Consider the following 71,864-nt stretch of genomic DNA (forward strand, 5'->3'; position numbering starts at 1 on the left):
AATTGAACCCCGGACTTCCACACGCTGGGTCAATGCTCTACCACCGAGACAAATGGCCAGGGCCATAAACTACTCTTGTAATACTCCACTTAACACCCACCCTACCTTCACTCACTCTAAGTGTATATATATTAATAGGAGTCTGATAAAAACAGCAAACCTTCTTTTGTAACATGTGGTTGTTAGTGCATTCTACTAAATATGTACTTCTGATGCTTTGACATCTGAGTCCTTGCTGACACTGGAGAGATAGTTCCACCCAGGCCTAGCTAAATCCTAGAGAGAGTAAACAATTCACCTGTTAGACTGTCTTTCATAAGCAAATCAATCAATCCACAGCCCATATTCCAACCACTTTCTTTACTGAGATCTCACAGGGCTCTCACACTGTTGGGCCACCCCTCCTAATCACTCCAAAACCAGGTTACAGACAACTCAAGATAGTTCTTAAGCCTCAGAGCCTGCTGAAATGATTGAATCCAGCCAATTTTGCTTACCCTACCTTGCCTGCTTCTTTCTACAGAAACCATGATAAAGGCCCATATTTTCTATTTTTTCCTTCTGTCTCCTGATCAACCCTGGTGCTTCCTCATGTGGCCCTGCATGGCATAATATGTTCTCTTTTTGGGAACTGTAACAAACTATGTTTTCAATGGCAATTGCTTCCTGATCTGTTGGCCTCACCATACCTGAATAATAATAGAACCGACATTTTAAAACAATTACCTCAAATATTTCTCTAATCTTAAGTGTGAGGTCTCCCATGCTAATTCTTTTAAGGTTCTGAAAAAAGTCTTTTCTTTCTTTAAGTTCTGAAGTTGGAGAAATGACTTTTACTCAGAGAATATAATGTAGTCTTTTTTTTAATTAGGTAAAAGGAGGAGAGATGGTAAGGCAGACTCCCACATGTGCCTCAACCAAACTCCATGTGGCAACCCCGTCTGGAACTGATGCTCGAGTACTGAGCTATTTTTAGAGCCTGAGGCTGACATACTTGGACCATCCAAGCTATCTTTAGGGCCTAGGACCACTGTCAAACCAATTGAGCCACAAGCTGTGGAAGAGGAAGAGGTAGAGAAGGGGGAGAGGGTAGCAGCAAATGGTCACATCTCCTGTGTGCCCTGACTAGGAATCAAACCTGGGATATCCATACACTGGTCTGAGTCTCTATTCACTGATCCTCTGGCCAGGGCCAGGCAGTGTAATACTAAATGTAAAAAAAGTAATGACTGGCTTTATTTGATATGTATTATCATCCTGGGATCTTGAAAAAAAGCTTATGAACTATTGTATTATTCTCAATGACTGAAGTTCAAAGTTACAAAATTATTTTCTCAAGGTCATAGAACTACATACATAGAAGAGGTGAGACGCAAACAAAGTTTTCTGGCATTCCTCTGACTTGTGCCTTGCTCCCATTCCTTCCTCTGTCATCGTCTTCCAGATCTTCCAATATCTTTTACAAAGGTTTCTTGCCCAACATCATCATTCCCTTCATACTTGAAAGAAAAAGTTATGGCAGTCTTTCCAACCAGGGCCAATAAATGATTCCACAATAAAAAATAGCTGAGATATATCTAGATATTTCAACAGTACTACAGCCTTGGGGAAATGAATGTAAGGTTTTAAGAGACATTACTAAAAGTCAAAGAAGATCTATAAACTACAAAAGTTTATAATACTAAGTCTGACCTTTCATGAGTTAATTAGAACCTCCACAAATTTTCTTTTTGAAGAAATTCTATTCTTTGCTCATAAGTCCACAGAGCTACAAAGAACAGAATTGATTGTGAAAAAGACAGGAAAAAATAGCTTTTGATTTTGGAAAAACACACACTGAAACGGAATTCCTAATTCAATATTATAAAGATACAAATAAGCATACAAAAGAACAATAAATAATAAAATTGTTATTGAATGCCATCAAGCAGCAAAATACACTGTTAAGGTGTTAAAACCTATGTGGTCAGTGTTGACCATAGTTATTGGTTGGAACTTTTCAAGTATAATAATTAAGAAATTAACCAAATCTTGAACAAAACATTGCTTATGAAAATTTATTCATTAGCATTTACCACATTCCTATAACAGTGTGGAATTTCACTGTTTTAAGCAAGAAACAGGGAAAGTTGAGAAAGAGGGAAGAGAGAATAATAAAGTGAATCAAATAATTTGGAAATAAGAAACATATTGGTGAAAGAGTTAGACTGTGAGAAAAGAAGACTGGATGAGGGGGCTTAGGAGCAGCTAACACGGAGTCGAAGTTGCTATTTGGAGATGGTGATTGGCAGCTGTTAATTTCCATGGAGTGTGGTAAGAAGAAACAAGCTTGTGTGCTGGGGAACCTCAGCTGGGTATCAGGACGAATTTCTGACTGTAAATGTCAAGAGCTCTGGCATACAGGATCAAAGGGAGCCTTCTGGAATGTGCCTATCCTTGGAGCATTTTTTGGCCTCAAGCAAGAGACTGGGTGGTTTTCTGCAGCCCTGTGGACACACTGATGGCTTACTCAGAATCCACTGGTCTCATGCTGTTGAGAGGCGTGCCGTACACAGCAGTGCTCTTGCCAGCTGCTGACTCCCAGCTCAGGGGCTGAGAGGAACAGCTAAGTCCTTTCACTCTCTGTTCCTCACTTGGACCAGTTCTTAGGTGTGTACTGTGGTTTTACGGCTCTTCCGCATTTAGGTACTTTCCTTCTGGGCCAAGGGTTCTTGGGAACAATGCAGCAACTGTGTGTTGACAGTAATAGCTTGTGAGCCAGAGACACTTGACCAAACTCCCACTGCCACACGGGCTGAATCGCACACCTCACCTGCAATAATCCATGCTGAGTCAGCACTCTCTTCCCCAGGGCCAGTGCCCCCTCCTTCTAACCCTTCTCCAACCTGTTACCTGATTCAATTCTGAGCAATTTGGCTGCAACTTATACTAACCGTCAAGCAGGATGGTCTCTACGTGCCTCCCATCCCACCCATAGAGTGGACAATAACACATTAGTGGTTCCTAGTCTGACACTAAACAGTGGGCACCCAAGGGGGAGAGCTACCTACTGCTTAGTTGGGCAGCCAGGTATTTACAAAAGGTTTGCAAAGAAATGCCAGTTTTTTCCTATAACATTATTGCCTTTTATTTATTATGCAGTTGTTGGTTTACATGGGGAATTAGGAACACTAAACAAGCATAGAGTTTTTACATGGTCTGTTTCTGCTGAGTTTAGAAACTTGGGAACATCATTTGACTTCTGGCAGAAAGACAATTCCAGAAAGGTGTTTAAAACTATCATTTGCTCTTGGCCCCAAGTCAGAGAGGGAGTCATCTGCTTACGAGGAAAGTAGAGTTTCAATCCTTAGGTAACCCTAATAAAGAAGAACCTATGCTGTGTGTAAGTCATGTACAGGGTTCAAATCCAATGTTAAATGACAAATCAGAACAATTTCCTTTGATGCATGTCTCTCCTTCACAGTGGTATCAGTATTTCTCTTAAAGCTTCCATCCAGTGGCATCATGGTGGTACTATAGCATATGTGCCTACATGGCATGAATGTATAAGAGGAAACTGGATGGGTAGTGAGAGAATGTAGGTAAATTAAAAGAAAGGATAAGGAGAGTAAATGAAATTTTAAGAAACAAAATGGAGCTCTTTGTGTGTACACGCGTGTATGCACGTGCGCGCGCATGCGCACGTGTGTGTGCGCGCATGTAAGGCCTAATGATTTTGTTATTTAGTGTCTCTGAGTTGAAGTTGTCCCCCATTATTCAGCATAAAGTTGATAAGTGGTGGTATGCAGAAGTATCAGGGAGAAATTCAGAGTTCCACTTTTTGAGTCTTTTCTTCTGATTCACGATTTTCTCTCTGAAAAAATCATGACATGATATTTAGATTTGGAGTCCACTCTTGTTTTTGAGCTCTAAGATGATAAAACTGAGCTATTTAGTTACTGCTGGAAGTCCTAAACCTAGCAGCAATTTTTACCTCTTGAACTCTTTCTACAGAATTTGATGTGTTTCCCACTGACACTGTACACAGAGTGGTAAAACCCAACATGCAGCTCCCTTGAATAGATAAGCCCTTTCCAAGAATGCCTTTGTATTTCTATTCCCACGACTAACCTAACGAGCATCCAGACTCTGTCTACTAGGTCCTCATAGACCCTCGCTCTTAATTCCATCTGGTGGGGCCCAAAGAATTTTCATTCAATAGGAAATAACAGAGAGATCGAAAGGAAAGAAAAAGCTCAACCTGCCTCACACTTACCAGCCGTTTCCCTTCCAGGAAGCCATCACAAAAGTTTTTCACGTGCTCCACTGAAACGCCGGCCATGGCCAGTGTATCCCACTCCTCATCCACAGTCCGGTAAATGGCCAAGGCGGGCAGCTCAGACTTCTTTAGTTTGAAAAATGCTATCACCTTCTCATTTCCCTTCAGACCGCTGTCCACCAGAATAAAAAGGATCTGCAGTTGGAGAAGTTTGAAAGAGAAAGATCTATCTGAGGTCCTGGGAAGAAAGAGACACCTTGTAATTGTGGCAGTTTACTCTGATTGAATTTATGGTTTCGGCCACACCATTTAAATCTCGATTGAATCAGAATGAATTTGTTCTGGCTTTGCATTGCTTAGAATATTTTATCCATTCCATCAGGTTGATTTAATTTTAAGAACATAGAATTGGAAGAGACTTTAGTGATTGACTTTAGTGATTAGTTAAGTAGAGCTGAATGGTTAAAAGCAAAGAATAAATTTAAAATTTTTTTCTGGTGCTTTTTAGCTGTGTAACTCAGCCTCTCTGAGACTCAGTAGTCTTATGAGCAAAATGAGCTTTTGTTGGAGGAGTTTAAATAAGAGGATGAATTTAGTATTTCTAGTATAATTTTTGGTATATGGCAAGTGCTGGACTGATGTTAACTTTTTTATATTATTAAATCAAACCTTTTAGCTAAAGCAGACATCTTCTTTATAATATTTTGATTAGAGTATTATATATATTCAGTAACATTGAAAATTTACAGTGTAATGGAATAAAACCACCAGAAAGTCAGCTTATTTTATTGTCGGACAGTTCTTATCATTGAACAGTTCATTTAGTTCAATGCAGTAACATTGAAGTTGTTCATATTTTATTGTTAAGTGATAGCAAGCAGAATTGCACAAAGTAAGGAAGGGAAAGAAATATATATTTATTGTTCATTAGGCACCAGGCATTGGACATTCATTAGGCACCAGGAATGTGATAGGTGTTTGATATGACAAATAAGCCCTGAGGTCTAAAACTTTAAGAGATGATGGCTAGGAGAAAAAATGTTATCATGAATAGATGATTTTTATTTTCAGTACTTTTGAGCCTCTGTTTTGTCTTTACTTAGTAATATAGAAAAAGACACTAGACTTTATCACAAATGGAAGTATAATTATACAGGTATTTAATGGTATAGGATACATCTTGAAATTTAAATCAGAGTAATGGGATTTATTATGTCTCAGTTCTTCCTTCATCTTTTATCCGTACTAGTTTTCCTTATTTATCTCACTGCCATAAGCCCCACCTCACTTTTTCTACTGTCCTGGTGCTGAGTTTTGAAAGGATGTCTCCCATGCCGGACTTACCTTCCCCTGGAAGAGCTTAGCAGCCTTCTGGTATCTGTACATGCTTTCTTCATACTCTGGGGAGGCCTTGTTCATCATCAGGAGAAGATGAATCTGAATCATGCTATTAAATAGGCCAATCACAGTCTGCCAAATTGAAGTGTATTATAGTAGAAAGAAAGGGAGAAGGAGAATAAAAACCCCTTAGTGACAACGCAGTGACTAGGTAAACTGCAACATAAGTGAGGGCTGTTCATCCATAACACAAATGGTAACTAGCCTGTAAAAGGCCTGTCAGTAAGGCTTACCCTCTGGTTTCCATGCAACTGTGTTGATCCTTTCTCCCCTACACTGGATAGGACAGAGTGGAATAACCAATGGAATATTACAGATATAATAGAGTGTGACTTCCAAGGGTAGGCCATAAATGACATCATGGTTTCTGCCTTGCTCTCTCTCATGTCACTCATTCTGGGGAAAGCTAGCCCCAGTGTTGGAAAGATTCATTCACATAGCAAGGGATGAATTCCTCCTATTAACAGCCAGCATGGATTTGCCAGTCATGTGGTTGAGCCATCCTGGAAGCTGGTTCTCCAGCCCCAGTCATGCCTTCAGATGACATTGCCTCCCTGACCAATGACTGTAATCTCATAAGAGACCCAGATCAGAAGCACCTTGCTTAGCCACTCCCAAATTGTTGACCCACAGAAACTGTGTGTAATCAATTTTTACTGTATTTAGAGTGCTTACTATTTGCTGGGCATTGGTCCAGTTCTTTATGTAAAATAATTAATTTAATTCTCAAAATATGAGTTTTATAAATGAGAAAATTAAAGCAAAAACTCTCCCAAAGTCACATAAATTGTGGGCTGAGATTCATATCATGCTGTCTGGCTTCAGTGTCTGCTATTAACCATCAGGATGCACTGCCTCATGCACAGCTGATCACAAAACCCCACCCGAACCAGTTCAACCCTCAGTGTGGTTGAACCAGTCTACCTTGGGACAACAATAAAATGAGCTCTGCAGAAGAACAGAAGCATTGACTCTTTTTTTGCTGATTCCCCATGAAGCTGTCAGTGATGGAGATGGGTGGGACAGCCGTGAGCCAGAGTGGGGAGAAAAGAGAATGGAATCATGGCACTGGCTCCCTTCATTTCACTTCTCTGAGATAGGGCTACAGGTGTCCCTGTTCAAAACAAATTCTGTTTCTAGCCTTGGCAGGTTAGCTCAGTGGTAGAGCATTGGCCTGGCGTGTAGAAGTCCTGGGTTTGATTCACAGCCAGGGCACACAGCAGAAGCGCCCATCTGCTTCTCCGTCTTTCCCCCTCTCCTTTCTCTCTGCCTCTCTCTTCCCCTCCTGCAACCAAGGCTCTAGACTCTGCATCGCCCCCTGGTGGGCATGCCGGATGGATCCCAGTCAGGCATATGCAGGAGTCTGTCTCTCTGCCTCTCTGCTTCTCATTTCAAAAAATACAAAAAAAGAAAGAAAGAAAGAAAGAAAGAAAGAAAGAAAGAAAGAAAGAAAGAAAGAAAAATTAAAAAAGAAAGAAAGCAAAATAAATTCTGTTTCTTTTCACCTCTCCCTTCAAAATATAGAAAACATTGCTGTAAAGCTAGCACATGCACAGGTGAAAAGAGTATGGGGGTTAGCGAACCGCTAGGAAGAGTGTGGGAAGGGGAGCAACTACTACTTAAGATCTTTCTGGAAGCTGTGCATTTTCCTGTAGAAATTCTCTGGCTCTTCTGGCCAATAGATAGGCAAGGGGGACCCAGTGGGTTTTTTTCTCCAAATTTCTCCTTATAGTTTAAAACCAGTTCTTAGATTTTGTTTTATTTTAAATTATTTGTTCATTTATTTATTGATCTTAGAGAAAGAGAAAGGAAGAAAGATTCCTTTATGTGCCCTGACTGGGGATTGAACTCACAACCTTGGTGTATTGGGACAATGCTGTAACCAACTGAGCTACCTGGTCAGGGTTGGATCTTAGATTTTAAATTTGGGAGACTGGGTGTTAAATAATCATCTTGTTTGATTAGATTCTGCTACTTAAATATAGAGCATGCATATACCCTCCTAGATCAGACTTGGAGGATAATTCTTGGGAAAACTCAAGAAACCAAAGCTAAGGAGTTAAAAGTTACCATTGTCTTAGCAGATGGGATTGGACATATCAGCAGTGATTAGTTTAATCCTAACAGACATGGCCTGATTTTTCTCCTTGAAGCCAAGGATTGAGTGTGTGCTTTAAAAGTGCACAACAGGCCAGACATGGCTGTGAATTTCTGCCCAGTTGCTGGTGGTGCAAATCCCTGCACCAGAGGCAGCTGAGAAATAAATATATAGTATGGGCAGGTCTCTAAATGAGAGAGGTATACTTTTGGGAAATGAAAAAATTATAATAAAAGTTTAACTTGCTTCTCTAGAAAAATTCTTTTTTTTACAGAGACAGAGAATCAGAGAGAGGGATAGATAGGGACAGACAGACAGGAATGGAGAGAGATGAGAAGCATCAATCATCAGTTTTTCGTTGTGACATCTTAGTTGTTCATTGATTGCTTTCTCATATGTGCCTTGACCAGGGGGCTAGAGCAGACCGAGTAACCCCTTGCTCAAACCAGCAACGTTGGCTCCAAGCTGGTGAGCTTTGTTCAAACCAGATGAGCCTGCGCTCAAGCTGGCGACCTCAGGGTCTCGAACCTGGGTCCTCCACATCCCAGTCCAAAGCTCTATCCACTGCGCCACTGCCTGGTCAGGTTAAAGAAATTTTTATTTAATCTCTTCTTGATGTGGTTTGCCTTCACTACTAATGTGAAACTTAAAAAACATATGTTATTGTTCTGTAAGATAGGAGGTGAACTGAGCATAAGAACTCAAGAAGGCCAGTGTTTGCCCTGGCCGAATAGCTCAGTTGATAAGAGTGTCAGCTTAAGCACAGAAGTTGCTAGTTTGATCCCGGGTCAGGACACATACAAAAACAGATCATTGTTCCTGTCTCTCCCTCTCTCTTCTCTTCCTCTCTCTCTAAAATCAATCAATAAAAATAAGGAAGAAGAAGAAGAAGAAGGCCAGTCCTTGTTCCCTCCTTAGTTAACCTGTAGAACACCAGGAGGACCCTGGGACCATAAATCCAGGGACCATAAAATCAAATTTTCTGGTCCCACACGCACTCCTGGAAGCTCTATAGACACAGTGAACTGAATGACGATGGTCTAGAAGAAAAATGCCTCTTCAATTATTGTTGCTAATACCCCCAGGGTGCATGTATTTGAAATCTTAGCAAAAGTGGAAATGGAGTCATCTCTCCATGGAGACAAACATGGTATGAGAGGTGAACAGGAATTTAGTCAACAGGAAAAGAGGTGTTTTCTAATGAAAGCTGTGAAGGGCAATGGAAAAACCACAGGATTCAGCCAGACAGACCAGCCATGAAAAAAAGCAGGGACAAGTGCAGAGGGCTGTCTCTGAAGCTCAAATTTCTAGTCATATGGCTTTGAGAAATTAGTTCACTTTTCCAAATTCCCATTTCCTGTCCTGTAAAATGGAAATAAACAATATGAACTAATGCACCATGAGTTATATTTTCTATCTTTAATCATGCCTTTTCTATAGTTACTGTATGATCCTGAATAAGTCACTTGGTTCTTGAATGTTCTCCTCTATAAAATGGGCATAATAATTTCCTCTCTTCTACCTCAAAAAATCAATGTGAGGATTAAATGAGAATATGGTGGGAAAGGGCATTACAATTTCTCAAGACCATGGCATGCATGTAAATTACTGTTATTAGGGATGCACAGGAATTCTAAGCAGGTGTTGATCACTAGAAATTAATACGCCATCATTCTTTGGTCTGTCAGGGAAAATTAAAGGCAGACCACATAAGGTAATTCTATAAACTGCAGTGTTAGAAGGCTGGAGGATTATCATGACAGGTAGACCAACACCTTTACCCAGACTATGTACAGCCTACAACACTGAAAGAAGATACACCTAGAAAGAAAGTTGAGTCACCATGAGGGTCTAGGTGCATACAGGTGGTGCCGGACCTGGAACTGTTAGTTACTGGCCCACCAGGAGGTAGACACAAAAAATGGGAAGAAGTACATAAAAACTTTTATAGTAATTTTATATAACTACATTTTTTGTCTATTAATTTATTTTATTGAATTTTACAAAAGTATTGGTTCCTGATGCTTTAAGAAGAAAACGGACCTTCAGCCTAGATTGCAGTCTCATTGAGGCGTGTGGTCTAGCATTGTGAGAACCAGAGTTGCCTTCACAGAACACTCACGCAGCCAAACTCAGAAGTTTTTGAATCAGTCACCTTCACTCTGCATGTTAGCTCTCTTTCTTATTGGTCGTGTGGTAGGTCATTTAACTTTTCTGATTCTATTTCTTTCTTTGTTGAAAAGGGACAAGTCTCTCAACCTTGATGGTTATTATAAGGATGACAACATAAACCATTAGGTCCAAGGATCAGAATTTGTGGAGAAAAAGATCTCTGCTATGAAGACAAGTACCCTCCCTGACACAGTGCCAGCGGGGGCTGGAGACCAGGACTGTTGTTTACCACGGGGTTGTATTCTGTCACCATGTGGAGACTGTTGATCTCAATGAAACGGCTTAATTTGGTGGCATCAATGCTTTCAACGTCTTCACCCTCTAAATCCAGTTGTTCGTTATCCACCTGGGTGACACAAAAATAATAAAATTGTCACTGTTCTGTCTGTATTCATTCAACAAATGTTTCTGGACTATCTACCTTGTTTCAGGCACAAACTGGAACTCCAAAACCAGAAAGGTAAGTAGAAAATGTTCCCTGCCCTTGAAGAACACACTGTCCTGTGGCATACAGAGAATGAAGAGAAATGTCCCACAGGGTGTGGCAAGTGTCAGCACAGGCCCGTATGTCAGAAAGTGCAGAAATGTTTCCAGGAAGAGGTAGCTGCCTTAGAAGGCTGTAAATGCATCCATAAATTTTATATGAAGATTACCTTATAATTCAGTTCAAAATATATATTCTTTTAATTTCTGTTCTTCCTTCTTGTCTGAACTATTGATTATTTAGAAGTATATATTTTAAAGTATGATTTTCTGATTACTGTCTTGTTATTAATTTCTGGCTTAATTTTTACATTTTATATCTTTTGTCATCTCCTATATATGTTATATGTGTCCTTAAAATTGTGTGTATTCTACCATCTTTGAGTGTAATATTCTGTATCTGTACTTGTGGTTGCATGGTTAATTTTATAGTTCACATTTTCTATATTTTTCTTGATTTTTTCTATCAGATTTTTTCTATCAGTTTATTCTATCAGAGCAGAGTGTTAAAATTTCCCACCTTCTTACAATTCTGCCTGTTATTCTGTCTCTATATTCTCAGGCAATGTATTGAACACAAATTTAGAATTCTTAAGTCTCCTGGGCAAATTGAAACTTTATCATTGTGAAGGGTCATTTTTTTATCTCTAAGAATGCTTGTTGCATCAAAGACCATTCTGTCTAATATTAATACACTCATTCCAGCTCCTTTTTGGAAGTGTTTTCATGGTATATCTCCCTCCTCTTATCTTTATATTTTTCTTGTGTCCTTGTGTCATTATGTCTTAAAATAATGTGTTCCTGTAAAGCCAGTAGGCACAGCCACCATCACAGCTGCCTGGCCCATGCAGGTTTGCATTTGATTCGGACAGACGGTAATGAAACAATGGAGCTAAGAACTGGTGAGCCATTGCATTTAATCCTAGCTCGCACCCGGCGGGCGAGAAATACACACAATGGGAAAACACTTCCCTCTCCACGCAGGGCTCCCAAAGCTACTGACTTAACTGAGTATTCCTAGAATCAAAGGTTTCTACCTCACCAGCCTTATCCACTTCTGTTCCCCATCTCCTCTCTGCACAAACTGCACAAACTGGCTTCTCCTTCAGCACTCCGCCATCTTGGCTGCTTCTCCTCTGCAATGCTGATTTCAGGAACCAAGAGAGAGAGCGTGCGAGTCCCCCCCCCATCTGCCCCATTTTATAGTGTAGAAATCAAAACTTTTAATCCAATATACAAATAAGGAAGTCTCTGATACAAAGTCACTTATCTGAGACATAAATGGGATTCCCCATAAGAGTGTACCAACCCACATCATGCAACAGTCAAGGGTGTGGGGAAAAAGCTTAGTGTTGAGAAGATCTTAGTATGGTGGGAAAAGCTTAGTCTTGAAACTAAGCCTTAAGCTATAATGACTTTGTCGGCTTACAGCCTGTCTCCCACACCCAATGTAAACTATAAGCAAGCAAACCTATATATCATATTTATAAACTTATTTGACCCACAGTTCCTTATAAAAATCATGCTGTTATATATTAAAAACCAGTTTGATAATCTGCCTTTTAATTGTATTATTTTTATAATAATCATAAAAATAGTAATTACTAATATTTAATTAAATGTGCATTTCCCATTGGCTCTGCCTGTTCCAAACTCCTTTTTTTTTTCTTCATTTCCTGCCTATTTTGAGTTGAGTGAGTACATTGTATTATTTTTACTTTCCCTTTGTGGGCTTAGAAATTACACAGGCTTTAATTATTCTCTCAGAGGTCTTGCTCCAAGAAACTTTTTCCCAGTCTACCCAGCAAAGTCAAATGTAAGGATCATTTTAATTTATAAATAAGGGGATTCAGGCAAAGGTAAATTAAAGTCACTAAACAGTAAAAGTCCAAGATTGTTCATTACTGTCATCCTTGTGATAATTCCATTGTCTATTTTTTCACTTCCTTCAAGATGGACTCCCATTGGGTTAGTTACAAGCAATACGAATCTCCAAGAAGCTCAATGCACTCTTCATAATTAATTTTATTAATTCTTGGTATATCTAGTCATTTATTTATAATCCATTTATTTGTTTATGAATTATCTGTTGTGTGCCTTCTTTGTTAGGCTCTGAGGCACAGACAGGCTGACATCCACTCAAAGAGTCATATCATTTTGTTTACGGCTGTTTTCGCAACTCAAATTTATCAAATAAATGCTGGTGTACAGAAAATGTTTGTATTTCAAAAATGAATTTTGAAAAAACTTCATCAAAACTACCAGACATGTTAAACTGGAACTCCCTTTGTATATTTAATTGTTTTAAAGTTCACAGAGTTCTGAGTAGAAGGCTTAGGACAGAACTATAAAAGCAAAAAAAGTCTCCTTGGGCGGAGTGCTTGCCCACCCTGCTACCAGTCCCTGCCCCAGGTCAGCAAGAGTGAGGAGAGACATGAAAAGAGCATGTCATTTTGGTTGCTGACCGGCTGGGCGTGCCAGTTGGCACGTCTCTTTCACACCTAAGTGTTTGGTAATTGCAACCATCAAAATCATCATTTAAAGCACAATCGGAGCCTTTTTAATCCTTAATATGTCTAAATACTTCCTGATTATTTTTCTAGGAACGCGCGGGCCGGCCGGTGCCGCCCTTCGGCGGCCATAGCTGTGCTGGGGCCGGGAGCCCCTCCCTCAGCAATCTTTTCCAGGCAGTCCCTCACATTTCCCAGAACCGGGAAAACAGGAAACGCCAGTTACAGCAGCTGTTTCTGGTCTTAAGGACTGGGAGGTATTGGGGTATTGGAGGTAGAAGATGTTAAGTGATAACATTCTCTATGAAGTAAAGAGCTTTAATGAAAACCACCCTCTTGAACTCCACCCAGTCTTGTAGCGCTTCTTTAATAGAAGGAGCCTGATTATTTCATTATTTCTTAAACTAATAAACCCTGGAGCATTCATGTGTAGGGTTTCTGGAAACATTTAAACAGGAAATCTCTCTTCTGTAAAGGGAATAATTTGCATAACACACTGGAAAGAAAATCTGACTCTGGGACCAAGAGTTGGGAAAAAAAAATTTTATGTATTTTTTCCAGCTTTTGGAAAGAATTTTATTGGAGATATCATGTTATTTTTCTGTCCAAGTAAAGAGGCACCAGAAGAAAAACAGAAACAGTAAACCAGAAAAATTGTCACCTTAAAATATAATTTTGAGTTTCCCTAAGAGTATGTGAAATAAATTATTTTTATGTTTTGAGTGCTACTTATATCATACCAACACATTTCACTCTTTTTCTGTTACTTAGTATTGGCAGTATTCCTTTCAATTTCTATAGTAAATAACCCAGTTATTCATAAAGTGTATTGAAGTCATCTGAGTTTACACCACAGTTACAGTATTGAATATCTTGTGTAGCACTGAGAAGTCATCTGTTAAACAAATACCTTCATGTCCTTGGGTTACTTTTTATAAGCAACTTAACTTACATTATGTTGGGTAAGTATGTACTTTAGGAAAATATTTAATAATTTGACATATCTTACATTAATTATCACTTTATTTTTATGTACTAGTCCCTTCTGATTATCTGGCAAGTTGCAGTTTTTATAATCCAACAAGTAACTGTAAAGGGAATAGCAGAATGCCTCTACTATGTTTCCATTACTAACCCAATAGATCAAAGTTAAGCTAATATGTTTCTTCAAACAGAAGTGCTTAAGAAAACCCAAAGTAGGTTAAACGTTCAAATAATATCTGAAATTCCATTTTAGGAGAGGTTCATAGCTTATTCAACCCAAACTACCTCTCTGTTAGAATAACAATGAGAGTTCTGTTGGAGCCTGGAGGGTCTGCTTGCAGGGACACTCACAAAAGTCAAGCCACCATACAGAACAGACAGGTTGTCACACACAACTTCTTATTGTTCCACCTTACCTACATTTTTCCTGATAATATTAATATACTAACTTGCATTATTTCTGGAAAGTGATGCGTTCCATGAATATAGCATTTGTTGATCTCTTATTTTTATGTGACAGTATTTCAAGCATTCAGTAATATTAGCATTATAGCATTATGTTTTTATTTTTCACTATTTTCGTTTATCTCTAAATATGTTCTTACAGTTGAAAATTCCATTTGTCTGAATTCTGAAATTTTATTGACAAAATATGCAATGTGTAGATTAAAACTTGAGAAATAATCCTGTGGTTTGCTAAGTAGCGCCAGTGAGATAGAGAAATGGTTTAGGAGAAAGTGGTTTAAATTAGAAGGCTCTAAAATGAGGGACACAATAGTAGATAAAATCTAGGAGTAAAAACGAAGGTTTCCCTCAGGAATAAGTGCTTTAGAAAGTCACTACATTATGGTAGAAAAAGTATGCTTTGGAGTCAGCAATGCAGGGGATGAATCAGATGGCTGTTGTGCCATAGTTGTGAGACCTCGGACAACTGAATTGACCTCATAAAACTTTCATTTTCTTATTAATAATTCTATAGTAATTATTTCATCAAGTTCTTGTGAAAATCAAAGGTAGAGCAATGGAAACACCTAGCGTAATGACTATTATGAAGTAGTCACTGAAAGAAACAAACAGACCAAAGTATAAATCTAAGATGAAAGTAGGGACCAGAAAAGTTGCAACAGGTTCACGTTTCCCAATGTAAAGAAGAATAGTTTTGGTTGATACTCTCTTTTTTTAAAAGATATCTCAAACTCTTGAATAATAATTCTACTAAAATATAGACTCACTTTTGAAAGTGTAAACTGAGAAAAAAATGTTTATCTAAAATTTGGCATGGCATAAGTTGAACTTCTCCCAAACCTGCAAATAGAGTAAAAGCAAGAACCAGTTTGTTTGTTTTTGGTATGGTGCAAAACAATCCTCTCCACAGAGGTCCTAAGAGTTCATTCAGAGCAGATCTGTCACTAGTGGTAAACAAAAACTAGATGCTAAAGAAGATTGAACAGCTCTGGGAAGTCATGATCAGGACTTTATAAAAAATAACTTGTAAGCAAAGTTAATGAATCTGGTAGAGGTTGTAAAGCTTATAGAGACATTAGAAGCAACAGCACTTGTTTTTCTTCCCCACGTGTGTATCAAGGTAGCAGTAAGACTTTTACACATCAGGCCTTCATAAGATCTATAAACAGCAAACCAGGAAAGAAGAAGTACTTACAGAGTTGTGGCTGATTAGAGTTTTCATATTGAGGGGTTACTACCAATGGTTCTACAGTAACATGAAAGGCATTAACCTAACCTTCCATATCTTTCTTACCAAAGCTTTTCACAGAAGAATTTGATTAAATCCTTTTCCACAATGGTGAAAACAGAAACCTACAAATGCTGTCCGGGTGGGAAAAGGGCTACTGAAGGTACTCATGCACCTGCAGACATGTTTTTGGAGGTGAGTTAGTTCCTCACACAATTTCTGAATGTCCTCTGGGTAGTAGAGACACATTGCAGAATAGAAAAATGAATGGGTCATAGTATCTTCCCTTGAATAGTAGGGAAAAAGGTGAGACAGACACAGAAATACATGACTTACACTATAAAGTGGTAAATGAGAATAGAGATACGCAAATCTGGAGGAATAGTTAGGCTAACCTGGAGACTGCCGGGAGGCTTTCTAAAGAATAAGATGTCTACGTCACGGAAATGGCGCCGTGAGAAGCGCGTCCGACAGCTCTCCCCTAAATCACAACAAATTTATCAACTAGAAACAGAAAAATTTATCCTCGGAGCATTCCGGAGTTCCACACAAACTGAAAGCAAAAGGACTGTTATCACTTGAATCTGAGAGACGAGGGTGTGGAGGAAGCTACCGCAGCGACGCTCATTCAAGCCGCCAGGGAGTGCGCCTGCGGTGTCAGCCCATATACTTGGGAACCGCAAGCCACCGCGAGCGGCCGAGAGACCCCGCGAGCTGCCGCGAACCCCCGCGAACCGCCACCGCGAGCTGCCGCGAGCCCCCGCGAACCGCCACCTCGAGCGGCTGCCACGAGCCGCCGCGCGCGCCCAGTCCGGTTGAGCACTGCTGACGTTCCCAGCGGCCCGCACACTGCGAGTGGGGGTCGCCGGCCACCGGTGCCCGGAGCGCCCCATTCGCGAGCGTGCCTTGGGCATTCCACGCGCCCAGGGCGCCCTACTGGCCCGCACACCCAGGGGGCTCCATTATCCTGCGCCTGGTGCGGTCCAGCCGCCAGCGGCGGGGCGAGCGGGAGAGGCTTGGGAGATTCTCTCCGTGGGCGGGGCACCTCACCCAGCCATTCAAACTAACAATCAAGCGTTGGGGGAGGGGCGCACGCAGGCAGCCTAAAATACCTTCAGAAACACAGCTGCGACCCAATCACTGAAATTAGCTTAACTCATAAAATCTGCGCACCCTCGGTTCTAATTGATAACATCTCTCTCAGTTCAGCGATCCAAGACAAGAGGCGTGATATTTTTTAGTGCCTCTCGCTAAAGGGGCGGGGGCAACTTCTGATTGATAGAGCCTCCATATTCAGGGATAAACGCTAACAAGAAGGACTTGGCAGATAATAAGGTCTATACTACACTAGTCGTAAGCAGAGACTAGTGCCTCTTCTTCCCTGCAAAAACAGGCTACAAAGTGTGGAAAGCCTGGGTTGAGAGGTCCAACTAAATGATAGGCGCTGAACAGTCACCTTGACAACAATTGACTCCCACCCCCGCCTGATTACACTGGAGGCCCTGACTGTCAGAGCCTTTCCCAAAGCCTTGCACTGAGTGGGGATAGAGTGGGGATTTCCCAGCTCTTTGAGCCTCTTACTCCCCAGGCAGAAGCAGTTGCAGCCTTATAGCTGGATCACCAGGCTGCTAATTCAGAAAGGGGGGACTAGGAGAGAGGATCCAGGAAAGCAAACTCTCTCATCGTTGGACCCTGCAAACGCCAACAAGCCTTTACTTCCAGCAAGACTAAAGCCAATTATATAACATTGCCATAGAATCCCATCAACTGCAAATCCCTACCTAAGAGTGACACAGGGGCAGAGCCTGGGGTACAGAGTCACCGACTAGGAAGAGGGAGAGAAAAGAAAAAGGAAGAAGTTAACCTCTCAAAATCAAGAAAAACCCACAGACTTTACAACTTGATCCACTATTTTTTTGTTGTTGTTGTTGTTTGTTTCTTCTATCTTTTTGCCTTTATTTCCTCCACCTCGGTCCTGCTATTCTCTGCCCATCTTATGCTTCCCCTTTCTTGAACTACACTACCCATGAGTGTTGCATTTTATTTTTCTTCTTCATCCTCACCCTCCTTTAAGGTTATACTCCAAAACACTTAACTCTCACTCTCTCCTCTTTTGTTTTTTTTTTGTCTTGCTTTATTTTGTTTTTTTCTCCTCCTATTTTATTTCTTCCTTCGTTTTTCTCTTTTTCTTATTTTTTCCTTTCTATTCGTTTTTTCTTTTCTCATTTTACTTTCCTCCCATATAATCCCCAATCATGAACAAATTAGTTAATTTGGGACTCAAGGCTTTTTTTTGGCTTTATTTCTCTTTTTTGCTTTTGTTTTTATTTTTTTTTCTCTTGTTTGTTTATTTTTGTGGCATTTTGGGTCCTCCCAACCCAAGGTCTCCATTGTATTTAGTCTTCGCTCCACTTAATACAACAGATTTTTACTTATTATTTTTATTTTTTCTTCTTTATTATTCTTTTTTGGTCCTTTTTTCTGATTCCCTCTTATCCCTCTCATTATATCTCTTAGTTGACCATCACTTACAAGCAAATCATCTTATGCTTGTCTAAGATTTTCTTCCTTTATTTTATTTTATTTATTTTTTGCATTTAGTAGGTCCCTACTCCCTTTTTTTGCCCCTTGAACTCTTCACCCCAAATCAGGCCCTCCATTATAGGGACGATATTTCCCTGAGGAGGGGAGAGGAGGGAAAGAGAAGAGAAAAAAAAAGGGGGAAATAATAAATTATTACTGTTTTTTTTTGTGGGGTGTTTTACCCTTTTTTTTTTTCTTTTTACTCTTTATTAATTCTAATTAGTGCTATCAATAAGACCACCCTCAGATGCCGATAAGAAAGAGGAAATCGAATATTATGGATACAAAAGAAAGAGAGGTAACACAAATAGATGTGGAAAAATCTATGGAGAAAAGACTTAACATATTGGAAGCCTTGGAGCTAAATGACAGAGAATTTAAACTAGAAATCTTAAAAATACTCAGAGATATACAAGAAAACACAGAAAGGCAATATAGGGAGATCAGAAAACAACTCAATGAACACAAAGAATATATTACCAAGGAAATTGAAACTATAAAAACAAATCAAACAGAAATGAAAAACTCAATTCACGAGCTGAAAAACGAGGTAACAAGCTTAGCTAACAGAACAGCCCAGATTGAAGATAGGATTAGTGAAATAGAAGACAAACAACTTGAGGCACAACAGAGAGAAGAAGAAAGAGACTCAAAAATAATAAAAAATGAGAAAGCCCTACAGGAATTGTCTGACTCCATCAGAAAGAATAACATAAGAATAATAGGTATATCAGAGGGAGAAGAGAAAGAAAATGGAATGGAGAATATACTCAAACAAATAATAGACGAGAACTTCCCAAGCCTGTGGAAGGAACTAAAGCCTCAAATTCAAGAAGCAAACAGAACACCAAGTTTTCTTAACGCCAACAAACCCACTCCAAGGCACATCATAATAAAGATGACACAAACCAATGACAAAGAAAAAATTCTCAAGGCAGCCAGGGAAAAGAAGAGTACAACATATAAAGGAAGGCCTATTAGATTATCATCAGATTTCTCAGCAGAAACTCTATAAGCTAGAAGAGAGTGGACCCCAATATTTAAAGCCCTGAAAGAGAGGAGCTTTCAGCCAAGAATACTATACCCATCAAAGCTATCCTTCAAGTATGAAGGAGATATAAAAACATTCACAAATACAGAAAAGATGAGAGAATTTATCAACAGAAAGCCCCCACTCCAGGAAATACTAAGGGGGGTTTTCCAACCAGATTCAAAGAACAAAAGAAAACAACACCACAAGTAACAGCTCCACCAAGAACACAATAAAACCAAACTTAAACTGTGACAACAAAGGAAAAAAAGGGGGGAGAGGATGGAGATTAACAGTAGCAAAGGATGATGAAGTGCAGAAATACTTATAAGATAGGGTACTACAATGAATATAGTAGGTACCCTTTTCATTACTTAATGGTAACCACTCTTAAAAAAACCACCACAAAAACACTTGACTTAAAAAAGGTAGCAACAGAGGAAAGAAGTATGGAACACAAACAAACAAAAACAAATGATAGAAAAACAAAAGAGAAGAATCAAACTAGATACAAAACTAACAGAAAGCAATTTATAAAATGGCAGTAGGGAACCCACAAGTGTCAATAATTACACTAAATGTAAATGGATTAAACTTACCAATAAAAAGACACAGAGTAGCAGAATGGATTAAAAAAGAAAATCCAACTATATGCTGCCTACAAGAAACACATCTAAGCAACAAGGATAAAAACAAATTCAAAGTGAAAGGCTGGAAAACAATACTCCAAGCAAACAACACCCAAAAAAAAGCAGGTGTAGCAATACTCATATCTAATAATGCTGACTACAAGACAGAAAAAGTACTCAGAGACAAAAATGGTCATTTCATAATGATTAAGGGGAAGTTGAATCAAGAAGACATAACAATCCTTAATATATATGCACCAAACCAAGGAGCACCAAAATATATAAGACAGCTACTTATTGACCTTAAAACAAAAACTGACAAAAATACAATCATACTTGGAGACCTCAATACACCGCTGACGGCTCTAGATCGGTCATCCAAACAGAGAATCAATAAAGATATAGTGGCCTTAAACGAAATACTAGAACACCTGGATATGATAGACATCTACAGGACACTTCATCCCAAAGCGACAGAGTATACATTTTTCTCTAGTGTACATGGAACATTCTCAAGAATTGACCATATGTTGGGCCACAAAGACAATATCAGCAAATTTAGAAAAATTGAAATTGTACCAAGCATATTTTCTGATCATAAAGCCTTGAAACTAGAATTCAACTGCAAAAAAGAGGGGGAAAAACCCACAAAAATGTGGAAACTAAACAACATACTTCTAAAAAATGAATGGGTCAAAGAAGAAATAAGTGCAGAAATCAAAAGATATATACAGACAAATGAAAATGAAAATACGACATATCAGAATCTCTGGGATGCAGCAAAAGCAGTAATAAGAGGAAAGTTCATATCACTTCAGGCCTATATGAACAAACAAGAGAGAGCCGAAGTAAACCACTTAACTTCACACCTTAAGGAACTAGAAAAAGAAGAACAAAGACAACCCAAAACTAGTCGAAGAAAGGAGATAATAAAAATCAGAGCAGAAATAAATGAAATAGAGAACAGAAAAACTATAGAAAAAATCAATAAAACAAGGAGCTGGTTCTTTGAAAAGATCAACAAAATTGACAAACCCTTGGCAAGACTCACCAAGGAAAAAAGACACAGGACTCAAATAAATAAAATCCAAAATGAAAGAGGAGAGATCACCACAGGCATCATAGAAATACAAAGAATTATTGTAGAATACTATGAAAAATTATATGCCACCAAATACAACAATCTAGAAGAAATGGATAAATTCCTAGAACAATACAACCTTCCTAGACTGAGTCATGAAGAAGCAGAAAGCCTAAACAGACCAATCAGCAGGGAGGAAATAGAAAAAACTATTAAAAATCTCCCCAAAAATAAAAGTCCAGGCCCAGATGGTTATACTAGTGAATTCTATCAAACATTCAAAGAAGACTTGGTTCCTATTCTACTCAAAGTCTTCCAAAAAATTGAAGAAGAAGCAATACTTCCAAACACATTTTATGAGGCCAACATAACCCTCATACCAAAACCTGGCAAGGATGGCACAAAGAAAGAAAACTACAGACCAATATCTCTAATGAATACAGATGCTAAAATACTAAACAAAATACTGGCAAACCGAATACAACAACATATTAAAGAAATAATACATCATGATCAAGTGGGATTCATCCCAGAATCTCAAGGATGGTTCAACATACACAAAACGGTTAATGTAATACACCATATCAACAAAACAAAGAACAAAAACCACATGATCTTATCAATAGATGCAGAAAAGGCTTTTGATAAAATACAACACAATTTTATGTTTAAGACTCTCAACAAAATGGGTATAGAAGGAAAATATCTCAACATGATAAAGGCCATATATGATAAACCATCAGCCAACATCCTATTAAACGGCATAAAACTGAGGACTTTCTACCTTAAATCAGGAACAAGACAGGGTTGTCCACTCTCTCCACTCTTATTCAACGTGGTGCTAGAAGTTCTGGCCAGAGCAATCAGACAAGACAAAGAAATAAAAGGCATCCATATCAGAAAAGAAGAAGTAAAGCTATCACTTTTTGCTGATGATATGATCCTATACATCGAAAACCCGAAGGACTCCACAAAAAGATTATTAGAAACAATAAACCAATACAGTAAGGTCGCAGGATACAAAATTAACATACAAAAGTCCATAGCCTTTCTATATGCCAACAATGAAATATTAGAAAACAAACTCAAAAAAATAATCCCCTTCACGATTGCAACAAAAAAATAAAATACCTAGGAATAAACATAACAAAGAACGTAAAGGACCTATATAATGAAAATTACAAAGCATTGTTAAGGGAAATCGAAAAAGATACAATGAGATGGAAAAATATTCCTTGTTCTTGGATAGGAAGAATAAATATAATCAAAATGGCCATATTACCCAAAGCAATATACAAATTTAATGCAATTCCCATCAAAATCCCTATGAGATTTTTTAAAGAAATGGAACAAAAAATCATCAGATTTATATGGAACTATAAAAAACCCCGAATAGCCAAAACAATCCTAAGGAAAAAGAATGAAGCTGGGGGCATTACAATACCTGACTTTAAACTATATTATAGGGCCACGATAATCAAAACAGCATGGTATTGGCAAAAAAATAGACACTCAGACCAATGGAACAGAATAGAAAGCCCAGAAATAAAACCACATATATATGGTCAAATAATCTTTGATAAAGGGGCCAACAACACACAATGGAGAAAAGAAAGCCTCTTCAACAAATGGTGTTGGGAAAACTGGAAAGCCACATGCAAAAGAATGAAACTCAACTACAGCCTGTCCCCGTGTACTAAAATTAATTCAAAATGGATCAAAGACCTAAATATAAGACCTGAAACAATAAAGTACATAGAAGAAGACATAGGTACTAAAATCATGGACCTGGGTTTTAAAGAACATTTTATGAACTTGACTCCAATGGCAAGAGAAGTGAAGGCAAAGATAAATGAATGGGACTACATCAGAATTAAAAGTTTTTGCTCAGCAAGAGAAACTGATATCAAAATAAACAGACAGCCAACTATATGGGAACTGATATTTTCAAACGACAGCTCAGATAAGGGCCTAATATCCAAAATTCACAAAGAACTCATAAAACTCAACAACAAACAAACAAACAATCCAATAAAAAAATGGGAAGAGGACATGAACAGACACTTCTCCCAGGAAGAGATACAAATGGCCAACAGATATATGAAAAGATGCTCAGCTTCATTAGTTATTAGAGAAATGCAAATCAAAACTACAATGAGATACCACCTCACTCCTGTTAGATTAGCTATTATCAACAAGACGGGTAATAGCAAATGTTGGAGAGGCTGTGGAGAAAAAGGAACCCTCATTCACTGTTGGTGGGACTGTAAAGTAGTACAACCATTATGGAAGAAAGTATGGTGGTTCCTCAAAAAACTGCAAATAGAACTACCTTATGACCCAGCAATCCCTCTACTGGGTATATACCCCAAAACCTCAGGAACATTGATACGTGAAGACACATGTAGCCCCATGTTCATTGCAGCACTGTTCACAGTGGCCAAGACATGGAAACAACCAAAAAGCCCTTCAATAGAAGACTGGATAAAGAAGATGTGGCACATATACACTATGGAATACTACTCAGCCATAAGAAATGATGACATCAGATCATTTACAGCAAAATGGTGGGATCTTGATAACATTATAAGGAGTGAAATAAGCAAATCAGAAAAAAACAAGAACTACATGATTCTATACATTGGTGGAACATAAAAATGAGACTAAGAGACATGGACAAGAGTGTGGTGGTTACCAAGGGTGGGGGGGGGGAGGGAGGACATGGGAGGGAGGGAGGGAGAGAGTTAGGGGGAGGGGGAGGGGCACAGAACTAGATAGAGGGTGATGGAGGGCAATCTGACTTTGGGCGAGGGGTTTGCAACATAATTTGATGACAAAATAACCTAGACATGTTTTCTTTGAATATATGTACCCTGATTTATTAATGTCATCCCATTACCATTAATAAAACTTTATTAAAAAAAAAAAAAAAGAATAAGATGTCTAACTGATTCACTGGGGTGGGGGGTGGAATTAGCGGGGTCAGGCTGAGTAAAATGGGGCCCACTCGAGGGCTGTGGCATTCTAATCAGAGAAATAGCCTGTGTGACAAGAGAATTGCATTATGATACTGTGTACAGTTGTGTATTGAGAGGGTAGAGCCCAGGGTGGGAATGTGCTGGAAGAGGAAATAGAGAAATAGCTAGTGGTCAAGTCATAAAGAACTATATGGTTAAATATCTTGATTCTGATCTTGTAAGAGATAGGAACTATTAAAAAGTTTTTAAGAAGGCAGTGCCATGGTCAAATTTCCATTCTAGATTCATTAATGTGATACCAATCTAGAAATTACATAAGAAATAGTAAAGGGAAATCAATTAAGAAGCTATGGCATTATCTATGGCAAAGATGCTAAGAGTCTAAAAGAAAAAGAAAACAGAAAGAAGGAAACAATATAGGTTCAGTGAGAGAGGGGGTGCAATGATAAAAAATTAGACATTGAATGAACATGGCCCTTTAATAAAGAAGTGTTTTAGAGGGAAGAACATGATTCAGCAGGTGCAGATGATAAATTCAGTTTTGAACACTGAGTTTTCAACCAGTAAGCATTTGAATTATGACAGAGGTGCAGGCTAGAGATAAAACATTCTAAATCCTCAGCAAACCCTAATAGTCAAACACGAGAAAGAATTATGGTACCTAGGGATTACACACTCATTCATTAGATTCATTCACATATTTATTTATTTAATAAACACTTAATGAGCACCTGATGCATAGCAGGCACTTCTTTAGGCTCTATGGATGAAGTAGTGAACAAAACTGTCTCTGCCTTAAAAAGCCTGGATTTTATAACCTAGATTGGGAGGAGCATTGGGTCAGGCAATAATGTAGATGAAGGAAGAGCAGGTCTCAAGGAGACTGAGAAAAGAGAGGAGGACCCGGAGAAGTAGGTTTTTAGAAGTCAAGGAAAGAGAGATTAAAGAGGAAAACAGTGCTCAACATGTCAAACGTGGCAGAGACATTCAGTACAAGAAGACCTCAAAAGTGTTTATTGGAATTGGAAATATGGAAACCTGCTGACTGGGACCAAAGCAGCAGTAATGGACTGCAGGGATTATAAACTAGGTAGCAGTGTATTTAAGAGCTTAAGGGAAGTTGGAGATGCTGCATATAAAACAGATATAAGAGAGATTGGGATGAGAAGTGGAAGAGATAGCTAGGATGGAGGCTAGAGGGGGAAGGACATTCAATCCAGAAATCTTGAAACTTTATTTTTTGCTCCATTTTTCATTTCCAGTGGACTCTGGTCATCTTTACCTCGATACAGACTCAACAACTAACCACAGCAACAGAAATCCCTATTTCTGTGTATACCCTCACTATCGCTGGGTACCTTAACTTCCCGCTTTGCCTCCTTTCTATCATTTTGATACCTAATCCTTGCAAGACCTAGCTTTTCTTCACTGTCTGTCATGACCTCTCCATTACAGACCTTTAGTACATCATCTGTTTTGCCAACCTCACAAAAGCTCTCTTCATTCTTGTTCTTTTGCTTGGAAATCTATTTGCTCCATCTACCAAATAGTGTTGCTAAAATACATTTCTGTTCATGTTACTTCCCTGATCTAAAGGCTTTAGAGCCTTTCCTGTGCCAGTCAAATAAAGTGAAAACTCATCAAGTGATATTAAAATTTCTATGCAGTATGATTCCAATCAAGCTTCTCTGTCTTACATTTCCCCAAAAACATGTACTCCGAGATCCAGTCAAGTTGGCCTGATCACTATTTCCTAAGTTACATTTTTGTTCCCACCCTGGCCATGAATTCTCTTCCACCTTGTCCCAATTGTATCTGTGTTTTCAATCCCAGTTCAGTTGTCTCTTTTATAAATTTTTTGTCAGAATACCTACACTGCTTTCATCCTTTGAACCTTTATAATACTCTACCCACAGTGATGTTCTTTGTATTATAAATACTGGTATACTATGCTTACAATCTCTACTATATTTTAACAAGTATGAGGAAAGAGAATATACTTAAAGTGTTTTTATTATTAATATCTTGCAAAGGACATATGGTAGCTGTTTAATATTGTACATGTTTGACAAATGTAAGTAAACTTCCAAGACATAAAAATCTGCACTTTAGAGCTCAAAATGATTATAGTGATGACATGGGCAAACCCTTTTAGTTTATAGATGGAAAAATTTAAGCTAAGAAATGTGAAGTGACTTGTCTAAGTCACATGGCTGGCCAGCAACAAGTTTCATCTCATGACACTCAGTCCACACCTCTTTTCACTTTATGATAGCATCTGTCTGTGAAGCTTGAGTGAAGCCATCATCTTTGTCCCTGACCGTGGCATCATCATTAATGTCGAAGACATTGACTTCTTTCTAGTCTCACAAGTTTGTGAGTTCGTAATCTAAGGTAAGTAAAAACTGGGAGAAGATTCAAGCTGCCCACCCAACTTACCAGACGAAAGAGGGAGATGGTGTTTCCAGTGACGTTGTAGTGGGCCAGCACCTCAGAGTCAGTGCTGATTCCAAATGACACGTCTTGGAAGTTTTGCACCATACTACGAAGTATGGACATTGCTGGTATCTCTGTGTCCTAAAAACACAGGGAAAGAAAACCCCACAGAGGTTATTTCAGAAGAGAGAGACATGGACGCAAACAGGGAATTGAAATGTGCTCACTCATCCCTGAAATCAGAGACTTGATTTAATATCCAATGAAACAATATTAACCTCTAAGAATGCAGGCTAAATTTGCAATGGCAATGCTGAATTTCCCAGGCTGGGTGGATTAATTGGTAACTACAAAATTGTGGCTAAGCCTGGGACTCCTGTCTGGACTTACTATAGGACTTGCAGTTTATTAGTAGGTGAGAGGGATCTCAAAATCCACGGGATCTGCAAAATTGGGCTGCATTGTCACTGATATATCCAAGAAGGCAAATGTTTTAGCAATAATTTGTGGAGGCAAAAAGAAATGCAAAAACAAGAAAATGTTATCAAAGGGCTGAGAAGGGGGTGATAAAGCAATCATAATGGAAGCTTAGAAGTTTTGTTAAAAGTTATTGCAGAATGTGGAAGAATAGTCCTTCTATTGAGTGTAAGCCTGAGATATTGCCCATGAATGATACTATTTATATGTTGTTCCAACTCTGTACCCCCGGCCTGCAGGAAGGGGAAGGGAAACCACTTCTGAGTAATCAGTCCAGTCCTACTATAGCCAGCTGACAACACTCTTTGCTATCACAGGACCATTGTCCACAGCAGCTCCAGGTAATAAACAGGAGTGCAGGATGTCTTCTCTGACATCTTTCTGAGCTGACGAGTATGTGCAAAGAGAAAAGAAGATGGCTAGTTAACCTTGCATCCAGGGTCAAGCAGAGGGGTTTGGTACCTTACTCATCTGAAAGGGTGTGTGGAGTTCATTGGAGGCTGTGAACAATTGACAATCTAAACTTCCCCTTTTTCAATCTGCTCCTTAAAAAGGAATTGCGAACAAATCAAATGAGGACATCTGGTGGCTGTTTAAGTTATTGCACACTCCTCCAGTTCCACTTTCTTGCCCTTTCCTGCCTTTCAGAGGGTGCTTGTTTTTGTCTACAGCTCAGATCTCTCATCTCTGAAAAATGTGCTCCCCTCTCTTCCTCCCCCACTCGCATCTCATCACAGCAACTTCCAGCTGTGTACACAGAAAGGACAGGATGGTGATGAGTTGGAATTAATGAATGGAAACTGACAAGTTCTGCAATGAGAGAGAAGGGGCTTGGTCCACTGTAAGAATCATCAGATACTACCTCTAGAGAAAGATAAAAATATGGGAATGGTGCTCTCTTATTTACGGCTGCTTTCATTAGCCAAGAAGCCAGTCTGGAAGAGGGATGCTAACATCTTCATTATATAAAATCTTATTCTTTTTCAACATTTCAGAGCAAGCAAAGAGAAGGAAGAATGAGGGACTTCCTATTTGGTAAGATTTTAGACAGAGGTCACTACTGACTAATGCATTGTCTCGATGACAGAAGTTGGGTTCACTCCAGCTTTGACTCAGAAATCAGATACTGACTTAAGTTTCAAAGCAACCAAAGATCAGAAGGCCCCAGCCAGTGGCCTCAGAACTTTAGAGAAAGGCATCATTCAAAGACTGGAAATGTCTAAAAATTGAGAGTTCTTCAATGAAAAAGCTGAAAGCAAACTCTGAGCCACTTGGCTTCTAGCGTAGTGTCGTCTGGCCAGCTGGTGACTGTCATCACTCCTTGGAGGCCGAACATTTCTGGCTCTTTGGGGGAATAACAAGTAGGATGTCTGGACAAACCTGAAAGAAGCCTATGACAGCCACCTCAGCAGCAGCAATGAATTCTACAGCAGCTGGGACATCTGTGAGCCACACGGGTTCCAGGGGAGCATCAGAGCCATCTAGACACAGACAGGGACAGAGTGGGAGAGAAGAAGAAGGTGTTAGGCTTCGGAATAGAGGAAAAGCTCCCCTAATTTACTAGGGCATTGATACCGTTTCTCTTCACACTAAGGCCAAGGAGCTGTAGGGGTGCAATTATTACTCCATGGCTTTATTTTTTTTGCCAACATATGGAGAGTGAACCTACCTTCACAGCTGCTCCCTTCAGGAAGGATGTCAGATTTCCCTCTTCTCCACTAGGCAACACAAGTGTTTATCCAGCATTTCCTGGAAAATGTTCTAGGTTTGGAGGAAAAGTACTCAGAGCACTACTTGTTCCTTTCCCTTCCTCTATCAAAAGTTTCACCCTATAGTCACCCAAGGAGATTTTTTATTTTTTTACCTGAGGATTCTTGAATTTCTGCAGCAACATCTGGGGACAGCTTGCATATGAAGAGAAAAAGTAGAAACAAACATCTGGATAGGGTAGCTTCCATTGTTCTTCTGCTCCTGACCCAGCCCCTGGACTTGGTGTTCTGGGACACTGATTCGGGGCAGCCACTCTGCGGTGAACTGGCTGTAGTGTTATTAGAGCTTTGGGAACTTTGCAGCTGGCCTTAGCGGGACCTTCAACTTCTGAGATAAAAGACCGGGTTGAGGACAGGGCCTCAGAAAAAAACCAACCAGAAGAAAGTCAAGTCAGTTAATTTTAATAAGAAAAAATATTCAATGCTAGGATTGACCTAAGCACAATTGATACAAAGATGACTGTGATCTGATCCAGCCTTTCCCAGCTTAGAATGTTAATCTGAGAAATGGACAAATAAATGGATCATTTAAATATAAAATGGAAAATGGAAAAAAAAAGAGAAACACAATAAGGTGCTTTGAGAGTACAGACTAAGGACATTTAGGACAGAGGTGGGGTTCAGGTAAGGCTTTTTAAAAAAAAATTTAAAGGAGATGCCCAAGCAGAGCATGAGTGAATTATTTTGCCAGGCATCAAAGTTGGAAAGGGAGTTTCACGTAATGATCCAAAGCACAGAGATGCAAATGTGACATGAGAGAAAATTATTAGTAATTGAGTATTACAAAGGGAAGGAAATGATAAATATGGCAGGAAGGCATTCTGAGGCTAGATTGCTAATAAACTTGCTAATAAACTAAGCATAGGAGCTTTAATTTAATTTAATTTTTTAAAAAGATTTTAAATATTAATTTTTATTTAGAGAGAGGGGAGAGGGAGAGGGAGAGGAAGAGAGAGAGGAAGAGAGAGAGGAAGAGAGAAGAACAGGGAAAAGAAGATTAGGAAGCATCACCTCATAGTAGTTGTTTCCCATGTGTGCCTTGACTGGGCAAGCCCAGGGATTCAAACCAGTGACCTTAGCATTCCAGGTCTACGCTTTATCCACTGTGCCACCACAGGGCAGGCTTCAATTTTTTTTTTCTTGTAGGTGATGCAAATCCATTGAAAGATTTTAAGCAGGAAAAAAACACTATCTGATCTGACCCACAGACAGTGGGATACATAGATCTCAAGAATAAGAAAAATTGCCATGCGATAATACTATAAAAATAAACCAAATTGGAATTTTTTTCCATTCATGTTTTTTTTTTTAATTTTATTTATTTATTTATTTATTTTTTACAGAGACAGAGAGTGAGTCAGAGAGATGGATAGACAGGGATAGACAGACAGGAACAGAGAGAGATGAGAAGCATCAATCATTAGTTTTTCATTGCGCGTTGCAACACCTTAGTTGTTCATTGATTGCTCTCTCACATGTGCCTTGACCGCGGGCCTTCAGCAGACCCAGTAACCCCTTGCTGGAGCCAGCGTCCCTGGGTTCAAGTTGGTGGGTTTTTTCCTCAAACCAGATGAGCCCGCACTCACGCTGGCGACCTCAGGGTTCCGAACCCAGGTCCTCTGCATTGCAGTCCGATGCTCTATCCACTGCGCCACCGCCTGGTCAGGCATCCATTCATGTTTTAAAGGTTCATTGCCTACTGCAATAAGAGGGGAACCAAACTATTCCCAGTGAGGTCAGTGCCTCCTGCCTCACCCACTCTGAGGTAATTCACAAATGTGACCCATCCAGTGACCATATTTGTTCAATGAAGAAAGCAGGGAAATGAGGGTCTCAGTCAGAACATACAGTTGCTTTATTCTTTAAATGTCTCCCAGGAAAGAAGAACCCAAGTGGCAGGGAATGTGGCTAGGGACTTTCACTGAGCCAAGCAGCAGCCACGGAGGAATGGGGGGGGGGGGGAGGAGCACCGGAACCCAAGGCAAAGGGATGGTTAGTGATTGTTCGCCCATTTCCTGGCCTCTAGTTCCTCAAATGGGACTATGAGAAGAAATATTAAATGACTGTGTATCGAGGAACAGAACTTTAAAGATCTGGCCGGGATAGGGGATCAGAAGGAGCCGGCAGGATTAAAGCCCGGGATTTAAGTGCCCAGGGCCAGGGACCACTCTGAGAGAGAGTGCAGGAGAAGATGCATCAGTAAGAGAAGTGAGGAGTGTTGGTCTCAACTGTGACTGGAGAGGAGGGGACAGGGCAGTGAGTACAACTGAGAGGGTTCTTCCAGGTGGCAAGGGTGGGGACAGGGATGGGCAGATGTGCTCATTCTGTCCACTCCTTCTTAATGGACAGGTTCCACTCCCAGGTGAGGTGGTCATGCTTATCATCATCAGTGAAGAAGGACTTGTTGTGGTAGGTGCCTCGGGCCAGCATGCCTTTGGGAGCCTCCTCAGTTGGAGTCAGGAACTCATACTCTTCTGGTCGAGGCCCGTAGCTGCCAACCATAAACGTGGCTTTATCCACTGGGGAGGAAGACAAGCGCATTAGGGGAAGAGTCTGCTGGAGGACAAATAAGCGCTGGAGCCGGAGAGCCTGGTGCAGCTCACAGCGCTCGGAGTCAATGCAGAGGCTTTCGAGGCTGGGTAAACATCGGATTTACCTGGGGCAGCTTTTTATTCATTTCCTTAAAAATTTTTTTTTTATATTTGAGCACCTTTTAATACTACAGTTTCCTTTGTCCCATTCCCAAAGACGTTTGTTAAGTAACCTGCTGTGGGTCTTAAGAGTTAGTGTTTTTACCAAAAAGCCCGTCAATAGATGACTGGATAAAGAAGATGTGGCACATATACACTATGGAATACTACTCAGCCATAAGAAATGATGACATCGGATCATTTACAGCAAAATGGTGGGATCTTGATAACATTATACGAAGTGAAATAAATAAATCAGAAAAAAACAGGAACTGCATTATTCCATACGTAAGTGGGACATAAAAGTGAAACTAAGAGACATTGATAAGAGTGTGGTGGTTACAGGAGGAGGGGGGAAAGGGAGAGGGAAAGGGGAAGGGGGAGGGGCACAAAGAAAACTAGATAGAAGATGACAGAGGACAATCTGACTTTGGGTGATGGGTATGCAACATAATTGAACGACAAGATAACCTGGACTTGTTATCTTTGAATATATGTATCCTGATTTATTGATGTCACCCCATTAAAAAAATAAAATTATTAAAAAAAAAAGAGTTAGTGTTTTTAAAAAGTATCACAGCTAATTCTGAGTATCAGAAAAATTGTGAAATCAGTGTCCTAAATGAGTGGAAATGAAGAATGTTTTTATGGAGGCATAGTAGATTATAGCACATAAAAATCTCAGGCGGTCAGAAGGTATAGAATTCCAGTTATAAGGTAAGTAAGTTCTGGAAGTATAATGTACAGTGTGATGACTGTAGTTAACAATACAATATTGTATATTTGAAAGTTGCTAAGAAAGTAGATCTTAAAAGATCTCATTACAAGATAAAAATTGTAAATACGTGTGGTGATGGATGTTAACAAAACTTATTATGGTAATCATTTTATATGTAGTATATACATATATCAAATCACTGTGTCTACACCTAAAACTAATACAATGTTATATGTGAATTATATCTCAGCCAAAAAAAAAAAAATCAAACTAGTTGAGACTTGAGTTCTTTCCTTAGCTCTACAACTCACTAAGTCATATAACATTTTTGGGCCTCCACTTCTTTTCTATGTAATGAACTTCAAGGATCTTTTATCTACAGACTATCATTCTACAAACATATTAATTGGAGCAGGTAAGGTAACAGCTGGTTATTAGAATAAACAGAATTCATAGATGGAATAATTAAATGGAAGGGAAAAATCAATAACTTGGTTTAAAAAAGTTAGTGGTGAAAATAACAACAAAGTTACTAATAGTGAGTAACTGGGATATATATCAAGTAGGGGATTAGAAAGTATATTGCTCACAAAAATTAGGGGATATTTCAAAATGAATATAAAGTGATAAAATATCTCCTAATTTTTGTGAGCATATATATATAGGTAGGTAGGTAGTCAGGCAACGTGTATGTAACTGTTAAGTGTTGTGAATAAGTCTGAAGTAACAGCTACGACATGTCATAGCCCTCTCTGCTGAGTAAGGCAACATAGTCGCTATGCCCAAAGGAAAATAGGAAACTGAACTTTTTTTTTCACGAAACTAGGTATTGGAAAGACCAGTTAAGATCTTTTAGGTCAACAATCTTCTGTGGGATCTGAGTAAATGAGTGGGTCTCTATGTTATGCAAATGTATCAAACAATTTCTCCCCTCTCCCTTGTTTATCGATTTGGTAGGACTGGTGCATTCCTGTTCTCCACCACTGAGAAGGGAGCTTCTAAGGTTAAAAAGAACTAGCAGAGTGCTCCCATCGGCTTTTCCCTTTTCAATTCTCTCTGCCCATACTAACGGAAGGTAACTGAAGACTGGTCCCCTAGGCATGTACAAGCTTTAGGTACAGCTTGTCAAGAATGATTACAAATTAAGTAATGTTATTATTATTTTTTTCAGTTAGACAGCTTTCCGCAAATCCAAAAATTTTTTTTTCTCCTTTGTTTACGAAATGAAGCACTTACCCCCCACCCCATTCTCACTCTGACTCCCAATAAACACACACGCCAGTGGATAGGGCTCTCAGTCTTTCCTGTCTTGGATTACTCTGACATGTTTTATACTTCTGCATTGTTTTTTGTTTTGTTTTGTTGGTTGGTTGGTTTACTTTCAAGAGTACCTTTTACGTACTTTAATTTATCCAGTCTTATCTTGGTTACTCTTCCCCTTTGTAAGTAATAAGTCTGAACTCCAGAAGCTGAATGCCGGGGCTTAGTGGCTGACCCCATCTAAACTGAGTTTCCCAAGTGTTGGTCTGGCCATTAACATCTCGGTCAGAGGTGAGCCCTTCCTAAGGTGAGTGTCCACAGCTTTTTATCAGGTTCTTAAATGAGTCTATGCCGAAAACTTGCCAACAACCATAAGTTTAAATATCAGTGAGCAGTGGATGTGAGGACCATGTATATTGTTGGTCCCTTACCTTTCACGCCAGTCCGGTAGGTGTGCTGAACATATTTCAGGCCTGACACAATATCTCTGTTCACCTGTATGGGAAAGAGCCAAGCAATTCAGATTAAAGAGGTTCTTTCATTTTTCCTCATTATTCATTTTTATCTACCTCGCTGAGTCTTCTCTGAGGATAAGAAGACTGAAGGTTTAGTTCAGAATGAGTTTTACTACTGTCATTTAGTGTGGTGGTGCAGCAGAGATTGGAGGGAGGCATTCATAAGACTCAATGTCGCCAATCTGATTTAAATCATTGAATACTGTGATTTTGGTTTTGAGGAGGAGGGGTATTTAATGAAAACATTATCTTAATATTTTTCATTATATTTCTTCTTCCTGAATGGTCCAAAGACTGATCTGGAGCACCCCCTCCCCCATATATCTGGTCAGAATTGTCCTTGTTTCAGGAAAGATTATAAAGTTACCAATGGAAAATGTTATGTAAATATTTGAACATTGCAACCTGAGAAATAATCCACCTAGCATATGAAAAACAAATAACAAGGAGAAAAGCCGTAATGGAAAATCGGGTCTAGAGGACGGTTGTGCCTGTAATGCAGGTATAATTGGAGGTCCAGAGCTAAGGAGATGGGTCACAAGAAAACATCCGCCCTATATATAAACAATGGGCAAAGCCACTGTGTCTGGCAAGTATTTGGGATGTCTGTCATTTTCAGACGTTGTCTGAGGTTGTGATACTTTCCCAATCCTTTCAAAGAAAACTCACTAAAGCAGAGTGAAAATATAGACAGGCCAAGCACTTAGTTTTTCCATTAGTCATTTTACCTAGGACTGAACTGGGTTGTCCGTTAATTTTATACAGTGGTCATGCTTATACAAACAAATAAAGTGGACATTGCACCATTAGCTAGAAGGTTTGGTTAATTGTTTACCGATATAAAGAATGTAAGCATCTTCAAATAATTTCTCTCCCCAACACTAATTATGGCTCCCTTTTTGTTTTGGACAGAATAATTTAATAAATCTGTCAATGAGGTAGCAGTGAACACAGCCAGCTTAGGTTCTAGACTATCACTCAGTAAAATTTGTAGTATAGACCTATCAAAAGCAGACAAAATGAAAACACATTGAATTAACTGTGATAAAGCAAAACCCAGACTTTTTAAGGACTCCAACTCCTGCATGTGGCTCATAGGAATAGGGAAAATAGATGGATCTTTCTAGAGGTCTCAAAGTTGGTCTCTTGAGCTTAGTAGGAGATGTGGTCTGAGGGGAATAAGACCAAAAAAACAGGGACGATGGTGGCATAGGGATAAGAACTTCAAAACAAAGTTTCTTGTGTTTCTACTGCTCCGTAGAATGTCTATGCTTGACCTGGATAAAAATGTGACCATTCCTCGTAGTCTCTTCCTCTGCCTGAGCACCTGTCCCCACATCTCCTTCCCCAGGAGCAGGGAGCCTTGGTGATGGGGATGAAAGTGAGCCGTGAAGTCAGAGGTACTACATTTCCTTGGGAGACAGAAGAAAGAAAAGTAAAAACCAAAAGAACCATCCCAGGCCAAATTTTTGGAGAGTTGTGAAGTTTTGGGGGAGAAAGAGAACACCGACAGCAAGTAAAAGAGGTGAAGAAAAAGGGTGTCAGGCTCTGCTGCTGTTGTCATACATCCAGAATTTCTTGGACATTCTGCAACAGACGTCAGTATGGAGCTAAACTGTTTCTCAATTTTGAACTGATGTCTCTCCTAACTGCAGCTCCATTCTGGGACAGGCCACAGGGGGGTTCAGCTTCATGTGTGTTACACACAGAGAATGATCTTTCTCCTGTCAGAAACAAGGACAAACCTCAGGAGTGGGACCCTTGCGAAGCCCTGTCTGTGCCCCCTTCCTCCATCACCTTAACGTGCACCCCTGACTACTGGGGCTGCACACCACTGCGTTCCTCCTCAGCCTCCCCGCCATGGCAGGAGCCCATGCTTCAGACCTTTCTTGTTCATCTCATTCACATCTAAATTTGCCTGTCGTGTTTCATCTGATTTGATAAAAACATTTAATTTGACAAAATCTGGCTTACTAAATTACTGACACATTAAGGGAGTAACATTTAATGATTAAAAACTGGACTGTTGTGTCACCTATTCTAGGCAAATTTGGATACAAGGCCCTACCAAACTCTCAGGTGCTTAAGTAATAAATAAGGCTACAAGAAATAGGAAGTGAACCATAGCTCAGTGCCTATTATAGAGTAGGCATCAGCAAATATTTTCAGAATGAAATTAGTTGAAGGCATATTTGTTTGTGGTGGAGAGGGATTGTTAGCGGACCCTGAATCATCCCCTGAACCCAGAGGACAGAAGGGTCTGGTGTGTAAACAGAGAGGGGCGGGGATTTCCTTGGTGGAGCCCAGGCCCTGGAGGGTAGGACTGAGTGAGAATGAGGGCAACCAAGGCAAATATAAACAATTAAGAGCAAACAATAAATTTCTGACTTATTGGTTTTCTATTTTAAGTTTATTTTTCTCTTTGTTTTGGCTGCTTACCAGGATATGTGGCTATCCTTTCTACATTATTTTATCTCTTATTTCATTTTGAGCTTACCTACTGACATGCTCCAACTAAATTGTAATTTCCAGTTATTTACCAAGGAATACACTCCCTGGCTTTATATATAATTCTTGAGGAATTAGAGCTGAGGTTCTATCTGTTCACTTTTCCTTTTCTGTTAATTGATTCATTCATCTCAATAAATATTCAATGAATATCTACCATTTGCAAAGTTCTGTGTGAGTTATTGGAAAGAAGGGATATCTAATCTCTTTCTATGTCAAGGTGTGTAGGCTGTATAGGAAAGAAATTATATAAATGGGATAATACAGAGCAGTGGGTGCCTCTCACTGGACAGGAGTATTAGGAGTTCATGGACAGAGGAATCCCATGGCTTACGTGAGCGACGGAGGAGATGCTGGCTGGGGATTGGCAGTAAGCCAAGCTACGTCTCAACAGAGTTGGGGAGAGAAGAGTCCATCTCCAGGGGAAAAAACCAAAATGTATGCCAAAATGATAATGCAAGAAAATTGATTTCTTTTCTCTCTTTGATTATAAGAAGGATTTAAACTTTATATATAGAGCAAGATACTTACTTTGAAGTGAATTTTGACTCTATATTCAACACCTTCTTTTAGCACAAAAGTTTCCTTTTTGAGGGCTTCGAGATCCCCTGGAAAGGTAGATTTAAAAGAAGTTTATTCCCCTCAGAAGGAGATTCAAAAGTTGATGAATGAAGTAGAAGATCTGGCTCCTCAGTGCAGCACGGTCTGCGTGGCCCTCGCCTCTAAGAATATTTGAGATTAGAGGCTGCACAAACGCACACTTGAAACACCTGAAATCTGACAGCTAGATATGAAAGCAATGTAATTTAGCTTGACAACCACCCTAAAAATATACAAAACACCACCAGCATTGAGTTATGTGCAAAAATATATCTTTTCTAATTGTCAATAATAAAAACAAGTTTTAATCAACCATCCTAAAAAAAAAAGTCTAAACTATCTTTCTTTTTTTAAAGGACTTTATTCATTCATTTTAGAAAAGAGAGAGAAGGGGGGGAGGAGCAGGAAGCATCAACTCCCATATGTGCCTTGACGAGGCAAGCCTGGGGTTTTGAACGGTGACCTCCGTGTTTCAGGTCAACACTTTATCCACTGCGTCACCACAGGTCAGGCCTAAACTATCTTTCTATTTTCTCCATTGAAAATGACATTACAGATATGTGGTCAAATGACAAGATGATAGAAGAATTAAAGAGTATACTCTTATGCCCCAAATAAAGAAATACAGGAAAAATATTACATAAGAGTACCATTTTCTGGCTTTTAAAAATGTACTGATTTGATTCCTTTTTATCATTCTAAATAAATTTTTACTTTTATACTTAATTTTGAAATTGCACTTGCAATTTCATATTATTTTTTTCTTAAGGAAAGTCACTTAAGTTATAAAAGTTTTGTGCTCTGTAAAACTGGGATCTGCCCTTAATTTTTATACATTGGTTAGAGAGAGATAATCATTCTGTGTTCTTCTCCCAATGTGATCCTGTATAGTTTGACATTCAGAGTGATATTGTGTGTGTGTGTGTGTGTGTGTGTTTGGACAGCTCCGTGCACACGTATTACACACAGGGCTGGTACCATCATTCTGCATATGCCTGGAATTCACTTCAGTAACTTCTTTGTGACAGAACACCAAATTTGGGTTTCCTGGTGCTGGGAAAAGGGACAGAGAAAACTTTTTTTCCTGCAACAACATCAGGCCCTTCTAAAAAGAATGTTTCCTTAGCACTAATTCAGACCTATTCTTACAAAATGACAGCTGTACCTGGTAACATTACACAATTTTGCACAGGAAGAGGCCTGAGTCCTGGGGAGAGAGAGAGAGAGAGTGTGTGTGTGTGTCTCTTAGAGAGATGCTAGACTATAGGGGTGGTTGAATATGTGTGTTCGCTCTAATGATTTCAGTTGAAAAGGAAGTATCTTCTTGGCCTCTGATTTCCTCCCTCTGACAAAAGCCCATATAAGGTAAAGAGGAGCTATGCTCTGTGCCAGGGGAACTACCTTGCTGTCCAGAGTCATGCTCTGCTCTGTCTCATGGGTTCACTTTTTAAATCTGACAATCATTTCTTTTTCACCAAAGACCTACCTTTAACCCCCCAGCCTCCTAGTTCTGTGGCCCTCTCCTTATTTCTCTCCAATGTCCACTTCCCCATAATACCTTCTCTGCTCAAGACTTAAGTCTCAGGAAAGAAATGGACACTTGTCACAATAAAGTGAAAAAAAAATTTTTTTTGAAGAGTTGTGGAGTTGCTTATTTAAAATAATCAGACTTTTAAAATAAAATAACACGTGTCTAACAATGGAATTTCTAACATTGTTCAGGAGATCTTAAATTGCTTCTTGCCTTCAGGTAAATTCTATAGCTGACATAAGATCAATACTTTTTCTGATATTTAGACTGTGTAAATATTACAGTTCCAGAAGCATACAGCAGGTTTCTTAATACTATATTTCCATCTTTCTGCATGAATAGTAATTCTGCTATTATGTGCAGATAAATACTGAAGTAAATCTGATACATGTGAATATATTCAGTACCTATGCCTGCATTCTCTTCAATTAGAGACAGAGGCTGGGCTGTCACTAAGCCCGGTCAATCCTGTGTACCCCAAGAGCAGTGACTTGTGAGCTGGTCCCAGCATACCCATCTCAGGGATTCATCTACCTAGGTTTCCCTTCGCTGGGCTGGGGGACAAAGAGCAAGCGTCTCCAGTGATATCATTAGCTCCCTTTGAACAGAACAGATGTGTCCACTTACCAGTGAGGTCCATGGTGATTGGTCCTGGGGCACTCTCACAAACCAGAGTAAGGCGGGTGACAACGACATTGGGGGCTGTTGGGTCTGCAGGATTCAAATCAAAACACAAGCATAAGGAAGAGACGTATATGTACTGTGTGTGTGTGTGTGTGTGTGCGTGTGTGTGTGTTTGCATTTTAAGTAGGAGAGAATACAAAAAGAAAGGTGGTATCTCTATCTGGACTAGAAATGGAAATGGTAGATTCACCATGCTTCATCACACTGGCCTTATAAATTATAGCAATATTATTATCTGTTTTGGGCACTTGCAGGTCCATCTTAATTATAAACAGCAAAGATTTCCTGAGTGACTATGGGTAAGGTACTCTCTCCTAGCTGGTCATTGCCCATCCATATCTTTGGGCCATGTCTTAGTCAGCCACAGTGTATGTGGAAGTGATGAATGGTTAGGCAAGGAGTGTGAAGGAGAAAGAGAAGATGGAGAGAAAACGTGAGAGATGGGGAGAATACAATCCTAAATGGTAATCTGAAATCCTTTCTAAATCCTCACTCTGTGTTATTTTCCCTTGTTTCAATGCTGACTTGCACCTTCTCTCCAAAGGAGACAATCACACAGTCCAGGATTTCATTCAACGTATAAATATTGTGATTCACTGACTTAGCCCTGGAAGCCTTGGTACTCTCTGCTCTGCCTCGGCATTGAGTCACTAAGAGGCAAGCCTTACCTGAGACCCTCCACCTGACACCCCCCCCCCCACACACACACACACCTGCTACCACAGGACCATCCCCCAGGAGCGTCTTCTTGTACTTAATTAGACTTTCATCATCTTTGTCCATCTCCTGCAGCTCTTGTAAGGACTTCTGAGGTGGAGGCTTATAATTGAGCTTCCCATCCAGCTCATCCTCCTCCTCCTCCAGGTGTGGTTCTGGAGCCTTTTCAGTCATTTTGATCTGTTTCAGGGAAAGAATGACAGGCCGTTAGCTAAAAGTCAGCAGACGTGCACAACGTCTGTGGGGGTGCTTGGCATCATTATCTTCGCTTTAATGGACTTCTGTAGTTGTCAGTGATCTCTTCCTAATTTCACCTCATTATATTTCATGGAAATAGCATATAGTGCATTCCAGTCTTTTCCATGCCTGAATTTCTTTTTGTACTGGGATGAGTACCTCTCATTGACTGAATAAAACTGACAGAGAAAAAAAAGTTCACTTGTGAATGATATGCTACAAGTAAAGCAACATAGCACAAGCAGGCCTGAATAATGAGCAAATAAGCCCAGTTTAAATAGTTACAGAAGGTATCACAGTCTTTCCAATCCAGCCAGCCTTGTTAGTGTCAAACTCTCAGCATGTATAATCCCTGATATGGTGGCTTCAAGAGAAAGGCAGCGTGCTTGCCAAAGAAAGTTGGCTTCTTCCCATTAACTGACTCTTCTCCTGAACTCTTCAAAGGTGACTCATGAGAAGTTGTAGGCCCCCATGATACCTGCCTGAAGTGTCTAAGTGGTTTCCACTCAACACAGCTAATAACTCTTTGAAGGCAGGTATGAGGTTCTATGTTTCTTTTACATCTCCCATAGCACTTGAATACTTCAGGCATTTTATGACATTCATTGGTTGATTTACTAGGTTCTATATCTAAAGATCTTCTGTTCTGAAAAAACACAAAATAACAAAGGGTTCTAAATTTTTCTAGACAAAAATTGTAACTATGACTTTAATACCCTTTCACTGCTCTCCCTTTTCTGATGCACTCCCCTTTTATACCTCCCACCGTCCTGGCTTTCCAGTGACCTTATGCTAGAGTCTGTCTTCTTTCATGATCATCTACATTTATTTGTTTGGTCTTTAAAAAAAAAAAAAATTTAAGGGAGATCTAATCAAATTATTCACACTTCAACTATTTCAGCAGTTCCTCCTTCTTCAAAGACTTATATGTCAACATAGATCTCCATGTTTCATAGGACATACTCAAGCTCACTCCATGCTCCCTGGAGCTTTAGCACAAGGGAATACCTTTTTTTTTCTTTTTCTTTTCTTTTCTTTTTTTTTCTTCTCTTTTCTTTTTTTTTTTTTTTTTTGGTTGTATTTTTTCTTTTATTTACTTATTTTTTGTATTTTTCTGAAGATGGAAATGGGGAGGCAGTCAGACAGACTCCCGCATGCGCCAGACCGGGATCCACCTGGCATGCCTACCAGGGGGGAATGCTCTGCCCATCTGGGGTGTTGCTCTGTTGCAACCAGAGCCATTCTAGTGCCTGAGGCAGACCCATGGGGCCATCCTTAGAACCCGGGATGGCTTTGCTCCAGTGGAGCCTTGGCTGCAGGAGGGGAAGAGAGAGACAGAGAGGAAGGAGAGGGGGAGGGGTGGAGAGGTAGATGGGCACTTCTTCTGTGTGCTCTGACTGGGAATCGAACCCGGGAATCCTGCACACCAGGCCAATGCTCTACCACTGAGCCAACCAGCCAGGGCCTAGGAATGCCCTTGTTGATCAAGCTACCCAAAAGAAAATTATATGGAGCAACCATGACAGAGCGAGCAAGTCAATCTTATACTATTCATCACCAGAACGCTGCAGCCCAGTGTAAACAGTTTCAACTTTCTTGGAAGCAGCACGGCAGATTGGGAAATCCTGTCCAAGGGGTCCTATACTGCCCCCTCATTTGGAGTTAACCCTTAAGGACCCCTACCAGGACAACTTTGGCAGATGGAGGTTACTCATATACCTTCACTTGGCAAACAGTCGTATGTCCACATTACAGTGGATACATATTCCGGATCTATAGTAACCTCTATCAGAACAGGAGAGGCTGCTAAGCATGCTATAGCTCATTGTCTGTATGCATTGTTCTATTATTGGATTTCCTAAACTGGCTAAACTGAAAATGCTCCTGCATATGGAGCAAAAGCATTTACTGTATTTTGTCATGCTTACAATCTTTAAAGTTAAGGTATTATTAAAGTGTACTCAGCAAACATTTTAAGGTCAATTAAAAAAAATTTTAAAGGGGGTAGTCATATCCTGGAACTCCTACGGGTCTACCATATCATGCTTCTTACTTAAAAAAAAAAATTTACATTTCTTTTGAATGCTGATGAACAGGAGACACCAAATCTTTTTTGCATGCAAACTACTACCTTCTTTATTAGATCCAGCTAATAACACTGTTTTGTCTTTTTCCAAATAGCTCCAGATATATGGAAAAGATTTATATAGGCAGATGGGGATCCTCAAACCCCTCAGCGAGATCTTCTGAGCATGGCTTTTAAGATACCTAGAGGCAGAAAAAGCCCAATAGAGATCAGGGGAACTACCAGCTTTTAGGATACACCCTTAAAGGCTCCAACGCCCCAAAGGGGTCTCATAGGATGCCATCTGGGTCCTGCTTCAATAGTGGAAAGGAAGGTCATTGAGCTAAAGCCTGCCAGGCTTACATGCCTCTGCTAGGAGGAAACAGGGACACTGGAAGGTAGGCTTCCCCCTCGCTCCTCTAAGGGAGGGTTCAGTCTCTTCCAGCCCTGCTCCAGCCACCTATGACCTAACCTTTCCCAGAATGCTGGGGTTTGCCACTGAAGGCTGAAGGTGCCCAGGGCTGTCAGCCCCATCTACGACACTGTGGACGAGCCTAGGGTATTTCTTCCAAGAAGCAGGTAAACTGATCTCATTTGCACAAGGGCCACTTAACTATGTTTTGCCTGAATAGTCAGGTTTTTTATTCTTCCCTCAAAGATCTCTGTTGTGGGTGTTGATAGTCCTATTTTCTGCTGCTTTGCTTAATATGTAGTGTTTCCTTTATCCCTCCTATCTCAATGCCCCACTCATATTTCAGGCTGGGACCTACTCCTAATTTAGAGCTCTCTTTCCCCCTTTTGCCAACTTCTATTATGAATCTACCTTTGCCACCCAGCTTAGTGTATCCCAAGGTTCTCTTTACCATGCCACAGTCGCAGAGCTCCAGGGAAAAGCAACCCGGTCTCATCTCTCCAGGCAGAGGAGAACAGAAGCTCCATATCCACGCATGCTGCAAATGGCTTTTCCAGTCTACCTGAACCATTACCAGCTAGAAGCAGCAGTCATTAGGACTTGGACATGAGCTGCAAAGTATAGAATGGTGACAATTCCAGTGCCATGCAGACTTTTCCTAGATGTGGACTTTCCCTGGACTCCTGCTCCCTGTGACAGCTCCTATCAGACAGAACTGTGATTGGGTTGCATTTTTCAGGGATTTGGCATGGTGATGGTGCCAACTTGTAGTTGGTGAACATGTTAAGGACACTACTCTTTTATGGATTCTTGCTGTATTGGCCAAAAGTTTGCTTAAAGGCTTTTAATCACTGTAAAAAAAAAATAGAAGACTGGATAGAGAAGATGGGACACATGTACACCATGGTATACTATTCAGCTAGAAGAAATGATGACATCGGATCACTTACAGCAGAATGGTGGAATCTTGATAACATTATGCGGAGTGAAATAAGTGAATCAGAAAAAAACAAGAACTGCAGGATTCCATACATTGGTGGGACATAAAAGCGAGACTAAGAGACATGGACAGGAGTGTGGTGGTTGCGGGGGGTGGGGGGAGGGAAGGAGGGAGAGGGAGAGGGGGAGGGGGAGGGGTACAAAGAAGACCGGATAGAGGGTGACAGAGGACGATCTCTCTTTGGGTGATGGGTATGCAACAGAACTAAATGACAAGATAACCTTGAAATGTTTTCTTTGAATGTATGTGCCCTGATTTATTGATGTCACCCCATTAAAATAAAAATTTATTTATTAAAAAAAATTATTCACACTTGAGTGTTAATGACTGAATAATAGGTTTGAAATTTAGTCCTCTTAAAGCATGCATAGTCAGAGCTTTTCAGAACTGAAATGAACCTTAGAGGTGACATATTCTAACCTCTTGTTTAATCGTTGAGAAAACTGAAACTGAGAGGATAAGAGAATGTGGCCCAAGTCCACATAGCTGGATGAGATGCAGTGTCCTATGAAAGAGGAAAAAAAATCTCTACTGGAAAAATTTCAGGTCCCATGGTAGGCCTTCTGGTTGAAGCTATTTGGGGAAACAAGGGAGATGTTTGGCCAGGGAGATAATTTTCTGATTCCTATCAGTTCTACCCTGAGAGTAACTCCTTCACTACCTGTGGGTAAAGTCTTCATTGCTCCAAAGTGGCACACCTGTAAGACAATACTTCTCAGACTCCTCCTGAGGGACTGTGCGAATTCTGTTAAGCCCCCTGAGAGTGAAGTTATCTCTGGAAAAATCAGTTGTGGTTTTGAGTTTCAATGTCACTATCATTAGCAACAGGAAGAAAAATAATTTGGAAGTAAAGCCAAATAGATCTAATTTTAACAGAAAAAAAAGAAAGGAAAAAGAAAATAGTATTTCTTGGCTCATTGATTCTCTTTCAGCAAACACAAGACTTGATCAACTCCGAAAACAGCATTTCCATGCCCAGGTCCACTTCCATTGCAGAAAGGAAACATGTAGGGTTGTTTCTATGGCAACTCTTGTCTCAGCTGAAGAACCAGCACCACTCAAATCTGAGCTTCTGGAGAATAGTACAATAAACATAGTGAGTAACTCAGCTCATATTCCAAACAACACTCAGGGAAAGTGAATGGACTGGTTGGAAAAACAGTGAAGGATGCAGTGGGTGGAGGTGGTAGGTTGTGGGTAGTTTAAGGACGATCATTAAGGGAAAGATGAAGAGCAATCCAGAAGTGACCAATCTGATGAGACAGTTTCTCCTGTGCTGACACCCAGGAGCCTTGCTAGATGCCCAGGGTGGAGGTCACATAACAAACCTGTGAATGGAGCATCAGGAAGCCTATCTACACACAAGGGCATCTCAGCCCCTATGGACAGGCTTTTCTGGAATATATTTCTTGATTCTAACAAGTCACTTGCTTGAAGTCTTGACTATTAGACTTCACAGTCAGTCACCAACTAGCTCAAAATGATTTCAATCACCTGCGGGGAATTGTAATTCCGTACCCCCAAATCTCAATTTTGAAATGAGAATGAGAAAGAGAGAGAGAGAGAGAGAGAAAGAGAGATTGAGAGAGATGGTGAAGGATCTGGTCTAGGACAGGATCTGCTAACCTCTAACAGTGTGATGATCATTGGCAAATCAATTCACCTATCACCTAGATCTTGATCTCATTAGTAAACATGAGATTTATATCAGTTCTAAATGTTCTTCGTTCATTGCAAACAGGTATAATAATTGCTCTGTAAAAATAAGACACCAATTTATTTAGAGACATCAAAGAGCAGAAGAGGATTTGGGATTACTGTATGTATTTGTTGCCGTCAAAAGGAGGCCATTGAGGACCCCACTAAAATAACTTGGTCTAATTATATAGCACAAGAAAAAGAGATTTGAAGTCAGATAATCCCAAAGCAGCTCTTGCTGGTAAACTGATTAGAAAAAGGTGAAAATGTCATGCTGTGGCGAATAATAGATTAAAGTAGCAATTCTCAGGGCAAGTCCTTTTAAAGTGAAATTAAGATCACAAAAATTTGGTGAGCATACACTGTTTGTAAGACTCTGCTTTAGCACATAGTGATGATTAAGTTACTCTCAAAAGTGGAGAGGGGGGAAAAGGATTAGCAATCTAGTCATACTAAAAAGGCTCAGCTGGTTTGATTGATTTGGGGAGATGACAGATCTCTTTAAGCATATAATAAAAGTCATGGTCCTTATAAGAGAAAAAAAGGAATAAAGCCATGAAACTGTGCCTGGACCCCTGAAGTACTTCACAGACTTCACAGGAGTACGGGAATAGGACTTTGAAACTGTAACTCTTGGAAACATGAACCAAGGAGTTGAGAAAGTTTCCTTCTCTGAGGCCTGGCCAGACCAATGACACAACTTAGCCTCAAGCTAAGGATCAAGTCTATGAACCCAAAACGTTGGATATAAAGAAGCAGGAGGAGATATCAGGTAACACCTGCATCTGAGGGAACATGACCACAAAGCCTGCAAGGGAGCAAAGGTGCCCAGGGAACAGGTCTTTCAGAGAGAGTTCTGTGGTCAATCCACTTGATTTTGGATTATTCTCTTCACTGAATTAAGTCCGTGGGCTTTGCTGCCTGCCAGCTAGCTGTGATCCCACCGAGCAAATGTTCCAACCACTAGGGGTCTTGCTCTCCTCCCCGGAAGGTGAGTGGGAGAGCAGCTCGTCTCCAGGTGCTTTCCCTCTCCAAGGCCTCTATCTGCACGTTTCTCCTGACTTGAAGTCAGTGTCAGCTGAGCTGGCATTCAGTTCCCTTATTCCTGTTACTGTGTATAGATGAGACGAGACTATATCTCTGTTTTAGTGTTTCAAATTTATGCGAATTCCCCAAAGGTGCTGCCCTTTAAATTTCACTATCTCTCCCAAGGCCCCGGCCATAAATGGTTATACAGTTTGGCAATGATTTCCCAAACTATATATTTGTGTATACATTTAACCACAAATGTCAGTTTTCTTTCGAGTGCTTGCTAAAGTGAAAATTGGAATTTTATGGAAATTCTGTAGACTGTTTTCTAATATCATCTAAAGAAAAACTGGTTTTAAATGATTGACGGTAATTGTAATAATTATCATGCAGCACCAAATGCTTTCATGAGGATCATCTTACTTAGTCCTCACTATAGATCAGGAAACTCTTCTACAGATTCAGGTAACTAATTTGCCCAAAAAGATGTATTGTGTAAAGGGCAGAGTGCAGGTTGTCTGACTTTAGCTACGACACTCTGTTTCTTCAGTTGTCTTCACTAAGAAGTAATAATGAAATTATAAAGCAGGTTAGTCATTTTGGGAATCCATCCAGGGTGCAAAGGCAGAGGTAAATGCTCCTTCGCAAAACTCCAGGATAGCTTTAGCAAAGCAGAGAAGTGTCACATAAAAAGGATTTTGTTGCAACTCTGCCCCTGGTGTCACCTTGTGCAGATCTCTGAACCTCTCTGAGCCTCAGGTTCATTCTCTGCAAAATGAAATTGTGGCATTAAAAGATATCTGAGGCCCCTTGTTAATCCAGTGATTCTAATACTCCCTGATGTAAAGAAGTGTATGAGATGAGAAAGGAAAAGAGGAGTGGAGGTGGGGCTGGGGAGCATCTGACTCATCAGCACAGAACGTTCTTTTGGGCTCTTCTCACCTTCCCGCTCGCCCACTGTTTCACAAAGAACAGGGTGGGTTGTTTTGTTTGTTTCATTGCATGTTGTTTTTGACTTTGGTTCTTTACACAGGAAAGATGAAATGGAGAATTAGCAATTATATATATAAAACGAGGCTACTGTGGACTTTGTCAGGTCCCAAGGCACATACAGCTTCTCTCATGTGCTTACTGCTCCAGTTATCTCTATTTTCTACATTCTGATGCCTAGAAACTGATGAATTTTCACTGTGGAAACTTCATACCCTCAGGCCGGCTAATAACTGAAATAATAATGCAGATTAGATGTGCTGTGGTGGAGACTTAATCTTCTCCAGCTCAGTTAAAAAGCCAAGTTAAATTAAGATGGTTGTTCACGGCATGAGTATGACACAGCACAAATAGATATTTTCGCTTGCTAAGTCAGTGGAATTTCCAATGTCCTGAAAGTTAAATACACTTAATTTATACAAAGATAAAAGCATATTACCTGGTTTGTTAATAATTAATGCAGTTCCAAATAAGTGGAGGGCAAGAAAGGGTGAAACTCTTGAGTTTAGATGAAACGAAACGGATCACCTGGTAAATTCAGAGAAAGGTGAGTTTAATGACTAGCGGAGCAAGGACTTGTCTGATGGGTCAGAGATTCAAATTGTGGCTTGCACTTGACTTATTACAGGACTTAAGCAAGTTATTAACTTCACTGAGCCCAAAATTTACTACCAATAAAGTGGAAATAATCTTTCTTTTTTTTATTTGGTGACAGAGACAGAGAGAGACAGAGAGAGGGACAGATGGGGACAGACAGACAGGAAGGGAGAAAGATGAGAAGCATCAGTTCTTCCTTGTAGCACCTTAGTTGTTCATTGATTGATTTCTCATATATGCCTTGATCTGGCGGCTACAGAAGAGTAAGTGAACCCTTGCTCAAGCCAGCGGCCTTGGGCTCAAGTCAGTGACCTTGGGCTTCAAGCCAGTGACCTTTGGGCTCAAGCCAGAGATTATGGGGTCATGTCTATAATCCTACGCTCAAGTCAGTAACCCAGCGCTCAAGTAAGATGAGCCAGCACTCAAGCCGGTGACCTCAGGTTTTTGAACCTGGGTCTTCTGTGTCCCAGTCCAATGCTCTATTCACTGCCCCACTGCCTGGTCAGGCATTATGCAGTTGAAGAGTTAGAGGAAACATATGAAAACTTCTGGGACTATACTGACCAATAGTAGATGTTCATTACCTATCTATTCCCCTCCTTTCCTCCCTGTCCAGCACTGCTATCCCTTTTGCTGCAAGGCTTCAGTGAAGCTAGGTAATTGACTGTCCAGGCACCAGATGCCTTGCCTTCGATCTGCAGCATTGACGATGTCCACTCCTTCCTCCCTCAAAATAGATTTTGTTTCTTTGAGGAGTACGGAAAAGACAAGAAGTTCTGAGAATTGCAGAGATTGTTTACTCACTGAATCAACCTTGAAATGAGACTGTCACTTATAGAGATTCTATTTCTTTAAAAAACTTCCACTTGAACAATTTAATTTTAGATTCTATTTCAGGGGCCGGGAAACTTTTTGGCTGATAGAGCCATAAATGCCACACATTTTAAAATGTAATTCCATGAGAGCCATAGAACGACCCATGTATGTTATACATTATCTAATAAAAATTTGGTGTTGTCCCAGAGGACAGCTGTGATTGGCTCCAGCCACCCGCAACTATGAACATGAGCAGTAGGAAATGAATGGATTGTAATACATGAGAATGTTTTATATTTTTAACGTTATTATTATTTTTTTATTAAAGATTTGTCTGTGAGCCAGATGCAGCCATCAAAAGAGCCACATCTGGCTTGCGAGCCATAGGTTCCCAACCCCTGTTCTATTTATTGCTCCTTATCCTAATTGAAGACAGAGGTCCCTCCGTGAATGATGAGAAAGGCACAACTAAGGGAGAGAATTCCCTCGGCCTCTGGAGCAGAACACTGTGGAGCCTTGACTTGAGTCCCAAAATTGGCAGATCATACATCTAGAAGAGCAGGCCATGAATATTAGCTAAAAGAGATGGGGGGGGGGGAGAGAGAAATGTGGAAGTACCAGAAGGAGGGGATTTCCATCTGAGAAGTGCCTATGGAAGTCTCAGCATTCTCCAGCACCTTGTTGTTGTCTCCACTTCCCGCTGACCGGACTCAGTCTTACTTGCCCCATGGCTGGGGCTTCGTCTAGAGCAGAGTTGCTGGGCCATCTCTGGAGGACAGCTGGCATTTCAGAACTAGTCAAGGATTTGTATCTGCTTTGCTGCCTGTTTGGTGATTTGGCTTATTCAGGGTGTCCAAGTTTATCCCCTGGGACACCAGACCTGTCTGGTGCCTCAGTATTTCCTAGTGACATGGAGGGACTGGTGCTTCCTGGGGTCCTCAGGGCTGCTCTAGGAAGAACGTTAGAAACTGCAAAGCTGGATGAAAAGCACCAACCCAGTGCCTAAGAGGACACAGTGCCTGGTTAGATACAGTAAACATTATAGTAAACCCTGAAATTACCATATAATTTGTTTTACAGTAAAACAAATGACTAGAAACAGAGTTCTTTGACCTTTCCTTTGGTGGGAGAAACAATACATTATTTCTGGCCTCTGCATTCATAGTAGTAGATACTCTTCTGACCCAGATTCATATGCAAAAGCAGGGAGAACTCAACTCTCCTTAAAGCTGCTCTGTCTACCCTGTGAGGTCACTGTGCTGGATATTCCCACAAATATTTAGCTTAAGTAATTCTTAAATAAAATGGCACTAAGGAAGCCATTATTAGACAAAAGCCTATACTGCAGAAACTCCATATATTTACACTTTTAAGTGAAGCATGAAAAATTAGACAGAAGTAAAGACATTCTTTTTTTTTTATTAAATGACCACTTGTGCTTAGCATATCAGTCCCTTTAAGAAAACTCAAGCGAACTCTTACCAGCTTGGCTGTGTAAACCAGAGTGTAACAGCACAGAGCAGTTTGGTGCTTATTGATGAATATATGGTGAAGTTTTATGAGCCACGTGACACCCATCTCTGGCTTTGCCAAGGTGGACGCTGATCTAGAATCTTGGTAGGCAATACTACCAACCCAGGAACAAGGATGCTCAGACTGTGGCATTAAAGAAAACTTCTCCCATATGACATTTCCTAAAATGTCCTTCTAAGACACTGTCACTGTTTTGTTCCCCCACCAGTATATGACTTCAGTTGAATCACTGTCCTCTCAGGATGCAAATGTAAAATTGTCTAACCCCAGGCCTGACACATCAAAGGTACTCCACAAACATCTCTCTCTTTCTCTCGATGTGCCTACTACCTTCTCACAGCTTCTCTCTCCCTGCTAGCTGATGTTTGTCATTTATTGTGCTCCCATACATTGGCCCCGGCGCTCACTTTTTCTGTCACGTTGACTTGGCTGGTCTGAGCTTCCACTGACAACAGAACCTTGAGGGTGCTCAGAGCTTATATACCTAGGGACAAACTCACACTCTCCCAGACAGGGAAGAACCAACTTTCAGTGCCTGGGAGATGCTAGTCAGTTTTGGTTTGGCTGTGACCCCATTGTTCCACATGGATTGGGTCTGTGTAGCATGGATGGAGACTGAACTATCCTCTTAGAATGTTACACATCTCACAAAAGGGTGAGATGATCTTGTTCTTATGCTTGTGTCCTATCTGGATTGGGAGGGATGTTTTCTTGTAAATTTAATAAAACAAAGCAGTGGCAAGCATGCATGACACCTTCCTGTGACTGAACTTTCTGGGGCCAATACGGACCCCATGTCTTCCCTTGCTTGGTCATTTCTGCAGGTAGAAGCCAGCATGCTAACCCCGGTTTCAGTGGCTCTCAGTCTCTGCGTGAAGGGGTGGCTATACTATAGGAACTCCATGTGAGAGCAGTCTGCCTTCCCCCAGCTTGAACAGAAGATCAGCTCAGGGTGTATGGAACCCATCTCACAAGTCACCCTACGTCTAGAGCAGGGGTCCCCAAACTTTTTACACAGGGGGCCAGTTCACTGTCCCTCAGACTGTTGGAGGGCCGGACTATAAAAAAAACAACTATGAACAAATCCCTATGCACACTGCACATATCTTATTTTAAAGTAAAAAAACAAAACGGGAACAAATACAGTATTTAAAATAAAGAACAAGTAAATTTAAATCAACAAACTGACCAGTATTTCAATGGGAACTATGCTCCTCTCACTGACCACCAATGAAAGAGGTGCCCCTTCCGGAAGTGCAGCAGGGGCCGGATAAATGGCCTCAGGGGGCCACATGAGGCCCGCAGGCCGTAGTTTGGGGACCCCTGGTCTAGAGCTTAATTATAGGCTATGTTTCTAAAAATTACTGACTAGGGCATCCTTGAGCAAGGAAGAAAGTATTTCAGGTCATGCCTAAAGCACTTCTGATGGCAGCCAAACTCAGACTTTGACATGTTGAAGGTCCATGGACCAAGTGTCCTAGCTGGATACACTTGGATTTTTCCAGAATCTATTTCTTAATAAATTATTCAGTGTCTTCTGTGTTTGCTTCTCCTTCTCTCGGATGTAAAGACCTATTCTTTGGTAACAACAGCAATTATCTTCCTGCTCATCTCACTGTAGGATTTTAACATGAGTGTTTTGTTAGTGGTACAAATTCTATCCCTATATGGTGAGTCGATAACAACACATTCTATCTATTGTACTATCCCCTGGACAGTTAAATCCCATTGTACTCTAAGGGAGGCTTTCATTATATCGCCAGATAATTCTTTAGTGGAAGACAGCTTAATGTTTGACAGCTTTGAACCATTTTTTTTTTCTTTTCAACCAGTCTCTTTAAGTCTACTTGAAAACAGGAAACCACACATCTCCACCCCGCCCCACCCCACCATCCTGCAGCTCGTTCCATATCAGTTTGGATCTATCATCTTTTAGCTTCTGAACCTGGCCAAATGCCTGCTCCTACCTAATAGGAAGCCCCTCTGGGCACACCCAGTGGCTGCACTCAGAGCCCTTGTCCAGGACATCAGGATTTTATCTCCTGGGGTGCATGCCCTCCCTCCTCCCTCACCGACCTATCTCCCCTGAGTCACTGCGACCATTCTCTGCTCTGACTTCCCCTTCTATGCAGAACTGTTCCAGCAGCCTCCTTAGTATTCTCTTATCACAAAGTTTGTTTTAAAGAAAAATGGCCCTTCTAAAAAGATAATAAATTGTAAAGGGCTGGAACCTAACAGTTGAGAGATTTTCTATATTTCTCTGAGCCCACCTGGAGCCTCCCCCACCCACGGTATTTCAACTTACATGCAGTGGTTCACTTCTCTCTCCGGGGTGCCTCTGCCTCTCAACTCCGACTTCTGAGTACTGGCAGTTAGAACAGGAAGGAAGGAAGTGAGAAAAAAAATTTTTTTTTAGCCTACTAGAAGAGGAAACCCTGGCTGTCTCAAATTCTGTTCTGCACCACATATCTCTTGATCAGCTAACTCGGAGCAGCATTCTTGTCAATTAATGGCACATGTGGGAGCATGACTGCCCATGTGAGCATGGATATGCATGAAAGTGGTCATGCAAGAGTGTGGAGCCTGCAGTCATAAGGGCTATGAATAATTGTGTGATATATCTTAAAATCAAGTCATTTCAGTGCAGGAGCTTACTGAGGCACCTAGTCTAAAACCAGTAGCCATAAATTCCCCCGGGCGTTACTCTGTATCACTAACTTCTGTTCCTACAGGGTTTCTGCCAACTTCTTTCCCAGCCAGATATGATGAAAGTTTGCTGGCAGTGAATGTAGGGCGCTAAGAAATTATGTATGTTAACCGCATATATTTGGCCCTAAATTTAAAAAATTTGTCCTCAAACAGATTTTTAGAGTCGTGCAGGTCATAATTGCAAGATGTAGGTTTGATATCGCGGTACAAACAACTCAATGGCATTTATTGTGGTTTTCACTATTTTTGCTTTTATATAAAAAAGTCAAAGTACTGCTTTTGTTTAAATCTAGGAGTGCAGATTACAAAAGAAAAGCAAACTCGATTAATTCACACTTTTCTAACTCAGAATTTGTGAGAATTTAACAAGTGCTAAAATCGACTTTGCACCATATTTGAGGAAATGGTTGGTGAAGTAACTTAAATGGGAACCAGCTGCAGCGGCCACATTTAAATCATTGGAGGGAACAGACAGTTTTAATCCCCCAAGTCACATTTGCTCTACACATTCCCATAGCTGCTGCCATCAACAAATTCTTATTCATGCTAACATCTTAATATTCAGTATTTACATTGTTTCAGTATATGTAGAGCTGACTAATCAAGCACAGGTATTTGGAGAGACTGACATTTATTTTGTTGTCATTTAAATGTACTGCATTTTGTTCACTTTATTTTGTAAATTGATGCCCCTAGATATATCCTATCTTTAGCCAATGAAACTGAAACAATCGAGGAGATGGTGGTCATTTAGTGGAAGGAGAGCGATTAATCTATAAACATATAAAAAGGAAAACAGTATATAAGTAAAATTAGCAAAAACCTTGGAAACCAAATAAGAGATTTAGTTATAAATTTCAAAATGATTCAGGTGGAAGTTAGATCTTGAAACAAAGCATCAGACCACTAAATAAACAGATATTAATTTACATAGAGGAGAGTACAACTTGTGGCTCAGTACTCTCCAAAGGGGACACGACTCTTGTTCAGTAACATTAGTTGGGCTCCTCTTTTCCCTCCAGCTACTGCTGTTCCGGGCCCCAAAGATGCAGCAGTAGACAAATCCTCTGCTCTGGTGGAACTTGTTTTCTAAGGGACACAGACAATTAAAAATAACATAGGTAGAATAAGTTATGTGGAACAAGAGAGACTTAAAAATTGGAATGGTAGAGTCATTATCTATATGTTACTTCTCATGCTATTTCTCATGCTACTAGGGAAAAGACCTCACTAGTCAAACAGGATATTTTTTTTCCTGCTAACACCAGTCTGTTTCCACAATATTTTTTTTTAAATTATTTTTTAATTTTTTTAAAAAAATTTATTGGGGTGACACTGGTTAATAAGATTTATGGGTTTCAGGTGTACAATTTTTTTTGAAAATTTTATTTATTTATTTACTTTTTTAGATTTTTATTTATTCATTTTTATTAGAGAGAGAAGGGAGAGAGAGAGAGAGAGGGAGAGATAGGAAGAGAACAGGGGGAGGAGCAGGAAGCATCAACTCCCATATTTGCCTTGACCAGGCAAGCCCAGGGTTTTGAACCAGCGACCTCAGCATTCCAGGTCGACGCTTTATCCACTGCACCACCACAGGTAAGGCCGGTGTACAATTTTATGATACATCATTTATATATTGTATTGTGTGTTCACCACCCAAATCAAGTCTCCTCCCATCACATTTATCCCTCATAACCTCTTCTACCACCCTACCCCCCTTTCCCTCTGGTAATCATCACACTCCTCACAATTTTTCTTAATGTAGTGCTTTTGGCACAAACATCGGAAGTTATAGAAGACCCAAAAAACTGCTTGTAAAATCAGAATGTGTGCAAGCAGTATGTGTGTGTTTACTGGGGGAGAAGAGACCATTCATAACTTTTACTAAATTCTCAAAGAAGACCGTGACCTCAATTGCTCCCTGAGAGCCTCTTCCTGCTATATCAATGGAGTCTTATTCAGTAAGTTGGAGACAAGGGCTGTGTTGTTCTCCTAAAATAACTTCCAGCATCACAGTCAAGGCAGGGATCTACCCGAAATTTACATTTCTCATTGTCTTCTGTTGCAGTTCATGGTTCACATGTATTTGTCAGATGGGAAAACTGAGATTAAGAGGCTCTTTAAAGAAGATTAAAATAGCAAACACTCCTCTTCCGGCTCAGGTGGACGAAGATGAGCTATGTGCCGAGGCTCCCTTACCCATACCTAAGCTTCTGCAAGTGTAAGAACAGGCTGGTCATGGTAGTAAGGACCTTAGCTCTGTAATACCAAATGAAATCAACAGAACTTGGAAACTGCATAGGAATTTCCAGAAAAACAATCAAACCTTTCAAGTATTTTTCAGCTTTACTTTACTGCTATAAGGATGCAACTGAAAGGTAAATTCTAGGCAAATCTTTATGAGATGGTACCTTTGTCATGACCCTGAAAAGGTGATGCATGGCTGCAGACTGTTGAGACTTCCCCTTTCAGCATAGATGCATTACTTGGAAGTCACAAGTATAGACAATAAACTCTGAGAGAAGACTTGCTGCCTTGAAAGCTGTCCATTCTGAAATGTGTCCATCAGGCACAAACAGCAGACTGGGCGGGAGGTAGGAGGGGCAGTTCAGGGAGAGATTCTGGCTCTGTCTTTTGATGTCAGTGTGAACTTGGGCTTATGCTTTCATTTCTGATCCTCAGTTTCTACATCTGTAAAAAAGAGATGATGTCAATCTTTAGCGTCGCTGGAAGTACAGTAATGCCTCGGTTTTTATTGGCTTCAGTTATGGTCGGTTTTGGTTTTCATTGATTTCTTTCAGCGAAAAAATTGTCTTGGTTTAAGTTGGTTGCCTCATATTTTGTCAGCGTGCCCACATGACCTCACTGCTGATTTTGCAAAAGCAAAGGATGACCCACGCGTTCTCCTGCTCAGCCTGGCGTTGTTTCTCTTTGTGTGAGCATCACCCTACGTGTCTTGCCAAAGAATTCCATTGCTTTCTAGTGTTTTTGTGCTTTTTCCATTGATTGCTAGTGCTAATACAGTAATTGGATTTACATTGATTCATATGGAAATAATTGCCTCGGTTTTTGTAGGTTTCGGATTTCGGCGATTGTTTTCGTATGGATTTTTGACAAAAACAGAGGTATCACTGTATTGGAAATAATGTATGAGAAAGCATCTAGCACAGTTCTGACCTCAAAGTAAGTGCTCCATAAATGGTCCAGGCTAAGAAAATCATCACCATCATTACTCCATTATTTTCTCACCACATTTTAGTCCTTATTACTGCAGAACAACTACAGGTATTAGCATGACTAGAAAAGAGTTGTTTTCCAGAAAACAACAAATGAATGACCAAAACAACCTCATTGACTGTTGAGCAAACCAGTGTTTACAAGTGTGTTAGGTTTGCTCGTTTACACTTTGACTGATTGGTGCATGAGCACGGGGCAGCACCATGTGTGTATAGTCTATGGAAGGCTTCAGGTACTTGCCCTCGGGTGGCAGACTGCAAATTGTGGATTGACAGCCCTTATTGGGGGGACCATTGTTTGTTATCCTTTGAGGGAGAAGGAGGTTTTCTCGACATGGGTTTTGCTTTTGAATCCAGAGAGAGAGAGAGGAAAACTGTTGTCTTTGCCTGCTTGCTCATCTGCTGGTGCAAGACTCTAATAAACGGAATGGCCCACCATTTTCTGGCTCCACAGTTTCTTTACCTTCTGCCCGAATCCACTGAGAACTTACATGGCCATGTCCTCCAGCAATACATTGACACAGACAACAGTTTAGTAGTTACCATAGGAGAAGGGGCTGGGTAGAAATTGAAGAGGGTTAAAAGAGTCAGATATACAGTGACAGGCAGAGACTAAGCTTTGGATGATGAGCACACAATGCAATATACAGATGATGTATTATAATATTGTACAGCTGAAACATGTAATTATTAACCAATGTCACCCTAATATGTTTGATTTTAAAAGATAAAAATAAATAAATAGTAAACTGAAAAATAAGTGTTGGTTTCATCTAAGTACTCACAGTCAGCCTGCATACATCTCAAATATTACTTCCTCCTTTGAATCTTTCCTCTACTGATTCAATAAAAATTTTCTTTTCTGAACCTAGAATGTGCATTGTTTACTAAAGTGTTAAACATGATTTAGCACTTTAGTAAACACTGCTTTGTATTATTGAGTGGTCATTATTAGACTCATGTCTTCACCCAAATATAAAATGCACAAGAAAGGGCTGTGTCTTACATACCTTGAATTCCTTGGAGTGTCTTAACTGAATCGTGCCAGAATTTGAGAAAAACTTTTCCAAGTGTAGCTAAGTTAGACAGGAATGCCTACATTCTTCATTTCCCCCTGTTCCTCCATCTCTCTCCTCTGGTGTTATTGTTGCCCTGGGGAATGAGTATGGTCGTATGTCTGCAAGGCTTACTGGCACTAACTTTACTTTTCATATATATGACATTAAACTGCATTATGCAAGCTTTCATAGCCTTGGCATACAGGCTTATTTCTAAATGCAAATCCTCTATTGGATATGTGATTTGCAAATATTTTCTTTATATATATATATATATATATATATATATATATATATATATATATATATATTTTTTTTTTTTTTTTTTTTTTTTTTAATGTGAGAAGCAATCATCACCACTGTTGGCTGGATCTAGTCTGAGTTTTATTTTTGTTTTTTATTTATTTATTTTATATTTTATTTATTCATTTTATTTTATTTTTTTTAATTTTTTAAATTTTTTTTTTGTATTTTTCTGAAGCTGGAAACGGGGAGGCAGTCAGACAGACTCCCGCATGCGCCCAACCGGGATCCACCCGGCACGCCCACCAGGGGGCGATGCTCTGCCCATCCGGGGCGTCGCTCTGTCGTGACCAGAGCCACTCTAGCGCCTGGGGCAGAGGCCAAGGAGCCATCCCCAGCGCCTGGGCCATCTTTTGCTCCAATGGAGCCTCGGCTGCGGGAGCGGAAGAGAGAGACAGAGAGGAAGGAGAGGGGGAGGGGTGGAGAAGCAGATGGGCGCTTCTCCTGTGTGCCCTGGCAGGGAATCGAACTTGGGACTTCCGCACGCCAGGCCGATGCTCTACCACGGAGCCAACCGGCCAGGGCCTATTTATTCATTTTAGAGAGAGGAGACAGAGACAGATAGAGAAGGGAGGGAGGAGCAGGAAGCATCAACTCCCATATGTGCCTTGACTAGGGAAGCCTGGGGTTTCAAACCAGCGACCTCAGCGTTTCAGGTTGACGCTTTTACCCACTGTGCCACCACAGGTCAGGCTAAGTATTTTCTTCCAGTATGTAATTTGTCTTTTTGTTCTCTTATCAGAAGTTTTCAGAGAGCAAAAGTTTTAAATTTTGATATAGTTAAATATATTCATTTTTTTTCTATTACAAATTAGGCTTTCACTGGAAAGTCTAAGATCCTTTTGCTTAGTCCAAAGCCCTGAGATTTTCTTCTATTTTTTTCTCTAAAAGAATATAGTTTCACATTTTATCTAAAAGTCTGACAGATTTTGAGCTAGTTTTTCTACACAGTGTGAGATTTAGAAGTGGAGTTTTAGGTGCCTAAGATGTGAGGTTTAGATGTCTCCAGAGCCAGTTGTTGAATAGGCTCTCACTTGGCCAGTCGATTTCTTTTACATCTTTCTCAAAAATTAGTTGGGCATTTTGTGTGGGTCTAAACTGAGGTTCTCTGCTCTGTTTCATTGCTTATGAGTCTATCCCTATGTCAATACCACACTGTCTTGTCTGTTGTACCTACATAGTAATCCTTAATATTAGGAAAAATGTTCCTTATCATCTTTCTTTCTCAAAATTGCTTTGACTATTCTATAGAATGTGCTTCTAAATATAAATTTTAGAAAAAATTTATTTATGGCTACAGAAAACTTTGGTAGAATTTTTATAAGCATTGAAATATATATAGATCAGTTTAAGAAGAATTGACATCTTTGGTATATTGAGTCTTCTGATCAATAAACGTGGTCTAGTTTTTTAATTATTTAGGTCTTCTTTGATTTCTTCAATCATCATTTGTAGTTTTTAATCATATAAATCTTATGCATGTTTTGTTAGAGTTACACCTAAGTATTTTATTTTCTTTAAAGCAATTATAAAAGGCACTACTTTTATTATTATTTTTAAATGTTAAATGGACATATTAGAATTTATTTACACATGAGAACAAATGTTTCCCCTTCAAACATATCTGGAGGCTGTTTGCATATTTCAATCAATTTTTTCTTTCTTTTTAAATCAATAGATAATTAATACATAACATTATACTAATTTAAGATGTACAACATAATGATTCAATATTTGTATATATTGCAGGATGATCACTACAATGTCTAGTTAACATCTGCCACCATTTTTACTTACAAAGTTTTTTTTCTTGTGATAAGAACTTTTAAGATCTACTCTCATAGCAACTTTCAAATTTGAATACTGTACCATATCATTACAGTTTTGTCTGGTCAAAAAATTTCATGGTGGTAAACTGTTCTCATGAAATGAGTTAGGAAGTACAACTTCCTTCTCTCTATGTTCTCAAAGAGAATATTGTATTTTTAATTAACATTATTTTTTCAAGATTAACATTGCTGTTCTGGATAATACATGATCACAGCAGCATATTAAGGGGGACTAGATTTAGCCTTATACAGTCTATCTACCCTCTGTGTGTTTCCCTCTGAAGTCCACTGTGCATTAGAGTTGGAGGCTCAGTCTAGGAGCTTTTAAATGTGGAGAAAATGTGACTTTGATGTGTATCTTTCCATTTGATGGTATTTTAAGAAACACTAAGGAAAGCTTAGAGATTAGCACTTGAGTAAGCAGCTTACAAGACAGCTAAAATTTTAATCACTTTCTAATTACTTAGAACCTGACCTTTAACTCTTTCCCTGTATATAATTAATAACATTTCCCCATCTGTCAGAAGGAATCAAGAACCAACCAAAGATTATAGAGTTATGAAATATAGATTTATTTTTAAAAAGCATTTTATATTTAGTTTTTAGTTTTATATACAGTAAAACTCACTGTGGTGTAGTATTCTATGGATTTTGACAAGTGCAGAGTTGTATATCCCATATTACAATCAAGATACCAAATAGTTCCATCATCCCTCAAAATCCTTTGTATTTTCCCTTTATAGTCAACCCCTGACCACTGCTGATCTGTTCTTCAATCCTATAGTTTTGCCTTTTCTAGAATGTCAAAAATAAAAGCAGATGGTATAGAGATCTTTGACTCAATTTATTTACTTAATAAAATGTGTTTAATATCCACCTATTTCATTGTATTTATAAATTTCTCTTTCTTCTCTCTCTCTTTCTCTTATCCCAGCAAGTTTCTCATGTCTGTGAAATTTTAGAGTATCCAGCACACCCAAAGTTTAACCAGAGAAATTCTTTGCTGACTGATCACCTTGTTTAGAGCAATGTGATCCCGTCACCTGGTTGATAAGATCAGAGATAGACAACTGACCAAAAGTCAGCCATCTGCTAGGCCAGCCAGCAATCAGTGGAATGACTTGGCAGAAGAGCTCTGTCCAGTGTGTAGTGACTGCTGATTGGCCAGCCTACTAAAATCATCTAAGTAGTGTCAGATTGAGCAACAGTGGACGTATTCCCTGAAGGTACAAGATGACCAGATCTTTAGAACTTCACAGTGGTTTGAACAATGTTTCATTCTCCACAAGCCCTGCTGAGGGTGGTTGAGTTCCCACTTTCATACTTCCCCTTATATCACATACTTTTGTTCATTTCCTTTCTGTTTCAAGAACTTTCTTTAGGCCCTGGCCAGTTGGCTCAGTGGCAGAGCATCGACCCAAGGTATGGAGGTCCCAGGTTCAATTCCCAGTCAGGGTACAATGGAAAAGTGACCATCTGCTTCTCCATCCCATCCCCTCCCCCTTCTCTCTCTCTCTCTCTCTCTCTCTCTCTCTCTCTCTCTATCTTCCCTTCCTGCAGCCACGGCTCAATTGGTTTGAGTGCATCAGCCAGGGTCCCTGGAGCCTCAGCTTCAGATTCTAAAAAATATAGCTTGGTTGTGAGCATGGCCCCAGATGAACAGAGCATGGGCCCAGACAGGGTTGCCAGGTGGATCCTGGTCAGGGTGCATGAGGGAGTCACCAGGATGCATGAGGGAGTCTGTCTCTCTATCTCGCCTCTTCTCACTTGCGAAGAAAAGAAGAAGAAGAAAAAGAACTCCCTTTACTATTCACTTTAGGAGCATTTTTCAAATGAAATACTTGACCTGTTCATATACCTGTCACCCCTCACTCTCCACTCTCCTGATCTTCCTTGTAGGAACAGGAGTTGTGGCAAGGTACAATCTCCCCCCACTGAGAATCACTGGGTTACAAATCCTGTTACTGATAAATGTGGTTTATCTCTCTCAGCATCTTGGGACGAAAACCATTGAGAATGCTGTCATGCTGAATCATTCATTTAACATATGAGGAAATGAGACTCCCAGCAGTGGCAACGTCCTCACATAGCAGAGATGTGGTAAAAGCAGGCCTTCACAAGGGTTTAGAATAACACTTTGCAAATATTATGTGCAAACAAATCACCTGAGGACTTTACTAAAATGCAGATTCTGATGCAGTAAGTCTGGAGAAGGGCCGGACAGCTTGCTCTTCTACATGTACAGGTGGTACTGACGCTGTTACACTCTGAATAGTGATATTTTAGCACCATTATTGCTCTCCCCTAATTTATGAGTTGCAATCCTTCACTTTCATTCTCACAAAAATGAAGAAAGTGTGAGGATCTGACCGGTAGGCACCTAAATGTCCATATGCCTGGTGTGCAGAGATGGCAATGGGGACACCGGAGAAGACATGGAAAAACCCAGCCAGGGACAAAACACTGTTGGCTCTGCCTTCAAAACTCCTGTAATTTTGGTAAGGACCATGGGGAAGGCTCATAAATAAAGCCTGTAAGCTGTTTAACTGCCCTTGTAATCTGCTTGGGGCTGCAGGTTCAGAATCTTTCTCTGTCTAAGAAGGATAAATTGATCTTCTTTCTCTATAACCTATGGAGTGCAATGATCTAAAATGTAACAATTTAGAGAAAGTACACTACAGTTCACTGGCAAGGTGTGACAGTGACCAGAAACATATGCTTCCTGGTCCACATCTGTTTTACTGTTGTTCAGTAGAAAGGTGTTCCCAGACCTGGGCCTTGCTTCTAGCTCTACCACTAACTTGATATGCAGCCCTGCATAAATCATTTAATTTCTCTGTGACAAATCTTTCAGAGCTTGATGATTTCAGAGCACATGGACTAGAGCCATTTAAAATTGTATAAAGTGATGTATAAATTAATACCAGTGACTTAATGCAATTGGAGAACTGAAGCCACCAAGGTGTCCCACCAAACTAGATTATAACGTGAGACCTACACTCTGAAGCCTTTGGGAATGGAAGATCCAGCATCAATTCTGAAATAGATGTCATCAGTGAAGAGTTCCCAGCTACCACTGGGGCTCTTTTTCTGTCAAGTATCACTGACTTTTATGTCATTTATGCTCTGTGGTCCTGTATCTCTGAGGAAATGCATGTGATACCAATTAGGGAAAGATAGTGTCTATTTCTCAATGTCACTGCTCACGATCGGCGTTCCCACTGCAGCAGGGGGCAATGTGCTTGGCTCTCTTCTTTTTAGTTATCTGAGGTCTCATAAAAATTATGTCGTGTGTGTGTGTGTGTGTGTGTGTGTGTGTGTGTGAGAGAGAGAGAGAGAGAGAGACAGACAGACAGACAGACAGAGACACAGAAATTATATATGTACATGCTTGAGTGTATGTCAGGAAAAGAAAAGCATGGAAGATAACAAGGACTAAAGGTGGGAATGGAGAAGGACAAAAGATATTGAACAAACTGCAAATCCACTCTTGGCTGAAACACTGTGTGTGTGTTTGTGAATCCCATAGCTATATATTTACTGACAGGAGAGAGAGAGAGCCCAAGTCAGTGTTGTAAGAGTATCTAATGACCAGAGAACTATTTAACCTGTCCCAGTCTCACCCCACACTCTTTCAACTTCTTTGCACCTGGGCTGGTGCTCTAATCTGATGATGGTGGAATTAGACAGCAGGAGGGTATTACGGAGAGATAAATCGGGTGCAAAGATCCTGTAGATTCATCTACTGTGACTGTGAAGAAGGTAACGGGGCAGTTTACAGGAGCAACATTCAGCTCTGTGAGTTCTGGAGTTCTCAACTTCTGGTAAGTTTAAGCATGGGATACAATCAAAGGAGGTGGGGTGAGGTTGATACGGTTCTGAAACAAAGAAATGGAAGAAGACAACACACTGAACCTGCAGGCCTGGACCAGAGCTGGGAGTGAAAACGAAAGAAAACATAAAGGAAATGCATCCAGACTTCCTTATAATGCCATGTGATAGGCTAATAAGTGAAACTTGATTATTACAAGGTCGCTGTGAACCTTGATGACTAAATTTATTTAGAGAGAACTGGAAATGGACCCTTTCTCCCTCTTTGAGGGGGCTCCATAGAAAACAGTTTTCTGGGAAAGGAGCGATGTGGGGCACTAAATGACCACAGAGTAAACAGGTCTTTACCCCCCAGGATGTGCTTGAGAATTTGGCTCAGGCACCAGGAGACTGACACGAGAGTGTGAGGGTAAGGAGAAAGAGCCGGAGCCGGAGCCATCGTGGGAATGGCTGACCGCAGTGCCGTGTGGGGGGCCCAGCCGGCTCCCTCCGAGGTTAAAAGAGTTTGTTTGTTTCAGTGTGAAGCTAGGTACTTGCTGGACTTCTGTTTTTGTTTTTCTCATGTCTTTGGTTTGGGCTTTCCTTGGTCTACCATATTATTTGATTCTCTCTGCCTCGGCAGGACCCTGGGTGACATTTAAGGGCCCAGTTCCACAGGAGGAAACAGTGCTCCTGTGCCTATGGCTTCCCCACCCCCTCTTTTAGGCCATCAACAATAAAATTGCTGGGGAAACCTGACTTTAGGGGAATAATAGCAGCATCAGAAGGGCTGCTCCAAGAACCTCCTGAAACTGCTTCTTTCTTGGTTGGAATTTGTGGAGGATCATTCTCTGTAGCTTCCTACAGCACCTGGGCCTCGAGTCTAAGGGGGCAGTAATGCCACGCTTCCGCACACAGTTATGCCTTTAAATACTACATGGTTGCATTCACTTCTTTCTGCTGAAGAACAGTTTTTAGTCTTCAAAAAGGGAAGGGCCAACATGGCTTTAAAAAAACAAACAGGAAAATATTCTGCCTTATAAAAGAATGAATTGCTTGATAATTTTAGAAGCAAAAATGTGAAACTTCCTCTTATAGCTAAAATCAAGTCTGATGCTAGATTCAGGATTACTCGGCTCTGGGGTGCCCTTGGGATTTCAGGATAAGTTTCGCCTTTGGTGATACCAGTACAGACAGGACTGACTTCCCGGGTAGGAAATGGTCCTATTAGCTCTGCTCCTCCCAAAGGTCCTAAGGAAGCACTGAAGGGCAGATCTCTGACAGAAACACTCCAAGGAGTGTGACTGTCCCAGGTACTTAAAAATAAAATATTGTACACGAGACACACTGTAAACGTAACAATAATTTTTATCCGCAGTGCAAATCCTGAAGGCCATAAAGATCCCGGGATTAACCAGGCAAATGTGATGTAGCTCTTTCTGAGGGGAAGTCTGTTAAATAATGCCTCACACTTAGAGTTAGACATGAACTCTGTCCAAGCCTAGAGTTGCAACTTCAAAACTGTATAAACATGCAAAAGAAACTTACAAGAAAAAATAAGGGAGTATAATCAGGGGAAGATGGAAGTAGTAAGTTTTAAATTCTTTGGCATTAATATTAAGGGTGTCAAAAGAATCCAAGGAAAGCAGAGTCCTTCTAAGATAGAAACCAGTAATAAGTTAACAGGTGGGGCTTTTGAAAGACAGAGGATCACCCAGTGAGAGCTGATGACAGTCCCTTTTCTGGTGCAAGACAAGGGCTTTTCAGCAGGTGCCCAAGGAAAGATACGTGGGGAGTCCAAGTGAAGCTGCATAGCAGCCAAAGGTATTTGCATGGCTTCTTTGACTCCCAAAAGTTCTGTTACCTAACTACCCTTTTTTAGGCACTTTTCACCAAATACTGTATTTACATTATCTCATCGAATTTTTCCCGTAACTTGAAAAAAAAAGAAGGTATTATTCAGTTTATAGATGGAAGAAGGCCCAGAGAGGTTATGTAACTTATTCAAGGGCACATAGCCAGAATTTGAAACTGTGTCTATTTGATTCTAAAGCACATACTCTCTATAATATATTGTCCTCAAAAAGAGTAACTTGATCAATTCACTTTATCTTAGGTCCTTACATTACAGACTCTAGATCTAACATAATAGGATCCTAGTTAAAATTGCCTGATGAAATAGAAGATTCTCAGATTTAAATTTCTGATAAACAACAAATTATTTTTTGGTATAAGTATGTACCATTAAATATTTGGGATATAGTTATACTAAAAACAAAACTTTGTTATTTATCTGAACTTCTAATTTAACTGAGTATCCTGTATTTTTACTTTTTCAATCTGATAATCCAAGCCCTAAGAAACCTTCCAAATGAGAGAAAGGAAAGTTTGTGTTTTCTTACTACCTTGAAAGAATTGAGAAGTTCAAAAACCTCAATCCGCGAGACATTCTCTAGTTTTCCCTGTGGCTTTGGCAGAACTGGGTTTGTCCGTCACTGTGGCACACTCTGAAGATAATGCTGCCCTTGGCTGCCACTAGCGATTCCCATGATCTGAACCACACTTTGGAGAGGCACAAACATTGCTTGTTTACCAGGGCAGCAGAGGGCCCAAGCCCAAGAATTGGATTCAGTGAGCAGAAGAGCTGTCAGCACTTTTCTTAAGCCACTGTGGGCTCTGGAAGGGGAAAATCATTTCATGCTTTCTCTATGGTTTGATGGAGGTCATATGATTGGGCTCTCACATTCAAGGTATTAGTTCAATTTCTTCATTTGTTTATTTACTCATTTGATAAATATATATGGCACACCTCCTAAGAACAAGGTGCTGCTGTAGGTTTCGTGACCATGGAAATCAACAAAAACTGAAAAAATGCCTCATAAAGCATATTCCAATGGGGGAGTAAGAAAATAATCCATAGCATGAGCTGGTGACTTGGGGGTGTGGCCAGGTTCACCATCCTGGGTTCCACAAAGTAGTCAATGTGTTGCTAGTGAACAAGCTGAGAATTGGCAGGAGAGGATAAAAATTGTAATTTGGAAAATTAAAAAAAAAAAGGAAAAATATCTTGGAGATAAGAATAATAATTTAGCATAATTTTAAAAGTAATAAGAAAGTGTAGCCCTGGCTGGTTGGCTCAGTGGTAGAGTGTTGGCCTGGCATGTGGATGTCCCAGGTTTCAATTTCCAGTTAGGGCACACAGGAGAAGCACCCATCTGCTTCTCTACCCCTTCCCTTCTTGCTTCTCTCTCTCTTCTCCTCCTGCAGCCATGGCTCGATTGGAGTGAGTTGGCCCCAGTTGTTGAGGATGGCTCTTTGGCATCCACCTCAGGCTCTAAGAAGAGCTTGGTTACTGAGCAATGGAGCAATGCCCCAGATGGGCAAAGCATTACCCCCTAGTGGGCTTGCCAGGTGAATCCCAGTCAGGGCACATGCAGGAGTCTGTCTCTGCCTCCCTATCTCTCACTGAATAAAATAAATGAAGAAATAAAGGAATGAGAACATGTTGATGAAGTTATAAAGGTAATAGTTGGGGGATGTGCATTGTTGCAGAAAGAGAGAAAAAGGGCTAGAAAAAGCCAGAGAATGTCAGGGAAAATTGAAGCTAAGGATATCAGCATAAATCTATGGTTGGTGAAATGAAGAATTCAATAAAAACAAAGCTCCTAGGCACTGCCTGATGAAAAGGGTTGGCTGAAGGTGAGAGATTAAGGCTATTTGGAAGTTCTTTGGAGACTTTCAGAATCTTCCTTTCCAGGATAAATATTATCCACTTTTTTTTTGATAGGAAAGGAGAAGAAAATAAATATTTATCTTAACATATTTGTTTTTTTAAGTATACTTTTATTAATTATGTTCTTTGGTTTGTACTTGAAGAATGACGATGTATATTTTTATAGCTAAAATGAAAGTGAGGGAAAACCATATTGGATAGGTCCATGATTTGGATGGGAGAAAATATTGAAGCTTTCTGGGAAATGTGTAGTCAAAGAAACTTATGTCTGGATATGAAGTTAAATCACAAACTTACTATTTAATTACCCTGCATTGACTTTCTTATTTGTATGTGAGTGGGCTGTATTGCATACTTTCATGGGTGTTCATGTACCTGACTCAGAGCTACCCCGGTCCGGACGACTACATTTTCAGCCCCCAGAACTAGGACAGAAGTCTCTGGATCATGTGAGGATTAAATAAAATAAAGAGTATAAAGAGCAGAGGCCATAAACACATGCCAAAAATCATTTAGAATCAGGTTATTTAGCAGTTGGGTGGAAAAATATGTAAAGCTTTAATAATGCATCAGTGCTGTAAAGACTGTAGATATCATTTATCTCATTGTCCTCCTTTTACTGGTAGTGGGACTATTGACTGCAGAGGGGGTAGACCATTCTAATAAATCCACGTTGAAAGCTACTGGCAGATTTTCTGGGACAACATATCTACTTAGATTTTTTTTTGAAATCTATCAGTTGTCAGTTTGCATTCCACTATATTGTGTGTCTTCATTGATGTATACCATATTTTCTCTAAAATCTCTTTAAAAGATAACTTCTTTATTGTGTCAACACAAAATACTTTTCCAGTTTATATTGAAGGTCTAATATGCAATGGTCCATATGCCTTGAAAAGTCTTTTTCTCTCTCCCTGTCTAAAGAGCCTGAAGGAGAACCATCAGCTACCCAAGGACCATCAAAATGAGTGACAATACTACTTTGGTTCCTCCAGCTTCAAACCAGGGTCCCACGTCTCCACGCAAAGGGCCCCCCAAGTTCAAGCAGAGGCAAACTCGTCAATTCAAGAGCAAGCCTCCTAAGAAAGGTGTGAAAGGGTAAGACCAAAATGAACAAGAAGACTTTCTATTATTTCTTTTCTCCCAAAAGACTAATTTGGTTTTAAGATTTAATGCTCACAAAATTAAACAGACTTAATAAAAATTTCCACCCCATCTTCTGTTTTCCTCTCACCCACAATCTTTGCTGAATCATGTTTTTAGCCCTGGAATACTTTCTCAGCTTCCAGGTCCAAGGCCAAATAAAACATGTCAAATGGAGCCTTTCAGAGTACCCTCCGACTTGACCTTCCAGACTTCTTGACCACTCTTTCACCAGTATACTCCGTACTTTAATCTGGAATACAGAACCATTGGCCATTTCCAGAACTCACTGTTTATTTTTATGGTTTTAAGCTTATGTCTTAAGTTCTTTGGTTTTCTCTTTCTCTCCTTGGCAATGTCTTATTTATTTTTCCACACACACTCATAAATTAATTTCTTTTTGAAGTCATTACTGGCTCTCCTAGATAAATGTTATTATTAATTACATGTTTGCATTTTGCACATTCAGCTATAACAACTTGTACTATTTTATATTACATGTATTTATTTTCATTTGTTCCTTGAGACTGAGGCCCATCTGAGAAAATTGGTTTGTCTTTCCCATAACTCCCTGTGCCTAACACAGTGCCTGGCACATAGCAGATGCCTAATAAAATACTTTTAAGTAACTAAACAAATGAATGAGTTAATTATTTTAATGTCTTTTACATTGCTTTCTCATTTCAATTTTTTTTTTTTTATAGAGACAGAGATAGAGTCAGAGAGAGGGATAGATAGGGACAGGCAGGATGCAGAGAGATGAGAAGCATCAATCATTAGTGTTTTGTTGTGACACCTTAGTTGTTCATTGATTGCTTTCTCATATGTGCCTTGACAAGGGGGGGCTACAGAAGACTGAGTAACCCCTTGCTTGAGCCAGTGACCTTGGGTCCAAGCTGATGAGCTTTTTTGCTCAAACCAGATGAGCCCACGCTCAAGCTGGCGACCTCGGGGTCTTGAACCTGGGTCCTCAGCATCCCAGTCCGATGCTCTATCCACTGCGCCACTGCCTGGTCAGGCTTTCATTCCAATTTTTATTTTTAAAAGTGAAGCTTGAGTAAATTGCCTACTGATAATTCTTTCTGGTTTTCAATTGTCTTAGTTTAAATTTTTACAGAGGGAAAACATCTCCCCACTGGACACACTATTTGAAACCTGCTTGAGTGATGGGTTTTCTTTACCTGGATTCATTGCAAACATAAGAGGTTTTCAAAAACAAAAGCTTAAACCTCCTCTTCTTCCCCCGAGTAAGGAAACTCTCCCTGTGAGTTGTTCCGGGGGCCTTTTACCTGATCTCAGCTAATTTCTCTTTTCTTTTTTTCCGTAGGTTTGGAGATGACATTCCCGGCATGGAAGGGCTAGGGACAGGTGAGCCACCCCAAGCCTTAAGTGAGGACATTATTCTTGAAGTTTCATCTTTTAATCTGCCTCAGGCCCTAAGTTTAAAGTTACCAGAAAAACTTAAGGCAGCAGGTCCTTTGAAGACCTAAAAATGTTGGGTTTCAGTCTGACCTAAGTAAGTAAGTATGTGCTGAGAGGCAAGCATTCTGGATGAAATCAGGTGAGGTCCAGTGTTTAATGAACACTCCTGTTCAATAACTCTTGAGAGAACATAATGGTGAATTATGAAATTGCATGGAAGAAAGATTCTCAGAGTCAGTCTAGACCAATGTCTTTATTTTTCAGAAGAGACATGGAAACATAGTGGAATTCAGTGGCAATCTGAGGCCAGGAGTGAGGTACTGGAAACCGGGTGGGCCTGGCGGGCCTTCCCACTTTACCAGGCCAACCACTCCCTAACCTACTTCCTCTTTTTGCACACACTCTGGCACCCAAGACTGGTTCCTATGCACTGAAAGTATGCAATACAGTATTTTTTCATTGCCTAGGATTTTTATTCATTGGATAATGAGTGAAAATTACTGCACATTCCTTTTAAAAATAAATAGACTTTATTTTTGAGAGTTTTAGGTTTATAGAGAAATTAAGTAAAAAGTACAGAGTTCCTGTATACCCCCTCTGCCCCCTTCCTCCCCCATACAGAGTTCCTGTATACCCCCTCTGCCCCTTCCTCCCCCATACAGAGTTTCTGTATACCCCCTCTGCCCCCTTCCTCCCCCATACAGAGTTCCTGTATACCCCCTCTGCCCCCTTCCTCCCCCATACAGAGTTCCTGTATACCCCCTCTGCCCCCTTCCTCCCCCATACAGAGAACCTGTATACCCCCTCTGCCCCCTTCCTCCCCCATACAGAGTTCCTGTATACCCCCTCTGCCCCCTTCCTCCCCCATACAGAGTTCCTGTAGACCCCCTCTGCCCCCTTCTTCCCCCATACAGAGTTCCTGTAGACCCCCTCTGCCCCCTTCCTCCCCCATACAGAGTTCCTGTAGACCCCCTCTGCCCCCTTCCTCCCCCATACAGAGTTCCTGTATACCCCCTCTGCCCCCTTCCTCCCCCATACAGAGTTCCTGTATACCCCCTCTGCCCCCTTCCTCCCCCATACAGAGTTTCTGTAGACCCCCTCTGCCCCCTTCCTCCCCCATACAGAGTTCCTGTATACCCCCTCTGCCCACTTCCTCCCCCATACAGAGTTTCTGTAGACCCCCTCTGCCCCCTTCCTCCCCCATACAGAGTTCCTGTATACCCCCTCTGCCCCCTTCCTCCCCCATACAGAGTTCCTGTATACCCCCTCTGCCCCCTTCCTCCCCCATACAAAGTTCCTGTATACCCCCTCTGCCCCCTTCCTCCCCCATACAGAGTTCCTGTATACCCCCTCTGCCCCCTTCCTCCCCCATACAGAGTTTCTGTATACCCCCTCCGCCCCTTCCTCCCCCATACAGAGTTTCTGTATACCCCCTCCGCCCCTTCCTCCCCCATACAGAGTTTCTGTATACCCACTCTGCCCCCTTCCTCCCCCATACAGTTTCTTTGTACCCACTCTGCCCCCTTCCTCCCCCATACAAAGTTTCTGTATACCCCCTTCGCCCCTTCCTCCCCCATACATAGTCCCTGTATACCCCCTCTGCCCCCTTCCTCCCCCATACAGAGTTCCTGTAGACCCCCTCTGCCCCCTTCCTCCCCCATACAGAGTTTCTGTATACCCCCTCTGCCCCCTTCCTCTCCCATACAGAGTTCCTGTAAACCCCCTCTGCCCCCTTCCTCCCCCATACAGAGTTCCTGTATACCCCCTCTGCCCCCTTCCTCCCCCATACAGAGTTCCTGTATACCCCCTCTGCCCCCTTCCTCCCCCATACAGAGTTCCTGTATACCCCCTCTGCCCCCTTCCTCCCCCATACAGAGTTCCTGTATACCCCCTCTGCCCCCTTCCTCCCCCATACAGAGAACCTGTATACCCCCTCTGCCCCCTTCCTCCCCCATACAGAGTTCCTGTATACCCCCTCTGCCCCCTTCCTCCCCCATACAGAGTTCCTGTAGACCCCCTCTGCCCCCTTCCTCCCCCATACAGAGTTCCTGTAGACCCCCTCTGCCCCCTTCCTCCCCCATACAGAGTTCCTGTAGACCCCCTCTGCCCCCTTCCTCCCCCATACAGAGTTTCTGTATACCCCCTCTGCCCCCTTCCTCCCCCATACAGAGTTCCTGTATACCCCCTCTGCCCCCTTCCTCCCCCATACAGAGTTCCTGTATACCCCCTCTGCCCCCTTCCTCCCCCATACAGAGTTTCTGTAGACCCCCTCTGCCCCCTTCCTCCCCCATACAGAGTTCCTGTATACCCCCTCTGCCCCCTTCCTCCCCCATACAGAGTTTCTGTAGACCCCCTCTGCCCCCTTCCTCCCCCATACAGAGTTCCTGTAAACCCCCTCTGCCCCCTTCCTCCCCCATACAGAGTTCCTGTATACCCCCTCTG

At 40.6% G+C, this 71,864-nt stretch overlaps 3 protein-coding genes across 4 annotated transcripts in view; 1 reads left to right on the forward strand and 2 right to left on the reverse strand.

The window, feature by feature from the left end:
* Window positions 1–3,101: 3,101 nt before the first annotated feature.
* On the reverse strand, window positions 3,102–28,895 carry ERP27 (endoplasmic reticulum protein 27). Its single transcript, XM_066253215.1, has 7 exons — window positions 28,675–28,895; window positions 28,191–28,291; window positions 26,337–26,474; window positions 10,156–10,272; window positions 5,603–5,728; window positions 4,256–4,453; window positions 3,102–3,853 (listed from the first exon to the last, which is right to left on the reverse strand). Exons 1-7 carry the CDS (start codon window positions 28,766–28,768, stop codon window positions 3,806–3,808), a joined length of 822 nt encoding a protein of 273 aa, XP_066109312.1. The 5' UTR covers window positions 28,769–28,895; the 3' UTR covers window positions 3,102–3,805.
* A 1,515-nt stretch (window positions 28,896–30,410) lies between these two features.
* On the reverse strand, window positions 30,411–52,610 carry ARHGDIB (Rho GDP dissociation inhibitor beta). 2 transcript variants are annotated; one of them, XM_066253217.1, is made up of 7 exons: window positions 52,485–52,542; window positions 47,673–47,761; window positions 39,799–39,982; window positions 39,029–39,112; window positions 36,802–36,878; window positions 33,679–33,742; window positions 30,411–31,098 (listed from the first exon to the last, which is right to left on the reverse strand). In XM_066253217.1, exons 3-7 carry the CDS (start codon window positions 39,974–39,976, stop codon window positions 30,899–30,901), a joined length of 603 nt encoding a protein of 200 aa, XP_066109314.1. In that variant the 5' UTR covers window positions 39,977–39,982; window positions 47,673–47,761; window positions 52,485–52,542; the 3' UTR covers window positions 30,411–30,898. The 2 variants fall into 2 exon arrangements, with proteins under 2 accessions (XP_066109314.1, XP_066109313.1); XM_066253216.1 differs by lacking the exon at window positions 47,673–47,761 and having other exon boundaries at window positions 52,485–52,610.
* A 10,410-nt stretch (window positions 52,611–63,020) lies between these two features.
* The window catches only part of PDE6H (phosphodiesterase 6H), a 12,809-nt gene continuing 3,965 nt past the window's right edge, over window positions 63,021–71,864 (forward strand). Inside the window, exons 1-3 of the mRNA XM_066253218.1 lie at window positions 63,021–63,138; window positions 67,782–67,955; window positions 69,328–69,368. Coding sequence (XP_066109315.1) covers window positions 67,822–67,955; window positions 69,328–69,368 — 175 coding nt within the window. The 5' untranslated portion in view covers window positions 63,021–63,138; window positions 67,782–67,821. The remainder of the gene's footprint in view (window positions 63,139–67,781; window positions 67,956–69,327; window positions 69,369–71,864) is intronic.

This window comes from Saccopteryx bilineata, chromosome 1, assembly GCF_036850765.1.
Source record: "Saccopteryx bilineata isolate mSacBil1 chromosome 1, mSacBil1_pri_phased_curated, whole genome shotgun sequence".
NCBI classification, from domain to species: Eukaryota; Metazoa; Chordata; class Mammalia; order Chiroptera; family Emballonuridae; genus Saccopteryx; species Saccopteryx bilineata.

Coding starts and splice junctions, on each gene's coding strand:
- ERP27 (XM_066253215.1), bottom strand. CDS start 28,768: ATGGAAGCTACCCTATCCAGATGTTTGTTTCTACTTTTTCTCTTCATA. Junction 26,475..28,190: donor CTGTCATAGGCTTCTTTCAG/GTTTGTCCAGAC, acceptor CTGTGTTTTTAG/GACACAGAGATACCAGCAAT. Junction 3,854..4,255: donor TCCTGGAAGGGAAACGGCTG/GTAAGTGTGAGG, acceptor TGATTTTTTCAG/AGAGAAAATCGTGAATCAGA.
- ARHGDIB (XM_066253216.1), bottom strand. CDS start 39,976: ATGACTGAAAAGGCTCCAGAACCACACCTGGAGGAGGAGGAGGATGAG. Junction 36,879..39,028: donor AATCACCATGGACCTCACTG/GTAAGTGGACAC, acceptor CTACCTTTCCAG/GGGATCTCGAAGCCCTCAAA. Junction 31,099..33,678: donor CTACCGGACTGGCGTGAAAG/GTAAGGGACCAA, acceptor CTTCCTCCCCAG/TGGATAAAGCCACGTTTATG.